Source organism: Corapipo altera, unplaced genomic scaffold, assembly GCF_003945725.1.
Source record: "Corapipo altera isolate COAL_440 unplaced genomic scaffold, ASM394572v1 268, whole genome shotgun sequence".
Lineage (NCBI taxonomy): Eukaryota > Metazoa > Chordata > Aves > Passeriformes > Pipridae > Corapipo > Corapipo altera.
In genome coordinates this window covers 5,084,415-5,152,020 of record NW_020884901.1, presented here as the reverse complement: position 1 = coordinate 5,152,020, position 67,606 = coordinate 5,084,415, and the positions used below count along the sequence as shown (strand labels likewise).

At 46.8% G+C, this 67,606-nt stretch overlaps 2 protein-coding genes across 3 annotated transcripts in view; both read left to right on the top strand.

Moving 5' to 3' along the window:
* Positions 1 to 6,993: 6,993 nt before the first annotated feature.
* On the top strand, positions 6,994 to 39,926 carry GPR107 (G protein-coupled receptor 107). 2 transcript variants are annotated; one of them, XM_027649789.1, is made up of 18 exons: positions 6,994 to 7,139; positions 11,512 to 11,634; positions 12,432 to 12,482; positions 12,734 to 12,822; positions 13,482 to 13,648; positions 15,374 to 15,408; positions 15,626 to 15,682; positions 16,489 to 16,599; positions 17,950 to 18,083; positions 18,996 to 19,071; positions 20,037 to 20,110; positions 20,687 to 20,804; positions 21,771 to 21,901; positions 23,744 to 23,787; positions 31,077 to 31,126; positions 31,870 to 31,953; positions 32,765 to 32,889; positions 39,117 to 39,926. In XM_027649789.1, the coding sequence occupies exons 1-18, from the start codon at positions 7,029 to 7,031 to the stop codon at positions 39,211 to 39,213; spliced, it is 1,677 nt and encodes a 558-aa protein (XP_027505590.1). In that variant the 5' UTR covers positions 6,994 to 7,028; the 3' UTR covers positions 39,214 to 39,926. The 2 variants fall into 2 exon arrangements, with proteins under 2 accessions (XP_027505590.1, XP_027505591.1); XM_027649790.1 differs by lacking the exons at positions 31,077 to 31,126; positions 31,870 to 31,953; positions 32,765 to 32,889; positions 39,117 to 39,926 and adding an exon at positions 26,530 to 26,709.
* A 13,821-nt stretch (positions 39,927 to 53,747) lies between these two features.
* NCS1 (neuronal calcium sensor 1) overlaps positions 53,748 to 67,606 on the top strand; it is a 21,380-nt gene continuing 7,521 nt past the window's right edge. Inside the window, exons 1-2 of the mRNA XM_027649808.1 lie at positions 53,748 to 54,102; positions 66,859 to 66,883. Coding sequence (XP_027505609.1) covers positions 54,039 to 54,102; positions 66,859 to 66,883 — 89 coding nt within the window. The 5' untranslated portion in view covers positions 53,748 to 54,038. The remainder of the gene's footprint in view (positions 54,103 to 66,858; positions 66,884 to 67,606) is intronic.

Below are 67,606 nucleotides of genomic sequence, written 5' to 3'. Positions count from 1 at the left end.
GGGGGGGGGGGGGGGGGGGGGGGGGGGGGGGGGGGGGGGGGGGGGCGAGTGACAGCTCGGGCGCTGCGCAGGCGCGGCCCCGCCTCGGGCGGCGGAATCCACTCGGTGAGTCCCGGAGCCGAGCTGGGGGGACCCGCGCTGGGGGGACCCGCAAGGAGCGGCCAGCCCGGCCCTCAGCCCCCCACAGCACCACCCCCAAGAGTCGCGCCCTGTGCCCCAGAGCGCCGTCCAAATGCTCCCTGAGCTCTGTCCGCCTTGGTGCTGTGAGCCTGTTCCAGCTCCCGCCCGCCCTCTGGGGGAAGAACCGCTTTCTAATATCCAGCCTAGACCTCCCCTGACACAACTTGAGGCCGTTCCCTCGGGTCCTGTCACTGGTCGCCACAGAGCAGAGATCAGTGCCTGCCCTTTCTCCTCCCCTCACCAGGAAGCTGTAACTGCAATGAGGTGTCCCCTCAGTCTCTGGTCACCAAGGAGCTGGCACTCCCTGCCCACAGGGCAGCCCTGCTCACACAGTCATCGAATCATAGACTCAGCAAGATGGAAAGAGACCTTTAAGGTCATCAAGTCCAACTGTCCACCCAGTATTACCAACTGCAACCCCCAAATCACATCACCCAGCGCCACACCCAACACCTCCAGGGATGGTGACTCCACCACCTTCCTGGGCAACCCATTCTAATGCCTGACCACCTGAACAGTGAAAAAACTCTTTTCTAATACCTGATCTGAATCACCCCTGCCTCAGCTTAAGGCTGTTTTCTCTAGTCAGTAATCATAGAACATCCTGAGTTGGAAGGATCATCAAGTTCAACTCCTGGCCCTGCACAGGATACCCTAAGGATCCCACCATTTGCCTGAGAGTGTTGTCCAAACACTTCTTGAACTCAGACAGGCTCTGGGAGGTGACCACTGCCCTGAGGAGCCTCTCTCAGGGCTTCTTGACCACCTCTAATTTGAATCTCCCCTGTCTCAGCTTAAGGCCATTTCCTCTGGTCCTCTCACTGCAGGTAGAAGAGATTGGCCCCCACCTCACTACAACCTCCTCTCAGGTTGCAGAGAGCAATGAGGTACCCCCCGAGTGTGGCCTGCCCTCCTCTTTTTGAGACTAAAGAAATCCAGCTCTTTCAGCCAGTCTAGACCTTTCATGAGCCTTGTTGCTCTTATGGTGAGGAGCCCAAAACTGAACTCACTACTCAAGGTACTCACCAAACTACAGGGATGGTGATTCCAACCCCACCCACCCTCAGGTGCCACTTCCCCACCTCTTACCGCCCTCCTCCCAAGCCAGGTGGGGCCGGTTTTGAATCAAATGTTCCTTTTTTGATCATTTGTAAAGGAGGCAAGTGCCCTAGAGAGAAGGGAATCCACACCCCTAAAACTTAGAACCCTTTAAGCTGTGTCAGGCAAGGTTCAGGTTGGGCATTAGGAGGAATTTCCTCATAGAAAAAGTGATTAAACATTGGAACAGGCTATCCCTGGAGGTGTTCAAGGAACTGCTGGATGTGGTGCTCAGTGCCCTGGTCTAGTTGACATGGTGGTGATTGATCAAAGGTTGGACTTGATCATCTCAGAGGCCTTTTCCAACCTAATTGATTCTGTGAACTGACTGCAAGAGCTGACTTCTAACTCAGCTAAGCAGTATATACACCCCCCACCCCCAAAATAACCCAAATCCAGGAATATTAAATCCACCATCTGTCACCAACACACTCAACAAGCAAGCAAGGAAAATTACCAAATTATCTGCCTTTGCATAAATGTGGGTTATTGTAGCAATTACACAGGCCTTGTAGAAAATGGCTCATTTCCTTGCCAGAGAAATATTTATTTTGTGCTCCTCTTCCTCTGTGTCATTTATTTGAGCTGTGTCACTTAATCTCATTTCTGCTTTTGCGCTACAACAAATGTAAAAAAGAGCTTGAGACTGAAATATTTATTGCTGCATCAACTCATGAGAGACTTACATGGGGAGAAAAAAAGGGGAGGATATTTATTCACCTGAGGAAAAAGGCTTCTGCTTATAGAGGGTGGGGATGCTTTTGATGTGAGAAGATAAAAATTGACCAGCTGCTACAACAAGCATTATCTCCTCTGGATTAATGCACTTCTTCCACTGATGCTCGGCTATTACCCTACATGAAAAAGAAAAACATATTAAGCAATTCCAACATTTAGAACAACAATGAAGACAAATGTTATGTTAATAACAGAATTGCATTTATTTTTATCCGAGTTCCATTGATTTGAACATGGGAGTAGAATGCTGCTCCTCACACAGCTGTTTTTGAAGAGAGACAGAACTGGCAACGCTTTTGTTCATCATTAGAAATTATTACTTTGAAGGACTGACTTCACAACAGCTAAAAGACATGCTGTTCAACTCATTTTAGAGTACTTCTTCTTTTTACTGCCAACATATTTAAATATCCAAGCCTGCCCTGCTGCCTGAAGCACAACCACAGTCTTCCAGGGGCCTGTACTTCCACAGACTCAGACCCAACATCCTTAGCCCTACATCCATCCAGCACACATTGCAAAACCAGACAGCACAGTTGCATCGAGACTTTTTGAGAGCTTAACCCATAAATACTTGTAGGAAAAGAATGTACAGAAACAGAAAGCAGCGCTGGTATCACCTGAGGTAAGGTTGCTGTGGAATTTCCTTTTGCACAAAGAGCTGGGAGGGGAACAAGGCAAACCTGTTACACCAGCATGGGCAGGGAAACCTGTCCACACCAAGAGATAGAAATGCTCCACCAGTTCCAGAAAGATAAAGGCCAGAAATACGAGTTTTGTATTATGATGGTACATTTGAATAAGCCATGCAAAAAACTATGACAAGATATCAAAATTTGTGTGGACAGAGGCTCAAGACAAAACCTAAATAAAATTCTAGATGCTTCTAGAACAGGACTTCCTTTGACTGTCTTTATTGTTTAGCCTGAAACTCTCCAAGGCAGGGACTGCCACTTACATTATTACTTTCAGTTGTACAGTGCCCAAAACAACAGGGCCTGCAGCTTGGCTAGTCCCTAATTACTAATGTAATTAGAAATGACAGGAGCTTTAAGAGCCCTTTATGCTGAAGTAGATGCTGGAAAGCTCAGTAGTTCTCAGTCTCAAAAAATAACTCAAAATGACATTTATAAGTTGCATTACTAGCCCTTATTTATTCAGTTTGCATAATCCATTTCTGAGCAACACAGAAGCTGGTAGGAGTTTTCCCTCAGCCACGCTGAGAACAAGACCATGCAGATCTGTTTTCCAGATATGGGCCTATTCCTGTAAATTCTCTGTGTTTACCCCTCCTGTTGTTATGATTCAGAACACTCCCAGATTCAGCTCATAATTCCAAGCAGAGGTAATTCCCTTTTTAGAAAGCCAAGATTTTGTTCAGAAAACCTCAATCCCACTTGAAAACTGCCAGATTAGCTGCTAAATGACTGAGAAACTACATAAAGGAGATAAAATAAACCCCTAAACTACAGTTCAATCTAAGCCCTTTTCTCTGTGTTTGTTTACTTATGCAAAGAAAGAAAAATCACAACTTTCAGAGCAAGTACAAGCACTTCCAGCTTCCAGGGTAGAGCAGGAAGAAGACCTACCTTTCCTCCCAGTTATCACCCATACAGCTGCTTCCCTTTGATTTTATAACTCTACCCATATCATCCATGTCCAAGATAAGGAACGTGGATCCTGCTTGTAACCTCTCATACACTGGGACTGAAACAGCACCAGGAAAGGAAGAGGACACACCTTTCCTTGAGGCCATCACCATCACAGCTGTTTCCTTTCTGCTCTTACAACACTGCACAGGTCATTCAGACACACAGCTTGGGACCTGGGTGCTCTTTAATGACCCATCAGTCCCCAGAGGGGACTGATTAAGAACTGATAAACCGTAATAAAGTGTAATGGCCCTGGCCAGCCCAGCCTGGGGCCTCTGCCCATGCACCCAGGAGCTCCATTTAAGCTCTGGTCTGAAAGCCCAGCTGTTTTTCCCCGTTTTGCAGGGGGTCCTGACTGCAGCTCAGCCTATGCCTGGTTATAAACCCTGTTGATGTGGAGCCTGGCTCACATCTGGCCTTTTTGCAGACCTGCCTCATCCCTGTGGATGCACATTGTTAGGCTGTGACTGACCTTAGTTACCATCACCCAAACTGCAGATTGACCTCTCAGCTCAGCCTTGCCCTTGTCTCATGGCTGTGAACTCACCAGGTGACCTGGATTTTCGCTGTTTCCAGCTCCAGCCCCAGGTGTGCTCTTCTCTCCTTGCCCCAGGACTGAGTGGCTCCTGCTCTGTGTCTGTTTTATCTTGCTCATCTCCCCACTCCATACTTGTACCAATCTCAATAGTTGGCCATAATACATGAAAAAAAAATTAACAAAATCTGTGAAGGGTTCTAATTAGATTTTTTTTTTTGTTTGCTTAAAATGACAGAGTAAAGAAAAAGATATCCAGGCTAAGAATAACTCTATGTGCTGGAAGAGTACATTTAGAGCATAGAGAATCTTGTCTGGAAGCCACAATGAAAACATATCAATATAGTGATGAGAGTTTCTGTTAGGTGATGGACAGCAGCTGGTTTGCATATTGATAGAGATGTAAATTTAGGTACAGGCATCTTTTAACACAAAAATTCTTAGAGAATTGGATACACAAAGAAAGTAAGCATGTTATAAATTCTATTTTCAGGATCATTTAGTGTAGGTAAGTGGAGAACTTAGTTACTACAATATCCTAATAGGTGCAGAAACATTGAAAAAAAATAAAGATCTTCAGACAGTTTCTAGTCTGTGGCATAAAAATCCCTGATTTCTCTAAGGAATAATCCTCAGACTAAGAAAGGCTCTTCAGATGAATCAATACCCAGAACTACAGGGAAATGCAACGTGCTCTTTGACCACTGAAGCAGTCAAAGTGTGCCTGATCCTTGGGAGTGGAACAAGGCAGGACACCCTGTGCCACAGCTGTGGTTGCAAAGCAGCTGTTTCTTAGGAGTCAAAACTCTCCAGGTTTCCCACGTGGTCCGTGCACAGGAATTGTAATCATTACAACATAAAAAAAACCCCTCAGAACTAATTCCAAGAAAATATCTGGACAAGAGTTTTTTAGTATAAATCATCTGATGTTTGTAGTTCCATACGTTTCTTACAACCTGTCTTGTGTAGCTCCGTGCAGCGGAAGGGCTGATGCTGCCAGGACATCTAGTGGCACCCACGTGTACTGCCCAGAGAAAGAATATTACTAGAAAAACAGATTCTTTTCCTGCTTCCAGATATTTTCTGGTACCAGTCCAGGTTTCGTTGGCCGACGGCAAAATTTCTGTGTTTATTTTATTATCTAAGAATATAAAAGGGGGAAATGAAATTGCAAGAAGAAATGTACGGTAACATCTGAATCACCTTTCTAAATAAAGATGGGACATTCTACATAATCTTGATAAAATAAAGGTCAAGGCTATTTATTTTTCTCTGCCTTTTCACCCTTATTTGCATTTTGCTATTCACCTGGTCCAGTCCAATTGTTTTTCTATGTCTAGGCAACAGAACTTGCACTGTTGTTACTTCATACACTGAAAGGGAAAATCAGAATGTCTGAATTCCAGGAGCTGACAGCACAGGGCTCCCCAGTGAAGAACTACATTTATTTACATTCATTGCTTCCCATTGCACAGTCCTTCAATATTTTTTTTTTTAGCAATGTGTTAACCAAAAAGACATTTTAATTTCTGCTATTCTTGTTCACTCAGCTTCTTGTGTTACCCTCAGTTTGAGCAAGAAAAGTCACAGAAAGCAGGTCCAATCTGCTTGTTGTTTCATTTTTAAATGGGACTACAGCTGCTAGTTAAAATGTTTGAATAGCTGCAAAACTGTTCCTGTAAGGAAGCAGAAATCCTTTTCTTCGTTAATTTTTTTTTTTTAGGTAATATTAAAAATCAGTACTCTAATCCCAGCTCCAGAGAAGCTGAAGGGGGATTGCTCATCAGCAGCTGGAGTGCTGGTGTTGGAAATGATGTAACTTTCCTAATAACTTTCCTAATAACTTGTCTAATTAATTGTTTTAATTAATCACAAGCAGTGTGATTTTCCACTGTAGCCAGCATTTAACAAGGTTTGTCATAAGCTGCTATTGTGAGAACACAGTTTGGGAAAATTACTGAAACCTTACGTTTTGCTAAACCAACCTCGACGTGCTTCAATGAACAAAGCCCAGGAGAAAGAGAGATATTGCTGAAATCGGACACAAGGAATGCAGAATTTATGGACTACAAGGACACTTTGCGGTGACAGTAGGAAAAGGAGGAATGGCTTCAAATGGAAAGAAGAGAAATTTAGGTTTGATATATGGAAGGAATTCTTCCCTGTGAGGGTGGGGAGGCCCTGGCACAGGTTGCCCAGAGAAGCTGTGGCTGCCCCATCCCTGGAAGTGTCCAAGGCCAGGTTGGATGGGGCTTGGAGCAACCTGGGCTAGTGGAAGGTGTCCCTGCCCATGGCAGGGGGTGGAATGAGATGATTTTTAAGGTCCCTTCCAAACCAAACCATTCTGTGATTTGCCTGAACAACTTGTGTTCATCTTTCACATATTTATAGTTATGACACCTCTGCGTATCATTTCCATCTTCCAGGTGGGAAATTACAACAAAAAAAGAGCAAGGGTGCTTATCGATCCCAGTCATAGGGAAACCGCTGGAAAACTCTACCATTTTACAGGGTTTTCTGGACACCCGAATGCCTCAATTCCAACCATACAAGACCCAGGGGGTCTTCCAATTCCTAAACACGGGGGAGTGGGATAGTCTAAATGATGCTTTGAACGTGTAGCAGAGCAGCTGCCGGCAGAGAGAGCAGCGATCCTTAGGGACCCACCCACCCCAAACCATTCCAACGATCCCCGACAGGGAACGTCCCTCACGGGGGCGGGGGGGGGGGCGTGGGAAGGCGGGTGTCACATGACGCTCCCTCGTCACGTGATCCGCCCTGACCCGGAAGCGGCGCGGGCCGGGGACGCTGACGCTGGAACAAATATGGCGGCCCGCGGCTCTGGGGCCGCTCCGGGGCCTCTCCCGCTGCTCCTGTTCCTGTTGCTGCTCCGCGCCGGCCCCGCCAGCGCCCGCGTCCACCACCTCACCCTCAAAGTAAGGTCCGCGCCGCCCACGGCCCCGCTGGTTCTTCCCCCGGCCGTGCTGGGCTCCCTCAGAGGGGAGTGGTGAGCGCGGCCCGGCCCTGTCCTGCGCGCCTCCCGACGCCTCGGACTGGTCTGCCCACCTCTCCAGCGTCGTCCCGTTGACGGCCCTGACCCTTCTTCCTATTCGCTTCGCTCTGGGGTCCCCCGCTGCGCCTCAGCCCGGCCGGGCCCGGCTTTGTTCTGCTTTTGCCGTTACTCTCTCGCCCCTTGTGCCCCGTATCCCCACAGCCCCGTCCCTGCTTTTTCAGCCGCGGGTAAAACGTGTGAAGAGGCCTCGGAACTGCAGTGTTTTGAAGATGTAGCTGCTTCGCGTTCTGTTAAAAGCGAGGCAGAAGGCTGGGTGTGATAAGAGAGAGGGGGAGGCTTCTGAAAGGGGGTTGCCATTGAATTTCCTCTTAACTAAGTTTTGCCTTCCTGTCCTGGTCACCGGCCACTCGACTTTAAAGGGTGTTTGGCTGCCTTACTGCCCTTCCAGATGTAGCTGCTTTGCACTGCTCAAGCGATTAGCAAAGGCAGGGGAAACTGGTGCTGGCAGCTTTGTGTTTGGTTCCACGCACTGCTGGGTGTGCTTCTGAAGAGCCTCGTGTGGTGGTGTGACTGTATTTGAGAAAAACTAGTTATTCAGGGCCTTGGATGGGAAGTTCTGGAGGTCACCGTGAACGTGTGCAGCTCCTGTGGTGCTTTGCCCAGAAAGCTGCACGTTTTCCACGACAAAGGAACTGTGAAATTGGGATGGTGCTTTTAAGGACCTCTGTGTAACTCATGAAGGCTCTGTAAGGCTTCAGAATGATAATTTTGTTTGTCAACAACTTGCAATATTTTACCAGTAGAAAGGTTGGAAGTGCTTAATAAAGTGGTAAATGTGTTGCTGTGCTCTTGTACCAGTTTAGAGAGTCAGAACTTTGCAGGAATTCCCCTTCAGCCTTTGGGTTACAGTGAGTGTTGGGGGATGTTCAGACTATGTAGTTGCTTAAAGTGCAACCACATGAGTATTGTTCTGCTTCAGGAAAAGTAAACTTCTCCCTAAACCAGTGAATTAGGAGGTTTGTGCTGGTTACATTATTGTTTTGAGGAATCTGTGACAAATGGTTGAGTGCTGAGGAGTTTCTCCCCGGGGGGATCCTTTACCCTTATGTAGAAAACTTTCAAACTTGCTTCGAGCAAATGTTCTCAGCAGCAAACCTTTGGCTTCAAGTCTGTGTTAGGGTGTCTTTTCACTGCCTGGATCAATTACTAAGCCCTGTTTACTGGATTTTCCCACCAGAGTGGGGTGTGCTTTTAGTTTTGCAGGTGTTTTGTGCAAGTTGCAACACTGACCGCCCAAGAGCTGTGAGGAGTAGAAGTGAGTTAATGCCTTTATCCACCCCCTGTATAAACATGAGCTTTATTGTTAGAGCACAGTCTCTCCCTTTCTGCTTCATCCCCCTCTTTACAGCCTTTATGTAAACATCAGGCTCCAACAACTGAGCCCTTTCACGGTGAGGTCTCCTTTCTGGTGTTTTTGCCATTGGCTCCTTCCTTAGTTGTAAGTGTGCCTTGACACTGTGCCAGGCTAAAGGCCTCAGCTTTGTGGGAGTGTGTGATATTAGGTTTCCTCAAAAAAGCTGCTATTGCTTAACTTAGAACAGCTTCTTTCTTGTATCTTTGTAATTAACGTGCTAAGGTGAAGCTCTTTTGTTGTCAGAAAAAAAAAAAAGCAACAGTCTGTGCAGTTTTCTGTTCTAAAAATAACTATTTTTATACAAATGTACAGTTTATTTCTTCTGAGTTAGAGAAGTGATTTGCTTGAATATTGCTGTTAGACTAACCTTGACAGAGGAGACTCTCTTCCTTAGTAGCAATTGTTGTCAGCCTAATTAGTTTAATGAGACATGAAAAAAAAACCCTCATTAGTAACCTAACAAAAAAACCCTACAAAAATTGGATGGTGTGGAAGACTGGCAGAAAGAATTTTCAGACGATTCCAGAAGTAGCTGGTAGTTGGAATGTTTCTCTTGGCCAAAAATTAAATTTTTTTTGTTGTTGTTGTCTTAACAGTTCAATGCCAGAACATTGAAGCCTTTTGTTTTGCATAATGCAAATTGTCCCAGAGAATGAGGGAGTTGGTCTGAGCCTTTGTCAGACACGGAGTTAAGTTTAATGTTAGTGAGTAACCAAGCTACAGATTCCAAGAGAAACCTCTCAGCTGGCAACACAGTGTTTAACAACTTGGGTGCTGGAGTATTCACTTGGGTGGGTTCACACCTTTGTTGTGAACTTAAATATTTCTGAGGTCAGTAGAGTGATTATAAATAAAAGCTGGGTTCTTTCAACCCCTTAAACCTCCCGGGAGAGGTGAGACCATTATTGGTAAGCCAATGTCTTTAAGCTGTCAATATGTGGAGCAGGAGATGCTCTTGCTGTTGCTTGGTGGCAACTGGTGACAGTGTGTTTGTGTGGGGGATCATGTAAAGCTGAAGGATTTGTGAACTAAATCTGTAAACTCTAAGCACTCAAAGCTGAGATAAAACCAGGGAGGAAAGTGATGTGTGTTGGATATTAATTATCTGGGGGGGGGGGGGAGCATATCAGTAAACTTAGTAAATACACTTAAATTGAACTGAACAGCTCTCACAAGTGCTCTGGATTAAGAAGCTGTTCATGTTTGCAAGGTGCAAAACACCTTGTGGCTGGGTGACACTTTATCCCCCCCATACTCCCCTCACATAATCACCCAGGCAAATGTTTCTGTGCCCAGACGTGGTTAAATACATGTGCTGTGCTCTGTAAAGAGCCAGTATTAACTTTCTGTTCTGACTGGGAAATTACATCAAAAGCAGTGTTAGAGGAGCCAGGTGGGCTCTTGTTTTCAAGCAGAGTCAGTGACCTAGAACCCAAAAACAGCAGAGCTTAATGCTCTGTTGAACAAAGCATCTGCTGGCAGTCATGTGTCACTTAACTTTTTTTTTTCCTCTTCTGAGCATTAAGGGAACCATCTGGTTATTTGCCAGGTTAGCTTGATTCTGTTAGGGTGATCTTATTACAGCTGGATTACAGGTTAGCTGTGTCAGGATTAGTGTCCTGCTATCACAGTGAGTGAGATTTATGCATCAGGAATGTTTTATGCAGAGATGTCAGAATCAATACTGGGGTAGAGGAAGAGGGAACTTTTTGTACTTGTACAGTTCCTAGCTCAGTCTTCCAGGACCTTCTCCAGAACAGTTTGTCAGCCTTTAGCAGCTGACTTCTCTTGTTAGAGGACTCTGCAATGTGATTATCTTTTCCTAGATGAAGCAGGAGGAAGAAACAATTTTTTTATTTTTGAAACACTTGACAAGTTGTCACTAAATCACATTTTCAACTTGCTTTTTAATTTCTGTTGCTTTGTTTCTGCTTTTCTTCCAATTAATGACCCAGTAAGTTTGAGGGTCCAGCTGCAGACCTGTTTATTGAGTTATGAATGCAAAGTAACTGGGATATGACCTTTTGTCATCTGATGTGGCAGCTGTGTGTGATTTTGACTACTTTTCATGTGATATCCTTAAAGCTCATTGTACTTGAACCTTTATGAGCTGAGCAAGGCAAGGGATCAATAGCTGCACTTTCCTTGCCAGACTGAGAGGAAGGAAATTATTCTGCAGCTAAGACTGGGAGCAGAGGAGGATGTTGGAATTTTCCTGCTAGAGAAACTAACCCAAGTAATTCTAGTTTTGATATTTATTCTACTCAATTTTTTTAATTATTTTTATTTTATGCTAAAAATTATTTGGAGGAAAAGGACTACATAAGAAACTTTCTCATCCACACCATACACGTAGTTTGCCATTGTGTGAGGTGCTTGACTGTCCAAACATTGACCCTGCCTAGCATAGATGATCTGATGGGGTGACAATGCATTTTCTAAACACTTGGCCAAAACCCAGCTGTGGGTTAGGTCAGATCCCTAAAGTCATTTAATGCATCTTCAGTCTGTTGCAATGACAGTAGTCAGTGTTCAAACAATAGCTGTGTTGATGTACCTATGGCTTCTTTTGTTTTTTTTTTAGTAGCTATATGTTGTTTAATTAGATGTTTAAATTCTTCTGGACATTCCAGTTGCATATTTCCCAGTAGTATAGCCAGGCAGTTAGCAGAGACATGTTTAAGTTTTTACTGTTCGGGATATTGGAAAAGTTGGTCCATTCCAGTGAAATATCTGAAGGTATCCTAAAGAAATTTGCTTTTTGAATATTCAGGTGAAACATCTAATTATACAAGTGTCAATCTGTCACACTGCTTTCCCTTTGACTGCAGCTGCAGATGATTTTGCATGTGATTTGTAAACTTGCTTTCCTTTCTTACAGGATGATGTGAGGCAGAAAGTGCACCTGAATACCTTTGGCTTCTTCAAGGATGGTTTCATGAGAGTCAATGTCAGCAACCTTTCCCTGAAGCAACTGAGGGGCTCTGACATGAAGGGTTTATTAGTAAGTTCCTTTGGGTCCAGGGACTGTGGGAAGCCTCCTGTGAAATCCCCCTTGCACTGGAGACCTTTGGTTGTCTGAGGTGTCAGATCCAAACTGGGGGTGCTGTGGTGCTGTTGGCTTTGCTCCCCTCTGTGAGCCATTGGTGGGGATATGTATATTGAGATTTATCCTTGAGCACTCTCCATTCTGCTTTAAGGATGAACTTTTAACTTATTAGGTCTTCTGCTGAGCTCGATGCACACATCTATAACTTATATTGAACACCAACTTTCTAAGCAGTCCTGTGATGTTTTTTTCATGTTGTGTCCTGTTGCATTGCAATTCATCATGTGGTCATTGTGTCAGTAGGTTTCCAGAACAGTCTTATTTTTAGAGAACTCTAACATTACTTGATATATTAGGGATTTTAATGGAGAGACTGAAATGCTAGGTTGGAAAACAGATCTGAGTTCTTACTCTTCTGCACAGTTCAGCTTCCTTATTGCTAAAGGTGTTAAATGTTTTTTGTCAAGCAAAAACACCTGGAACAGTATTGAAATAAGTGAAAAGGTTCAGGGACACAAGTTACTCTAGATGTAGTTTGGTTTTGAATCAATTTATGTTTTTTTTTCTTGGTGGATGTGGATGAGGCAGCAAGTTTATTATATTTGAAAAATTTTTTATGTCTGGTTAGATGATGAAAAAAATACCTGGATTCTGCCTTAAATGTAGGTTGATTTATTTAGAAAGCAGTATCTTTGACTCTTTCAGTAATGGTTTGGCTTCAGTTTGACAGATTGTTCTCAATTGTCTCCTAGGTTGGGTTCAGTTTGGATCGAACAAGGAATGACGGGTTCTCCACTTACCTGGTAAGAGTAAGACAAGTGAACTTGCTCTTCTCAGCTGGGACATCTCATAGTCTGCCATGCTCTGGGAATGGTTGGAAGAAATAAAAAAAAAGGGGTGGGAGGAGGACTTTAGGGCATGGGCAGGATGTGAAGGATAATTTGGTTTTACAACTTGCTGAGCTAAGACTGGTGACCTCTACCTGGGGGGGGGAACATGTCCCATTTCTTATAAACCAGAGGGTGCTTCAGAGATGCTTTGCTCATGTTACCAGGATGAAGAAGTGGATTACTGTATCTTGAGAAAGACACCAGAGCCAGATGTCTCTGTTGTAATTTTACTTCTGGAAATTGAAAGGAAAGTGTGAGTAAATAGTGTACATGACATTTTAAAGTTACATCTTTAGTTGAAGATAATGTAACCCTTGAGATATTTTTTTAAGGGCTTGGAAAGCTGCTACACGTGTAATTTGCTTTTTTTTTTTTAAGGGTTTACTTGAGAGTAAAAGTAAGAAATCTGCAGTGTAAAATGGTCCAAGAATTCTTGCTGCATGTTGAAGGGGAAAGGGAACATCAAGTGACAGCAACCTACCCTAATTGTGCTGAAGGAATGAAGCCTTGGGTCACTTTTGCAGCTCTTGCACTGAATGTGCCATTTTATTGTCTTGACTTATCTATTTTATGGAAGGATCTTTGGGGGTGGGTTGCTTTTTCTTGCAAGAATATCTCAACTGTTTGTGTGCAAGCATAGTTTCTAAGGAGACTCTGGTTACTGAAGCTGAAGAACTTAATTTTCTTCTACTGTTGTTGTATTTGATGTAAAGTGTGACTTTTCCCACAGTTCAGTGCCACATTGCTGTAAGTCACCATCTGGTTCTCACCTGTTCTCTGTCTAAAAAATACAAGTCAAGAAAGGTTGATTTTCCTTTATTTGTTATGTGTAGGCTGTGACAAATAGCCTCTTTATGAATGTTGTTTTACTTTCAATTTGTAATAAAACCTCTTGTTTGTTTTTTTTTTTAGTGTGAAGGTACAGTTCTCTGCAGAAGCTGCTTCTTTGTTACCTAAAATTTCATTCATATCTGAGGAAAATGTTACTGCCTTAAGTACCAAGCCACTAAAAACTTCTGAACCAAGCAGTGATTCTGATAAAAACCCTTCAAAGACCAATGAAAATACAGATGGCAAAGGTAAGACAACTAAAACTGAGCTGTGTGTGCTCTCTCTGTTCATTCCTCATTGCTGTCCATCCAACACTGTGTTGTGGTCATGTTTTGGGGTCCCCTTGGGCTAGAACTTAGTGCACATCTTGTGTGGATCTGTGCACAGAGCTGCCTTTTGGGCTGGAGTCTCTCCTGCTCAGTGATTTGTGTTTACCAGTCCTGTTGATCCAGAAGAGAGATAATGTGAGTACTGGAGACCTTCAGTGCCTTTAAGGAGGGGTTGACAACTTGGTTGTCTTTTGTCTGGCAAAAAGAAGGCTAAAGAGGGGAATTTTATGGCCACACCAACTAGTTGACCAACTAGTTGAAGGAAGGTTAGGAGGACAATGATTTCAAACCATATTTAGTAGTGACACACATTGCAACCGGTTTCTGTTTCCCCTTAAGTCTTGAGTGTCTCAGGAGGGAAAATAAATAAAATACCTTCCCTAGGTGGGTATTCCAGCATTGTAGCAGATCACTTGTGTAGGTTGTAAACCTTTATCTTTTGAGGTTTTAAACACTTGACTGAACAAAACTAGGGCCAATGTGATACAGTATTGACACCAGGCATGCTTTAGTCAGAAGTTGGATTAAATATCTCCAGAGGTCCCTTCCAGCCAATATTTGTACAAGTCTGTATGTCTCTAAAGAGTTGAGATCTAGTCTGTCACTTAGGGGAGGGAGAAGTAACTGTGCTAGTAATCTTTTCTTGGAGGCACAAATCTTTGTCTGGCATCCACACCAGCAGACAAAACAGTTTTATAATCTCAGCTCGAATGGGATTAGCTCCTGTTATCCCTTCCTGGCAGAGTTTAGGCTTCAGATCAGTCTGTTGAGCAGTCTGATCTGAAATAGTCTGAGTCTGTCTTGGCCTGTCCTGTTCACAAGCTTTGATGCCATTCAAAAGTTTGCACAGCTGTTCTAAGGAGTCAAGAACCAAGAACGGATGGCACTGAAGATAACTGATCTGACAGCTGTAGTTTTGCTTTTTCTGGTGTTAAAAGGTGTAGCATGGACAGGGGCAGTGCACTGAGGTGTGGGAGCCAAAAGCAAAGCTTAAGTCTTGAACTTTTGCTTCCTCATAGAATGGGATGTTGGAAAAGCTTCTTATAGGAGTAGAGTGAAACTGTGAACTCGACATGGTGCTCTACTGAAAGCTCCTATCAACTCAGGTTTCTTAAGTTCAGAACAGATACTGGCTTGGCAGGTCACCTCTGCTTTTAGTAACTTTGGTTTTTTTGCTGGGACCTTACTTAATGTAAAGCTAAGAAGTTTTTCCTACCCTAGGGTTAATTAGGACTTCCACGTGTTTGTCAGGCCATGTATTAATGTCCAGGTTGAGATTAGTCAGTGAGATAAACAGTACTCAGTCTTAACATTAAAAGTCATGGCTGTACCTACATCTGGTGTTGGTCACCTGCCTCCTGCAGCACTGGCATGGGAGGGGTTGGAAGGGTTTCTGGGGTAGGCTTTTGTAGAAGGTGTAATTGTAGAGAAGCCCATGCTAGCATCTGAGGATGTATTCAGAATGAATGCCAGCTGTGGGAAGAGTTCTATGAGAGTAAGGAGAGAATCTCTGTTAATGATTATCTAGGAAACTGCCACGCTGACAAGTGCAGGAAGATGTGAGTAAGGTATTGGCCATGTGCCAAAGGTGAGGATGTCTCAATGCAAGCACTCTAAATGTACCATTAATACTTTTATCTCTAGATAAGAAGTCCGAACACAGCACCGCATCCTCCCAGGTAAGAAGCTGTCTGCACTTCTCTTTCAGAAAGAATCTGGGGGAATATTCCAGTATAATCAGCAGTGTAAACACAGCCTGAAAGTGGAGAGTATTTGCTGTTGCTCTCAGTCTCCACTGTAAATATACAGAATGCAATTTTCGTTGTCTGGTGGATGTAGCCAAATGTGTTGGTTACCTGCTTAAAAAAATCTAAAGGTCTCTTTTCCTTTTCCCAGACTGTTATAGAACAAGAACATCCTGTTCACAACGATGGGGGAACTTATTCATTTCAGGTAGGGTGTCTGTCAGTGCCTAAACTTAATGTGTGCAGACAGTTCCTCCACTGTACTACTTTGGAAAGTACAAGTCTGGTGTAGATGTCTCTCTGATAGCAAGAGTCCACTCAAAAATTTACTGAGCTAAGAATCAATGATGGAAATCTCTCTGTGTGGGAGCTGCTTTTAAACTGGCTTTGGTGTGATGCTGTTCTAAATATCACAGTGTGAGCCTCAGCATATTAAAGTTCACTGTGATGCCACTAGTGCATACAAATTACTAATAATAAACTGCTGTGACCTGACTGATTCAGGGGGAAGATATTCTGTATGAAACCAGATTAATGCTTTATTTCAGCAGCCTGGTTCTCTTGTGATGGTTGGTTGCTATAAAGCAACACACTTTAAATTCTGTTATCTGACACAAATCTCATTTCCAGAGCTATCACAATTTGCATAGTTGGGGGAGGAACAGAAAAGCTCCTTATGCTTCAGGGCATGTATTATCAAAAATTTATGCTTCACCATGTTAAATATATGACAGTTTTTGTTATCTCTTCTCTGTGAATTGAGTTAAACACTGATAGTTAAAAGACTTGGAAAACCAAGAGTGCATAATCCTAGATAGGTGCAATGATTTTGCATATTGAATTCTGTTGAAATTTCCAGATATGCTGATATCCCCTAGAACAGCATGTTTGCTGAAAGGAACCAAGTGACCCCAAATGACTGAATTCTTTCATGCTTCGGTAGAGATGGCTTCTTACCAGGGCAACCCTCTTGTGAATGAGAAGAATGCTGACTTTCCTATTCTTTAATTGCAGTTCTTTTTTAACATCAGCTCTGATAGCCAAGAGGGGCTCTACAGCCTCTATTTCCATAAGTGTGTTGGCAAGAAGGGGCCAGCTAATGATCAGCTGCGATTCAGTCTCGATGTGAGTATGGCTTCTAAAGTAGAATTAACTCATTCACTTAGACTGAAAGGTGCAGCTTTCAACTCCAGAGTGTAACTGAGCCCACACTGCACCAGTGTACATATGGGGTGGGAAGTGATTCAGAGTTGGGCCTCAATCCCTGCAGAGGCATTTCTGAAGGAAGCAACTACTGTAAAAATAATTAAAATACTCGTTTTGTAGAAATGTTGGAAAATCTGAAGAGTGACTGTGGGGTGGGTTCAGTGTACACAGTTATTGTGACTAGATGCTGTAAGGGGATGGGAGCTAAAACAGCTGTTTATGTCTTGCTGCACTCAGGGTCACTTTTTTCTTTACATTGTTGCACATATTAAGGCTCTTGCTGCAATCTAAATTGTTGGTATTTGTGAATTCAGTGTTATGCTTGTTCTGGCCTAATTAAAGATGTGTTTTTATGGTGTTAAATGCATATTTTAAAGGCAATATGTTCTAACAAATGTCTCATCTCTTTTGATATCCAAGGGTTTGGTCCTGTGTTTGTTTGGGCATTATCACATCTTGGGTTTTCCCCTTTTTTTTCTCTTTCCTGTGCTCATGCTGGTGTAAAATGAGCCAGTCTGTTATGAATCCTCTCACTGACTGAGCTAACTCAGCCAGATCAGCCCCCTGAACTGCTTTTTACATGGTAGTGGTGATGCTATTGCAAGGGAACCTGTGGGTGATAAAACTTAGCAGCCCTGACTTAACTCAGACTGGGCTACTTTAAATCTGCTGCTGAAGTTTTATGTTTAGAAGATCAACTTTTTTAATTGCTGTTTGATCCGCTGAAGAAATTGGAAAGAGAAGAAAACCTGGTTAACTGACCTGCTTGGATGTACTTAGAGTTTCAGTACTGCAAACTAGTCCTAATGCATTATTTTATTGAAGTCCTTGTACATGTAATCAAGCCACTTGGGGGCATAAATTGGATGCTAAATAATGCTTCTATTTTCTCAGTCACAGGGTAACAGGCTGGCAGCTTACTGTAGATACTGTTTCTGAATCAAAGGTGGGCAAGCTGTGAAGTTTGGGAGAGGGAACAACTATTCTTTAGGAAAATTACTTTGCCTTTCTCAGTTATGTTGCATAACTGAAAAGTTGTTTTTCAAGGAGATTATTCTTGTGGGAGTAATTTTGCAAAATGTTTTGAGAGTCTTGAGGATAAAGAGTTGGGTTTGATTTTTTTTTTTCTTTGAGTCTCATAACAGTTGCTGCTTCAGAAAAGCTCATTTTAAATGGGTGAATTTGATTGTGAACTGTAATTGTTAACTCAGTGCTTTTAAAAAAAAATCTTTTTTTCAACTGTGCACATAACACACCTTTAATATTCAGATAGAAATTACGGAAAAGAATCCTGAAAGCTACCTCTCAGCAGGTGAAATCCCACTGCCAAAACTTTACATTTCCATGGCTATGTTCTTTTTCCTGTCTGGGACTGTATGGATCCACATACTTCGTAAACGGAGGTAAGCAGGTTAGTTGGGTGTCAGTGACAAGTGGGGGCCTACCTTGTTTAGTTTTTATTTTTTATTCCTCCTCTTATAATGCCTAATTCATGGATTTGATCACTCCAAATATGGCTCAATATTGTTGTGCTTAATACACACAGTTTATATTTGAAAACTGCTTCTGTCAGTATCATTGTTGCAGACTGTTGTTATAAACTCTCATGTTAAAAATTCTTCATGCAGTGTACATATTAAACCATATTGTGACAAAAAATAGACAGGAGATTCCTGTAGTTCATGTCTAAAGGAGAACACTACTTGACAATAAATAAGAAAACTTTGATCACTTTTTTCATGTGGAAAATGGCTACTTATGGCAGTAGAGATCCATAAACATGTTGATTGCTGTTGAAAGTTATAGGAATTCTGAATTGAAACCCCTGCTGCTTAATAGTTATAACGTAGCAAAGGAAGCCAGCAGCACCTGTGGTTCTGTTTGGCTTTTTCTCTAAGTTAGCCTGAAGTTCACTTGGTGGCCTCTTTGTTGGTAGTTTGAAGTTCATTTGGTGATCAGATGATTTGGTATTCAGGGGTTCACCTGGTGATGTGGTGCAGGGACTTGGGCTGAAGGGTGGAGTGATACACATTTGAAGTGTGTTTAGCAAATTATCTAACAATTAAGATTATATATGCAGGATATGTGTATTAATTACTATTTTTAATTAACCCAAGTATAAAAATCAGGGGTTTAGAACATGTAGCTGAAACATTGTTCAGGATGTTGCAGAAACTGCAGTGTTCAAGGGAATCCTTTTACACTAATGGTCAGCTCAGCCTGGGGGTGACTGCTTGATGCTTAAAGGCTTTAAAGAAATCTCTTTTTACTCATGACTTTTAATTGATGCTCCTCCTTCTTTTCTTTCTTCCCAGAAATGATGTTTTTAAGATTCACTGGCTCATGGCAGCCCTTCCTTTCACAAAATCTCTGTCCTTGGTCTTCCATGCGGTACGTGTAATGTCACTGCTCAAGTAGTTCAACCTGGGAAAGTAGAAACATGGAATCCAGGGTGTGCTGTTAGAGAAATCTGCTTCAGAGAGGAGGGAGAACTGTCCTTAATACTGAAGCATTGGAAATGAGCTGCAGCAATTTTGGTGGAAATGATTCAGTTTTCATCAGCAAATTCTGACTTTAAATACGACTGAGATCATGGCCTGAAGTGTTGAAGCAGCAAGGGTTGAGGGTTTAATGAGCTCCACAATTTCTGATGTTTTGGCCATCTGAGGCTGGCCTGGAAGCTTGAGCTGTGCTGCTGCCTCAGCTGCATGGCTTGCTATGAATGTTAATAAATAGAAACCTTGATGAATGTTTGTAAAATTCAAGGGCACTACTGTAGGTGTATGGTAACAGACCTCACCTTATCAGCTCTAAGACTTTCAATAGATAAAGTCTCAGAAATGTACTGACTTTGCCTTTCCACTGGAAAGATCTCATAAACAAAGGTAGTGGCAATCATTTAATCCTTCAGTGTTTATGCCAGCCATGATCTTCACCTTCATGTTCTTGGCAAAATAGCTGCTACAAATATTTTTGGAGTCTAATGAAGTGAATTTGGCTTCCAGTGACACTAGAAAGCCCCTAGTTCAGGGAATGCAACTGAACATGAACAATGAATGAATAAATAGGTTCCAAATGCAGTTGATTCACTATAGCTAAGCATGGGAGTGTGTGGGAAGGATGTAGATTGTACGAGATACATCCACTAACTATTAAGAAATACAGCAAGTGGAAATGATCTCGTTGCTAAACAAAACTGGAATGAGTTGGGAGGAAGTGATCTCTGAATGTGACAGAGCTGGGTTTGCACACACTGGTTGGAAAATGAAACTCGAAGTGGTTGTCAGGCAGATCTGTTTTACAGAGGGTAGGGTGCTGAAGAGTAGCTTGTCAAGTGCTGTATTTTCTGCTTCCAGATCGACTATCACTACATCTCTTCTCAGGGATTTCCCATTGAGGGCTGGGCTGTTGTTTATTACATCACTCACCTGTAAGTATGTCAGAAGATGGATGTGATAGATTCAGACAATAGAATGAATTGCCTGTGGGGCTGCCTCCCTCCTGAGCAAACTGGGAAATTGTTGTCTTCTCAGTCAGACCACAGTACCAAAGAATCAGCAATCAGCCCTGAGTGAAGGGGAAAGCTCCACTTACAGAGGGCAGCTGCAGAGGATTGGCACTTCTGTGGGTGGAAGAGTAAAAGGATAACAAATGCTTTGCTTTCCTTTGTTCACACTAATATTCAAGTATCTAATTTGCTCTTGGTGTGAATGGTAAGAGGGCACAGCTGCCTGTGTTTGCTGCTGTTCACCATGGTGAATGGATGACTCCCCCAGGAAAAGATTGCATTTAATGACAATTGTGAATGAAGCCTAATACTGCTCTGTGGTACACAGTTGTAGGCAAGTACATCTGCTTCACTATTGTGGGATGGATAAGTGCTTGCCAAAATTATGAATAGCAAAGCATTTGTTTGGGTTTGTGGCTTTACTGGCTGTGAGAGAGAACCTGGGCAGAAGAGGAAGTGTGATAAAGTCTCTCACTGCAGTGTGTGTTTCTCTTGCAGACTGAAGGGTGCCCTTCTGTTCATCACTATTGCCCTCATTGGCACAGGCTGGGCTTTCATTAAACACATCCTGTCAGATAAAGACAAAAAAATTTTCATGATTGTCATCCCACTTCAGGTGAGGACTGAGGGGTGTCGATATTTCCTGTCTTGTGGGAGAACTGCTTTTGCAGACTGGAAAAGGCTGTGAGAACTTTGCATAATATCATATATTTACTGCTTGGTTTGGTTACAGTATAAGTTGAGCTGGAATTTCCTGGGCTATAAGTTACTTCTGTAATCCCTGTTTTTCCCTTTATATTGAGCATGAGGTAATGCTGATCAAATAGTTTCAGCAAATGAACAAGGGGCTATATTCATTCTGGGACAAAATTTGGGCTGGATAACAGTACTAAACTACAATGCAGAGAAATTAAATGAAAGCTGTTACTTCTGAAATGTCTCCTGAGTGACTTCTGGAAATAAAAATGAGAAAACCAAGACTTGTAGGCCTGGTGGGTCTGAGGGAAACATTCCCAGTGCGTTCAAAGTGATCAGTCTCCTGGTCCAGGAACTGAAGTACACAGGAGAGCAGCACTTCTGTTTTTTGTAGATAGAACAGTTTTTTGACCTTTCCTGGTGAAATCCCTTACCCAGCTGCAAAACCAGAAGTATAGAATTAGTGTTTGAGGCTCTTACAGAGCTCAGGTGTGGAGTACAAAAAATGGTTGATGACCTGTCTGAATTATTGGCTTAATTTAGAATTATGTGCTTAAACTATTGTCTGTATTTGCTTCTGCAGAGTCCTGCTTCTATATATAAAAACAATCAGATTTTGCTCTCTTTTTCTCTACTGATATATAGATCAGTAGATTCAGCACAGTATATAACAAAAGAACTATTTTCTGAACGTCAGCAGGAATAAGTCCCCATCAGTTTTATTTCCTGTAAACCTTGTGAAGATGTTGCTGAACGTGTGACTTCTTGATGTAGAGCTGCAGAAAAAGTATTGATGTTACTGAGTGGGCTTTTGCTGAACTGGCAAGACACATCTGGTGTCTCCTTGGGAGGTTTCTGAAGCCATGGAAGGTGTCTCATTGTGCAGGTGCTGGCGAACGTGGCGTACATTATCATAGAGTCAACAGAGGAGGGCACGACTGAGTATGGCCTGTGGAAAGAAATCCTTTTCCTGGTAGACTTGCTGTGCTGTGGAGCCATCCTGTTTCCAGTGGTATGGTGAGTTGCTGTATGTGTTGTGTGGTTGCAGAGCCCTGGTGGCTTGAGCTGTTTCTGAATTAATGGGCACTGACAGCTCATTAGAGCTCCAGATACTGCAAAGCAAAAGGAGTCAGTGGTCCTGTGGAGTCAAGCATTCTGTTGTCTTTTTTTAAACTTTATAAGCTTTGACACTTCAGTCTGGTGTTGTGGAAGACACTGGTTTGGGGATAAGGTAAGGTGGGTAGTGATGTAAATGTGACCAGCACAGTGCAGGCTTTAAGTGCTTTTGAAACTTGGAATTTTGCACAAGTGTTGATTCTCTAAATTGAAAGATGGGATTTTGCTTCACTGACTGAGATTAGAAACTAGACTGCTAAATTTTAAGACAATACTGTTGTCTAAGATCAGGGCTGCCTTCAAGCAGAGTAGCTGCATGTTTATTTGACTGTTGAGAAGAAATAATCCCACAGGGAGCACTTCCCCGCCCTTCCTTCCACTCTACTTGGCAAGGAATAATGTTGGTTATATAAAACCCGACCAAAACGCAGATAATTCAGATAAACACTATTGTTGCTTCTTGCCAGTTAGCCAGAACATTTATCTTCTAAATGCATTTTGTCTTAATTGGATAAACAGCTGGGTTTAAAGGAAGATATGAAGAAGCTTCTGTCTCCTTGGTTAGTAAACACAGAATATTCTTCTATTTTCTTCAGTATCTGTTTTTTTCTGAAATGCAAAATGTATGCAGAATGTATACAAATGTCTGGTAACGTGTCGTCTCTCCCAATGGTGTTACTCTAATTTTTTAGATAGCTCTGTTGCTCAGTAGATGGAAATAAGCTTCAGGTTGACTTGTGATGGTGGGTTTCAGCTGTCCTTCCCTTCCCCATTGTATTCTGTGGAAAGGCAGAGCCCTGCACAGTCCTGGTGGCCTTCTGCCAAGGCTGGGAAATGTATTCCAAGAAATTTGCCCTACTCGCTTGTCCTTTCCTCCTCTCCAGTCAAAATGCTGCAGCTCTGAGATATTTGGGTATGGCAAATAAAATTGCAGGGATAACAACTTTACTTGTAGTCAGACTCTGATTTCCTATGACAGAAGTGACTTCTACAGTTGCAGTTCTTGCTGCCTAGTACTGAAATCCACGTGTCCAACCCAGTGATAGGCTGGTGCAAAACTCACTTTCCATGAAGGAACTGTATTTGAAGAAGAAATGCATTTGGGTGACCTGTCCTATGACTGTTTAAAATGTGCAACCAGTGTTCCTGCATTGCCATGGTGCCAACATAAACTGGCAGTGAAGCCCCTGACATAAAATCCTTCCCCTTTTTCATCTGCGTAGTGTCACTGCAGCTGGTGGGATGATTCATGTGAGCAAGGTGACTAAGACTTGGCCCCTGGATTTCCATTCCTGCAGGGTAGTTTCTGTTACATAAGTTGCCTATGTAGATGTGTAAGCTGTAATCAACTATTTAAATGAAAAGAGCTTAAAAGAGCAGTAAGATGCCAAATGCTTGGCAGTTCTCTGAAGAGTGGCTCAGCTTTATTTTACAAGTGGAAAGCATTATGCTGGAAAATGCCCCAGTTTCTCACTCTGCTCTCTCCCTCCCTCCCACAAACCTTTCTGTAGGCTGAAGTGGGCTTTAGCAATCTGCTTTCTTAATCCCAAGGAAACAGAGATACTCAAGCTAACTGCCTGAGCTGGGGGCATGAGGGTGAAGCATGTGCAGTGCCAAGCACAGTTAATTCTGATCACACCCCAACCATAAAGAGCTAACAAAACTTGTCAGTGATCTAGAGGACTACAGTGGAAAGGGAGTGTAAAACTTATAGCTAATCTATTCTTTATTTTTATTTTTCAGGTCAATAAGACATTTACAAGAGGCTTCAGCAACAGATGGGAAAGGCAAGTAATCTTTTTTTTCTGCTTTATGCCTCATGTCATAATGCCAGAATTTCAAACATGTGATGCTAATTTAAAATATGTAAACTAAAAACTATAAATCTACACTATTTTAGTGTCACTCTGCTTTTCCTCAGTGGGCTCGTGGGAATAGCTTTTGGAAAATGACCTTTTTCATGTATTGCTTTGACTATCAGAGCTGCTATGTGTAACTCCTTCTCTGCTGCCTGCACAGCTCTCTATGCTTGAGCTAAACATGACATCTAGAGCAAATCATCTTGACAGATTTGCCATTTTTTTCTCACTTGAATGTTCAGAAGCAGAACTAGAAACGAATTCCAGAATTGCTGACTATTAGTCTAACTAGACCCCCTTATTTCGATCTCTGCAGAACTCTGTTCCTGGTAGAATAGAGGGAAACAAACCTCATTATGAAACAAAACCTAACTTGGCATTCAGTGTAGCACAGTTCTTGACTTGTCCATGTTTGTACAGCAGCTCCAAGGGCTGCTAGTGGGAAGTGGAGTGATGTTTATTGTAGCAGTGAAAATGAGGTGATGGATGGAAGGCCAACCCAAGTACAGCTGCTGCAGTGTGTGCTTTTCCTGCCTTATCTGCTCACTTCTCAATTAGTTCCTCAGATACAAGCTATGGAGCATACTCTGATTTCCTTGGAAGCAGGCAACCATTTCAATCTTCTGTCATTTGGTGGCTTATTCTTCTTGGAAGTTTCTTTTGTAGAAGGTCATTTGTTGGCAACAGCTTTTTAACCCAGTTTTGTCCTTTAACTCTTGTCTTTTCTTTCTGGACATGTATTCCCAGGTCTGGATACTTCTTCCAACCATTTCCTTGGCTTTCACTGCCACTCTTGCATTTCACTGCTGATTATCTCTGTAGGTGAAGTATAAGGCTGGGTACTGAACTCAGCTCTGCTCAGACCACAGATTAGGGGTTTTTTTTGCCATCTGTTAAATTGAAACCATACTTACAATGAATTTGAGGTTTTTTTCATGTTCTGAGCTGTTTAAAAAAAAAAATCCAAACAAATAACAACCCTCTACACACACAAAAAACCCCCCTCCAAACTTAAAGGTGGAAAATTATTAATTTCTAATAGAAACAAATGTGAAAAAAGGTCAGTTTTAATAATGTAACATGAATGCTCTTGGTAGATTTATTATCAATGTGTTCACTTGGGTCCAGTGACATTCACTGATGAATTTGTTATATGTTGTGCACTGAGCATATGTTCTGGAGTATTTATGCTCTTACTGTTAAAAAGTGCTAAAATTTAAATACTCCTTGAAGCAGTCTCTTCTGAACAGAGGACTTCACATATGTCAGGCCTGGTTCTTCCCTGGGTGGCAATGGCTCTGACTGTCCTGGCACTGAGCACACAGCAGTTAGTGCATGTAACCGAGACACCAGTTCCAGATCCGTGTGGCCCCAGGTAATCTCCCCGTGCCTACCTTGGTTCTTATCACAAGATGGTGCTATGGAGTTTACTTAACTTCAAGTATCCTGAGTGAAGGAGAGGTGGCTAACAGCAAAAGATGTTCAGCATCAAGACTGGACCTGTCCCCTGTCTTTCATAACCGGTGGAACCCAGATCTGAGTAAACCCAAGCAGTTCTGAAGGATGCACTGTGGTGTGGAAAAGAAAGCGTTAATTTGAGAGGAAATGGCTGTCTCTTTACAGTCAGTCAGTGCTATGCACAGTAGCCCTTAAGGGCTGTTTTAGTCCTCTGTATTGTGTTGTTCTCCATGGGTAATGATGCTTTTTAAATCGTGGATGTTGCTTGTGGATCACCTACTGCTGTTACCAGCTTTACCTGCTGGTGTTGCCATCTGGTTGTGCAGATCCTGCGAGTTCAGTGACTGTGTGCTGAGAGGGACTTAGCAACTGTGTTATGCTACACTAATAATAAAACAATATCTAAGGAAAATATTTTCAGGGGAAACATTGCATAGGCTGACAGCAGATTGTGACCAGGAGAGCCACAGTGCTGGGAATCACTTGTGAAACACAATCTGTTTTGACTATTTAGAGGCTGTTGATAGGAGCCCACGGGGAGCAAGTGGATGGCAATGTGATGCCAGAAGCAGAATGTGACCTAATGATGTCATGCTGTTAGTGTGTCTTGTTGAGAAAACCAAAAGTGATTTGGTTGCACTGTAAAATGTAAAATCATTCATGCTAGGCTTATCAATGAACAGTCTTTACTAGAACCAAATGCTCTTTACTCTGGAGGCTTCCCTTGGAGGCCCTGTTCTGCAGAGGTGCTACTCGGTATCTCAGCTTCTCATATGAAGAACAGAACCAGCACAAACTCTCAAATCACCAGCATTTTTTTTCTTGCTGTTGAAGGTAGTTTTCTCCTGAAGTAGTAAAAATTACTGGATCCTCTCATGCAGTTTAAGTGCTGCACTGCCTGTCCTGTGGTTAGAACTGGATCTTATGCAAACAGTCCTTGTTGGACTGGCTGTTTCCTGCTGGGATTTATTGTCTAGTCAAAGACTGTTTTCCCTGTAGCTTCCTTAACTTATTAGGTGTATTGGGGAATTACATACTATACATTCACTAGTTATTTTTCCTGGCATTGAGTCTTCTGGTGACCTTGCCAGTGAGAGAGACCTAAGGGAAATTATTTTTGCTTCCTTGCATCTGTTAGAACTAGCAACTCCAGGACTTTATGGCTTGGTATCTTGGTGGTGTTTCCTGACTGTTTGTCTTGTTTTCTTCCAACTGCTTTTTCCCCTGTTTATTAGAGAGCACTGCCATGGGTCAAGTGCAGCCGTGACTGCGATGTGACTGGACTCAGAATGAAGCAGAAGGCAGGTTGGATTTACCAGACCTTTAGTCTCAGGGCTGTGCTTGCCATAGGCCTTTGTTTTAGCAATGTACAATTAATAAAAAGGCTTGTTATAAGTGGCAATGATTTGGAGTTACTAGCTGATAGTCATTTAAACCAGATTATTTTTATTTTAAGTTATTCTAAAGTACAAAAGCTAGAGGAATGGGTCTAAAGCCATCATTATCTGGGCAGACCTTACATATGCAGATGCTGTGGATTGATAGTGAAGAGTAGACGTGGCAGAGTGATACAGCTCAGTTTGAGCTGCCTGGTTGTTTGCTTTTTTCCCTTGAAGGTGATCTTTAAAGCAGTAAGTCTGACCTACACAGGCTTCTTATCTTGCACAGCAGTGGGTGTAAACATCCCATTTTTAGAAGCTTTTTTTCCTCCCCTTTAAAAATCGCCACCTTCAGACTTAAGCAAGTGCTCAGCTACACCTCTTTGATCTGTCACTATATCTTCCTTCAGATGGGAGCCTGTGCTCTCTGTCCATTTCTAGATCTGCATTGCAAATGTCTTTGCAGACATGTAGATTTAAGGAAATCAGCCTTGCAAACTGACCTAGAATCCTTCAGGCTGCAAAGCTGCTCAACTGCCACCACCTTGTTTATAGGCATCATGAGAAAAGAGAGGGAGTATATATATTATTTATATATTATTTTGTTTGAAATACCAAGTTCTTGGTCACTGGACCTCTTAAGTCTCATAACCCACTCTAGTCATCATGTCATCTGTTGTTTGAGGGAGGAATGGGGGTTGAAAACATTGCTGCAGTTTGTTCTGCTGGTACCTCTGTGTGTGACTGTGTGAGGAGAATGTGACACAGCACAGTCAAATCGTGGTTTGCTGTTTTCCTGGGGCACTGCAGCATGTCATGGTTGGCAGCAGAACTAGGGGAAATAGATTGCAGTGTGTAGCTCCCAGGCAACATCCCTGTGTTCTGTGCAGTGGGCAAATAATGATTGGTGCTCCTGTGCTTGCCCCCACGGCAGGAAAAACCACTTGCAGTTTTCAGTGTCTTCCTGCTGCTGTGCCATGAAAGTGCTGTGAACAAAGAGCCTGGTCCTGAGTGTGCAGAGCAGCCTCTGCTTGGCTCAGCTCAACACCACTTCCAGGTGCTGTCCAGGGTTGATGTGGTAACTGCATGTTGGAGATACATTGCTTATCCTGTACTTTGGACTTTCATCTGACCCTGGTGGAGACCTTCTGTGCCAAATGGCTGATGTATTCCAGGATATTCAAGATGAACCAGTCTGTGCCACCTTCTCATGCGTGACACTGGGTGTTGCTGTGTCTATCTGACCTCCTCTTTCAGGAGTGCTTTTAAGCAGAGTGCTCTAGAGACTGTAGAACCACACTTCTCAGACTTGCTTTTTTGAGGTCTGGATCTACATGTGTGCTGCACCACTGGGGAGAATAGAAAACTTCCATTTGCAATTCGATAATGGCACAGATCACATCTCAAATGCACCAGAGTGAGCAGAGCAAGCAAAACATTGTAGAGATATTCTCAGCTGTACTTGAGTGTGTTCTCTTGCTGCATTATGGTTTGCCTTTTGTACTGTATTGTCTGGGCTTGAGTTCCCTGTGCCCTCAGCTGCAGTCCTGGGATTGTTAGTACATATATATTCTGAAAAGGTCAGATGTATTCATCAAAAAGCTATGGTGTGGTGTGCAGGGCTGCAGTGGTGGTCCAACTTTCCTTTTTCCATCTTACAGGCAGTGTCAGCATTGGAAATTAGCACAGGGGCAATCTGAAAAAGAGACTGCTTATCAAAATACTGGGGTGTGCTGTGTTTTGGTCGATGCAGATCAGGCTATTGCAGACACAAACTGTTAAAGTAAATGGTGATAGAGAGGGAAAACTGAGGGGAAGCAAGGTATAGATGTTATAAGTCTTTCTTGGAAGGATGGCTTTCATCTTTTTAATTACTCTATGAAAGAGATGGAACTCAGGTATGAATTAATTTGTAAAACCTTTGGTAGAAAGTCTTTTTAATTTTATTTTTTCCCTTCTCTGCAGTTAAGTACTGTTCTTTGCACAATGGTTATCATACTCGAAACATAAATTTACCCAACCTTTGCTGCCTGCTGTGTCTGCTGCTGTGTTATCACAGCTTTACAGGTTGGGGCTGCAAGTGATTCAAGTTCTAAGTGACAGCTGCTGGCCAAGCCTCACTCCCTGCAAGTGCTGCTGTCAGTGCCCAGGCTGCCAGGCTGAGGTGAACAGAAGTCTTTAAGTGTCCAGGACAGCAAGACTCAAATATTACTGCTTGGAGCACGTTCAGCCTGTGAAGAAGCAATTCATAGGCTGCTGATGCCAAGCAATGATGATTTGAGATTTTCTCCAGAACAGTGTGTCCTGTAACTTTTGAGTTGTTTAAAAAAAAAAAAAGGAAGAATTTTGTAGACATGCATTAATACTGACTTGAGTATCTGATAGTGGAGAGAAGTATTTCTGCTGTTGAGGCAGCTAGAAGAGAGCACCTGGTTCTAATAAATCAGCAAGCCAGCTCCCACAGGTGACTTTTTTGCCTTTCTGCTTGGTGGTGGTTGCCTTTTTTTCCTTCCTTCACCCTTCTTTCCTATGCTCAGACATTCTGGATGGGTGGATATACCAACTTATGACTCCTTGGTATTGATTAGCATGATGAGTAGGTGAGATCTTGAGCTGTGCTTTATCAACTGGGAGAGGTGACACTTCAATTGGCAGCCAGATCTTTGTCTTTGCTGTCCTTTCATCCTCTGCACTGCATGAATCCAACAGAAATGACTCCCCAGCTCGCTGTTGTTGACTGTAAAGCACTGATGGACTGGCAGTTTGAATCACAGCTGTTGAGTTGGTGTTCCTTAAACTACAAAGCCTGGTAATTCTCATGGTCTGTCAGTGCACCAGCTGGTGGCAGTTCCTGAAGTTGGATGCGTTGAGTTCAAAATAGATCCTTCTGTGTGCAAACCGGTGTGGGGGAAATCACAAGATCTTCATGGTCACACTTAATGCAGCTCTCCTTTAAATAGGACAATACTGCTTCCCTGCTTCGTGATTTAATGCATATTTGCACATTTTAATCTTTCACCAACTCTGTTGGGAAAAGCTTTTAACATCAGGTCATCATGCCTTGTGTTAGTCAAGTGCTGCTCTTGGAGTGTTTCTGCTGGAGGAGGGTTTGTGTTTGTCTCAGGGTTCCGTAGCTTTCAGTGGTTCTCATGGAACACTAAATATAAGCTGGAAAGGGACTCTTGATATCTAGATTGTACACATTAACTTTATAACAATGTTGCCTGACTTCATTGTAGTTGCTGTAGTGGGAAGCTACAGGAGTTTATCTGGAGCAGTGCATTTGATGTTGCCTTTCTTTAAGAAAAACTGCTTTGTTTTTGTCACAGGAAGTGAAATGTTTCTTTGGGAGCTATTAGCCCTTCTCTTCCTCATGTGTAATACTGTATTTTGCTCTCTTGTGAGCCTGGAAGACCTTATGTGCAAATATATGCAGCCTTTTGTAACTCTGTGCTGGGAGTGAATTCTGTGAGGAGGTGCAGGTGAACTTAAGCACAATGTATTGCACTTCCACATCTGATAAATACATTATGAGGGCTTGGAGGGACTATCAGTAAATATGTGGCAACATTTTTTAACTGGCAGCTTGTATCATTGGCTATAAGCTGCACCTCTGTACGCTGTCAACATATCTTGGGCTCTTTGCCTCTCATGTTGTCACAAAAGCATCAGGAGTCTGTGTTCGTAATCCTGCTGCACGTATAAAACCTGACTCTCAAACCAGAGTTGACAGCTGTTCCATCTGTTGTTGACCTCAGCTCGTTCACATGAGTGTCTGCTGTGCTCCTGCAGCTGATGGGATCTGTCCAACACACGGAGGTTTGCCCGGGGCCTTGGCTTGTGCAGCTTGTGACTGAAACACATGCATTTAATAACTGGTTGGGATGATTTCCCGTTTCACTTGTAAACTGTGACAGAGCCACAAACATCCTGCTTAGATGTTAAAATGCCTTGCTGCAGTTCAACGAGATGCAGTGGTTCCCAGAGCTGTGATTACCCCAAAGTTGGTCAGGTCAGCAAGGACTCCAGAAAGACAGGAATTTTCTAGGAGGTGGTGTCAGGTGGTGTGGCCCTTCTGGCAGGAGTGAGGTGACTGATCTACTTGGCTGTACACAGGTAGAGGAAGGCTCTATATTGCAGGGGTAAAAATTAGTGTAAAAGCAATCTGAGTTCCCTTTTTAAGAGAGAATTCACCCCACCCTGACAATTGTCCACTCCAGTCTGGCACTCCTTGGAGTGCCCAGTGGGGTGTGAGGCAAACCCTTCTAGTCTGGGATTGAGTCCTGGTTTTGACCACTTGCCTACCCTGCAGACAAGCATAAAAATTAACTGTCTCATTTTAATAATTTTCTGATGGACTTCTGTGTTTTCTCTTGATAGCTGCCATTAACCTAGCAAAGCTGAAGCTTTTCAGACATTACTATGTTATGGTAAGTAAAACACCTGTACACAGGCATGCAGAGCACTTGGAAGCTGTTCAAACCCTTAAATGGAATACTTGTTGGAAGCTACCACACCTGGTGGATGTGGTGGAGGTGCTCCTAGCTCTGTGCTTTGGCATCTTGGTCAACTGGCTTACAATCCTAAAAGCAACTTCCCTTTTTTTCCTAATGGTTGCATCCTTCTGTCTATCTTTAAATTGATTCCAGCTATTTGTAATGCTTCCTGATTTCCTCTGGAGACAGCTTGAGCTGCCAGTTGAATTGATGGGCTTGAATAACATACTGTAAACTTGCTAAAAATTAAACTTGGGACCAAATGGTGCCTTGAGATGCATGTGTGCAGTTTGTGATGAAGTCAGTGGGAGCCATGGGTATATCTCCCAGGAGAACACAGGCTTCTTAATGATTTCCAACAGCCTCATTTCAGGCTCTTATAAGTGGTAAGAGTGATAAATTACAGTCGTGATTCTTCAAGTTCTATGAAGTTGTAATACTTAAAGCATTTCCTGCTGTAACATGAGTGTGTTACCAACAGCTGGAGTTACTTGGATGTTGAACAAGCAGTAGAGCCCTCAGCCTATATCTTCCATGTTTATCAAGGAGCATAATAAGACCAGTCTGACATAAGGAGTTGTTTGGGAATTGCTTGAGCTCTTTCTCTGGAAAAAAAAAAAAGGTTCTGTAAGGACGGTGCTATTGTTCTCCTCACGCTTTCTTCTTTTCCTTCCCAGATTGTGTGTTACATTTACTTCACACGGATCATTGCCATTCTCATAAAGATTGCTGTTCCATTCCAGTGGAAATGGCTGTACCAGGTATTTGCCAACAAGGGAAAATACATCCATTCCTTGGCTTTTTTTTTCTCTATTATTCTTTAAATATAACTGCACCAAAAAAAATCCATAAATTGGTCCTCATGTTATAGTAGAACATCTCAAAGCACAGTGCTGCACCCTGTCTCCTCCTGATTTTTATCAATGTTATGCTTAAGGTGAAGGAATATATTTTTAGTCTTATGTTTGTCCAGTGAGCCTGCTGGATTATACATGAGATGTCTGAAAGTAATTGCATTATTGATTTTTTTTTAGTCTTTCAATTTAAAGATGTCTGAAGGAAATTAATCAAGAACATACAAAGGAGAAAAAAAAAATTTGTCAGGTTTGCCCTGTGTAATTGAGGCCCCAGGGAGCCAGAGAATTAGGCTTTTGCTCTTCCATCTACAGGCTTTATTGCCTAGTGGCTTTTAAATACTTGGTTTCTTAACATATAATCCAAGTAACTGTGCAGGGAGTCCTTGGAATATATTAACTGTTGAAAATACCAAATAACTTAGGGATGATTTCCCCCCCCCCTCATTTAAAAGCCAGGTCTTGCCATAGTTCTTTGAAAGCTCTGGATTGATGGATAGAACTGTAACTGTATTTAAAGTGACAGGGAAAGCTGAAAGAACAAAGGGCTTGACAGCCTTTAGCCTGGGATTAACGATAACAGGGCAGGGATTGCTTTATTTCTGCTATGGCACAGGCTCCTTGGCCATTAAACCTTGAACCTTATGAATGAGGAGAAATGTTGTGTGACCACGAAGCATTACAGGACTGAACTTCAGTCTTGTGTTTTCCCTTGCAGCTGCTGGATGAAATGGCCACACTCGTGTTCTTTGTCCTCACTGGGTACAAGTTCCGTCCAGCATCAGACAACCCTTATCTCCAGCTTTCTCAAGATGATGAGGATGACCTGGAGATGGAAGCTGTGTAAGAACCCCCTTCCCTTCCTTTTTTTTTTACCTCTTCACTTGATTTGAGAAAAGTAACGTTTAAAGCCAGTTTACTTTAATCTCTCTAAATCCTTCTCTGAAAAAGATTAGTGTCTGCCCACATGCTTAAAGATGAGGTGTCTGTTTGGTGTGTGTAAAGAGATTTGTATTTATGCATAGGAGCCTCTGACCTGGCTATTGCAGTAGTGGGGAATAAGCTGGTAAAGCTTTTCATGGGGCAAAAAGATGCCCATGAAAATATCAAGTAATAAAGCTTCTGAGTTGAATTTATGTCACTGAACGTGAACGAGCCTTGCAGGTTGTCATTAATGCTTCATGTTTAAACAAAAAAACCCACAACCAAACCAACAACAAAAATGACCTGCCAGTCTACCCAACATAAATGACCATGGTGCCTTGGCATTCAGCCTGTAGCTTTGCAAAAATTTATCTAAAGCAACACTGAGCCAAGGAGATGGATTTTTGCTGATACTTTTCCCTGTTCTGTTCCTCCCTGCTAAACCCGTGAGGCACCACAAATGCTTCAGGACCTGAGCAAGTCTGGAGAAATGATAAAGTAGGGCTCAACCTAAGTCCCTGTCATCTGCTTTGCAGTGATTTTCTGAGGACTTAGAAAATGAGTGGCATTTCTGAATTTATGACAGAAACTGCCCTAAGAAATTCAGCCTGCCAGGAGTGTTGGGTACAGCTATAACTGCCACAGACTCTGCTGCCTTAATAGGAGCAGAGCCAACCTAATCCTTTAGTAGTTATATATTTCATGCATAATTGCAATTCATGTACAGGCTCACAAGCCTATTCCTAAGAGTTTTTCCAATTTGGTAAATCTCCTTTACCTGATCTTGGGTGAAATAAATGAACTCTCCAATTTTTAATACAGAAGCAAAAAAAAGTCAATGTGGTCGCTCTCCTAGTTAGCTCAGAAAGAAATGGATCTCACTGGGAAATTGCTACAAGGAGGTTTGAGTCATAGAATCCAGCCTCAAATGTAATCTAAGGAGTTGAACTTCTGAGAAATATCGCTAGTAACAAAGATCTTTTTTTAATGCTTAGCTATTTTTGCTTTGGGTCTAGAAAATCTGTCATTTTTTCAAGTGGAATCCAACTAGTGGGTAGTGACCTTAAAATCACTGTCACTTATAGGTGTTAAAGTGGTTATCTAAGAAACTGATTTCAGTTTGGCAGCTGGTAAATAAACATTGACATCAGGAAGGCACTGTCTGAACTGGAAGATTTGTGATTGTACCAAAATGGGCTTTTTTCTTTGTTGCCTGTTGGAGTGAATTTCAACTTTGCATTACGTGCTTAATGAATTTTTGCTTGTGGGTTGGGTTTTTTTTTTTTTTTAGGACTAATAATAGGACACCTTTCAAATACAGTGATTTCAATCAATTGGAGAAGTTGCTAAATTTAGGAGAATCTGAGAGAAATAAGCTGGAGAAATTTTAATGAACTAATTCAGTGAAATAGAGTTACTAGAAACCTGAGGATCAGAATTCCTTGTGAGCCTTTTCCTAGTAAGGGGTTTTGCTCTTTGCCTTGAGAGTTTCCATTGTTGTGCCTTGTGGGTTGTTCCCTTTAGCCTTGCTTGAATTTTTCTCATCTGATTCACCAGAAGTTTTACTCCATTTGGGCACTTGGCAGGGTATAATCTGTGTCTGGTTCTGCCTTCCCCACCTCCATCAGGGAGGTTAAGTTTGCACTTATTTGAGAAGCAGAGTTTATACACATTCTGTGACAGGTGAAGCACTGCATTGAAAGTGTATTAAATTTCTTGTTGACTTGGGTCTTGCTAGTCCTATTTTTGCATTTATAAATATTAAGTGTTGCTTCTGGGGGGAGCAGGGGAAAATCACAGATTATTTGAGCAGGTGACTAAGTGCCTGACAGTGTCCTGACTAACCACTGCATGAGTGTTTTGCCTTTTATGTGATAAATACCCACTTGTCTTCAGAGGCTATGGGAGAAGGTAAAAACCTGCAGACTTCATGGTGCTCTGCTATGTCTTATTGCCAGGTTTTATGGTTATTTTCCTCTCCCAGAGGTTTTTTGTTAAAATCAACTACTCTAAAACAGAAGCATTCTGTTTCTTTAGACTCAACATTTCTATGAGCCAGCAGAGAGGAAAGCTGTGAGGTCAAGCCTGTTTTCCAGGCCTGCTTTTCTTCCAGCAGAAAAAAGGACATTTTAAGAGCAGCTCTCTAGCTTGTGTCTGTTTTCATGCAGTGCAAACTATACAAAGCTTGATCTTGCAATAAATGTAAATACTGTTAAGGACACTGGAAATCTGCAATCTATCAAGAAAAATCCACAGATTAGGTGTCTGTGACAGAAGCAACATAAGGCACAACTCCTCTCTCTGTAAGTTCTTGTAACTCTCAAGAATAAAATATAAATCAAGAATAGCAGAGGTGACTTGTAATAAGTCTTTTCAGCTAACACACCTCTGTATTGGAGAAAGAATCCACAGACATTACAGGACCTTCCCTTCAGTTATTCCAGGCTCAATAGAAGTTGTCCTGGTGGGGAGGAGAGTGTGGCTAGACCTGAGCTTAGAAACCAATCTGTTCTTTCTCAAGCAGGGTCAGTAGCTATTCATCCTGAGCAAAGAGCCTTTCTGTGTATTCTGTGCTGGGCAGCCTCTCGAGCCCGTTCTGTCAGGACGTGGGCTCATCACTGACAGTTTGTTAGATTAAAGTTCCCTGCTTGAAAAGGTGCAACCACACTTGGCAGAAAGGGCTGTCAGGCTTCCAGTCCTAATGCCATTTCTGGGGCATGAACACAAAAATATAAACAGTACAGTAGATGAGATGGGGGTGAAAAAGGAGGGGAGGAGGGGAAGGAGTTTTGGTGTTGGGGTTTTTTATTATTTTTTTATTTCATTAGCTCATTAAGTTTGCCATGGATTTGGGTACCAAAATGCTCTTCTACAGATCTTGGTTGAGAATGTTCATACAAAGACGGGGGGTTAAGATATTTCCACTGAAGGAGGAATTACAGGAGAAGAAACCATTAATGGTTTTGTTCTCAAGTCTGTAAATCCATCTTACTCAGTGTGAGGAGACTTTGCTTTTCCTTAGCACCCGAAACAGCCTCAACACAGTGAACTGTTGTGGTAACACTGAGCTGCCTTGGGATCTGGAGTTTCTCACAGCATCATGAGGCAGCCAATTCTGTGCTGAGACTTGACGTCCTGGTTGGTTGCCTTTCTCTGCTTTCTCTCAGGTTGTGCTTCATGGCAGACTGATTCATGATGCTCTCCATTAGCAGTGATTTTCTTCACCTAGCACATCTTTCCCTTGCAGAGATCAGCTTTTTTGTTCCATGGCTGATCAGTTTTCACCCCAGTTTGCAATAGCTTGTAAGGGCTGGCTGCTGCCAGTGTTGCAGTGCTTCTTGTTGGACTATAAAATAAAACAAACAGGAGACAAGACAGCTGAGATGCACCAGTGTGGAGGGCTGGAGACACTTGTGGATGTTTAGCCATTCCTTGATACCTTGGATGCAATGCAGGAGAAAAATAAAACACATGAAATTTCTGCAGCACTGTACGATGGAGTGTTTGGGGAACAACCTTTGTGAATCATTTGTAAATGCCTGACAGGCACAAAAATGCTCTCTGGAGAGAGATGGTTTAGTGAGAAGGATTTGTTGCATTTCAACTGCTGCTAATTTGTGGGCTGGAAGTGCAGTTCAAGAGGGAGTAGGTGAGGGATATTTCCCTGCCATGTTGCAGGTCAGAACTGAAGTGCTGAGACTGCTCTGAGGACAATAATGGGGATTGCAGTGTGCTTGGTCTCAGTGCTGCTACCCTTATTTTATTGGGCACTAAAACATGTTGGCTGGACTGATTTTTGAGAGGGAGAGGAATTGGCAATCTGAGAAAAGAAGGACTCACAGCTACTTCATGCATTTGTCACGAGGCAAGAACAGTGCTCTTGAGATTGGCTTTAGCCTTTGCTGTTGGAGAATCCACACTGAAATCTTTCCCAGTTCTTTGCTGTTATTGTGCAGGACACAGCAAATGGCCTCTCTGGTAACAAAGGACGTGGCTTGACCTGAAGCTGGCTGCAGTTTCAACATGTAGCTGTTTGTCTCATAAATGTGGGAAGTGGATCATTCCCTCATAGCCGTAACATCTCCTCGCTTCTGTCATCACCTTGGTGTGCAGTGGGTTTGTGATGGTGTTGGAGTGCAGTGCTGAAATCTAGGCTGTGTGCCAGGTGGGATCTTCCTAGCTGTGAGTCAAGTGTTAGGACTCCTTCAGTGTCATGTATGTGCAAAACACCTCTTTATATATATCCCAGTATGTCTGCTGCTGCATTGCTGCAGCATATTAGATGCTCATTTGTGCTTGTAGTCCATGGTAATCTTTGGCTCCTCCTTGAATGGATGCTTACTCCTGATTCTGTAATTACAAAGTTGATTGTTTCTGAAGAGTAAACTTTGTAGCTGTCTTGCTGCATCCTCCCATGTTTTTCAGACTATCACTTTGATTTGCCAGAATGTTTCTGCATTCTAGTCCTGTTCTCCAATATGCAGCTCTTAGTGTCTTGTGCAGATTTAATAAGCAAGTTCTCTATTCCATTACCCAGGCAATTACTGAAAATACTGAATAGAAGTGAACCCAGGACAGGCCTCTCTGGAACCACACTCAATGTTCTTACATTTTTGACAGGAAACCATTAAGTACGTCTCAATACATGCTTTTCCAATTAGTTATCCATCTACTTTGCTTTTGTCTAGCTTATGTTTCTCCAGATTTTTTGCTTTATGACTGTGGGGAAACCTTTGTCTGCAGGGATAACTTCAGAGATCTGCACATTTCTGTGCTGATAAGTTTGATCTCTTCTAGGAAATGTTTGTTATTAAATTCCATCTTTCTCCTTTAAGCAATCTGCTTATTTTTCTCTATACTTTTATTTTTTATTTTAATAGGGACTAAACTTATTTTATTTGTACTCTTGTGACCCTTTCCTGTTATGCACAAGCTCACTCTAAAGTGAACCCAGTACTGCCACTGCTAGAGAGTCACTGAACACAGCAGTCTGAGTGAATTATTTTTACAGTACATGAACAGAAACTGGTATCTAATGTGGAACTAAGGGCATTATCAGAAGAGTGTACCTGAAGATGACTTCTCTTGGAGTGATGCTGTGAAGATGTTGTTAGCAGCTCTGATCAAATAAAGCATTCTGACATGGTAAACAGCAGGTGAAAGCACACCCAGACAGACAGCAGCAGCTTTGAACAGGACAGTTCTGTGTATGCTTCCAGGCATCCCTTGGGAATGCATTGAGCTATTGGCACTCTTACTTTCAGCATCCAAAATAACCTTTGTAGCACATCTGGGGGAGGGAGGTGGGGGGGAAAGAAAAAATGCCTGCATGGAATGAGAATCACATTGTGGAAAAGAATAAAGGAAATGTGTTGTGCATCCTAATGGTCTGTTTTGTGTAGCAGCAGAGGAGCTGCTGGAGAGCCAAGGCAGTTCCGAGAGGAGTGGTGCTGTTCTGCCTGGATAAACAGTTCAGTCTGCCTAATGTTTGAATGGTATTATGAGGCTTTGTAGCTCAATGGTCAGATTGTCATGACAAATCCAGACTTGGGTGGTATAAAAAGGATGACCTCTCGCCTCTGTTTTGTTGCTGCTCATTGAGTAATTTTGCTATTAACAGGAGCTGGTGTGCATTAAGCTAATAAGGTTCATTTGGGGCACTGTCCACTGCATGTGCATTTGTGTATTATGTTGTACCTATTAAAAGTGTTGCAAATGCAGAAGAAAGTCTCTAATGCACAGAACTAAGGGTGTTCAGCTGTATAGCAAAATGTTTTTTTTAAGCAAACTGCTCAAATTTAGTGAATAAACACCTGGTTTAACTCTTTAACCACCCCTGCTATCTTCTTTCAAGTATGAGTAAATACTCTTTGCTGACTTAGTTTAATGATAGATGGGGGGAGGGCCTTGAGGTGCTCAAGGACAGTGGCCTTGCTCCCAACACCCATCAGTGTTGTGGCCAAGGTGATACCTGGCTGCAAAATGGGAGCAACGGGAGAGTTCCAAACATGGAAACTGCTCGGTCTGGGTAAAGAGACATGTGAGAAGTGTGATTTGACAGGCACAGGAGGATGAGTATGGGCTGTTGGTGAAATGGATGTTACAGTTCAAGGTCTGATTGCTGATGTCTCTCCCTTCCCTTCCAGGGTGACAACTTCAGGAGTAATGGAGGGCATGAAGAAGGTCAAGAAAGTGGTGAATGGTTCAGCAGAGCCCCAGGGCGAGTGGGAAAGCACGGCATGATGGACTGGACTAAGGCAGCACTTTCAGAGGAACTGTTTTAATTTATTAATATTACTCTCAGTGGAAAGGGAGCAACTTGCACTTCCCACCACTGAAATGGCAGAGTGGGGTGTGTCTGGGGGGAGGAAAGCGGTGCAGAAACATAACTGTTCCTTTGATCATAAGAAAATGGGATCTCCTGGTACCTGCAAGGAGTGTGAAGCTTTCCTAGGGATTTTGGGTAGCTTATTCTTTTTTTTTTCCCCCCCTTTCTGGATCGGTTCTGCAGCCTGAATTGTTTGCAGTTGCATTCTTCAGAATGTGTAATGCTAATGTGAAGAGAGACCTTCAGTGTGTATGTAAAGTATATATTTTATATAATGTGCATATATATATATATACACACACACTATGTAACATGTATGCCAGGAGTTACAAAGCGTGGGAAAAGAAGATAAGAGATGTAAGTATTTTTTTTTTCTTTTTATAAACACTCCTTTAGACAAAACGTTGCAAAACATGAGTAGGAGCAACTGCAGTTATTTGAGAGACTGAATGGGTGTTGGATGAGGTGACTTCTGGCACTGCTCACACCAGTGGGAAAGTGATAAGTATCTTATTTTATCCATGCAGGTATCCACCTGAACGTGCCAGGTTTTTAGATGTGTTACTGTACAGGAAACAAGTGACTGTTCTCCATTAAAGCACTGAGCCCACAGTGCAATAAGAATTAATGTACATTCTCCACTGTCTGTGGAGTTTCTCTTGACTCACGCTCACCTGACAAGAAGTACATAAGAGGTGTAAGACTGATGCTTGCTTTTTAGGGGTCTGCCATGCTATCCTAAACATTTACTTTCAAGCTGTGACCCAGAGCACCTTGGTCTGCTTGATAAAATATTTTCAAGGTATTTCAGAAGTCTCTCCTTTCTGACTCAGTATAAACAGTACCAGACTCTCCAGTGGAAATCTGTCTAGCCAATTTACTGCAGTATAAATCTCTGGTTCACCATTATCCTGAGTTACCTGACCTCTCTGGATGGCTACTTGTACCTGTCTGGCTATGTAGGAATTAATGGCACTGCTGTTTGAGACGAGCTAAACTGGTCAAAATGGTATTGCCACCAAAACCAGGCAACTGCAGCTCCCAGTCCTAGATGTTTTTTGTCAGGAAAGAAGATGACCAGAACCTCAATGCAGGGGAATATGGAAGCCTTGACTGTCAGTGGAGTCTTTACAGTCATGTTGCAAATGCCACATGGATTTTCTCTGTAGTCCCTGCTGTGGTGAGTGAGGCAGCTGCTGTCATAGGTGCAGGAGTGAGAATGGTTGTTAATTCGGGGGAGGATGGAAGTGGCTCACTGATGTAATGAGGATAAGCTTTAAGAAAAATAAATCAAGTATAGCTCACTGACCCACTGAAGCCTTAATATTGATTGTAGGGGTGTTGAAATGTGGTGCTGTTGAGCCAAGTGCTTCTGCCAGACTGACAGGGATTGGCATCCTCAGAGCTTTGGAAGTGCCAGCATTGCTTATGGACTCATTTAGGAATTGCTTTTTTGAAGGGGCTACATCTCTGGGGCACAACTGATTAGAGGACTGTTAGCCACTAGGTAATTTTATTCTTCAAGCTTAGAAGGAGGATTTCCTTTAGAATCTTGAACCACTTCCTCACTTTTGAGCAGGGGTTGCAGAGCTCTTGGTGAGCAGTCTGTACCAAGAGGAGCAGCTTCACTTTCTCCAGTTGCCACTTTTCCCAGATGTTGGTTCTATGCATCATGGAGATGGTAGAAACAAATCTGCCTGCTTCATACCTGAAACTGCTTTCTCTTCAGATAAAGCATGACAATAGCCCTGTTCTCTGGGTGCAGAGTCTTCTTCTGTTTTTCTCCTCAGCCATAACTTCACAGTAATCACAGCAGTGATAGTTTGACTTTTGCTGTCATTGCCTTGCAGTGAGACAGTTTTAGTGGGAACAGATCCTACACCACTAGAGAGGCTGTTTGGTGATCTATGGGCCTTTTAGACCTTCTGTAAGAATAAATCTGCATATTAAGTAGCTGAGGTGTGAGAAATTGCACCATAAACACAGGCAGACCCAGCTCATCATACACTTAAATACAATACCTGGAAAACTCATCCTCTCGCTCTGCAGAGTTACTCTGTCCCTGTGGAATTGTCACTCACTGCATCCAAAGGGCTGCTCAGACAGGCTGTACACTTTGTTCAGAGAAGCCCACTGGAGGCTTAGTCTGTTGGGACTGAGAGGTATGTAAGGGATAAGGATAAAGTGCAGTAACAGTGTTATCTGGACATGATGCTGCTCTAGAACATGTTAATTCCTTTTGTGAATGAGATGTGAAATTCTGATGGCTGTGACATTTCACCCAAAAACATGAGGGCTGTGCTGAGATCCCAGTGAGTGCAGAGCTGGTTCCAAACAGCTGCCTATTCCATACCTCAGCATCAGTGGAGCTGACAATTTGGCAAGTGCTGTTACCTTAGTCTCAGGTTTCTCTTTTTCATATGCACTTTTTTTGCTGAAGTTGCATCTGGTGTAGGTTTATCTGCCAAGTCCCTGGCTCGCTAGTCAAAGGCTAAAAAATGGGTCATTTCTTTTTGTCTTGGCATGAAAAGTCACAGCAGTATTCCGGAAGTATTTTTTTTTGGAAGAGCTTTTTCCAAGTGCAGCCCGGAGTTTCAGCAGTCAGCTCTACAACCAGCTTCAGCTGGTGCTTAGTGCAGGATGCCAAGCAGCAGGAACTGGTCAAACCTGGGCATTAGGAAGCAAAATGAATGTCATGTACAAGTCAAAAACCAAAAAATTCTCTCTTTGGAAACGGCTGCAGTAAATTTCCACTTTCTCTGGTGGAATTCCTCAGAGCAGGTCAGGAAGTGTCTTGCAGGGGTGTGCGATAGATTGGACGGTGGGATGGTGGAAGATGGAAGAGGATGCAGCTGTGCTTCTCTCACTTACTGTGCTGCAGTGCAAAGCATCAAAGAGAGGGCTGCTCCCTCCCCTCCCTCCCAGGCAAACCCCCAGCTGCAGGACTGGCACTGCAGGACTGGCACTGCAGGACTGGCACTGCAGGACTGGCACTGCAGGACTGGCACTTCGACTCCAGGGCGAGTGGAGTGCGGCAGCTTGGAGCTCCCCAGGCAGGATAATCAGTGCCTGCCTTTCACGTGCTGACAGCTGCTGATCTGGTGTAGGAAGCTCTGTCTTTCACAGGGAAGCTGGAGGAGCTGCTGTGGATTACAGATTGCTTTGGGATACAGCCTTACTATCCTGTCTCTGCCTTTTGCTGAAGCGGGGAACTGAAGCAATCACGCTGACAGGACGCAGAAGTACAGGGACAGCAGGTCTGGTGCAATTCAGAATAAATGGTTGGAATGCTTTCCCATATGTTGCTGCAGTGGAGCACTCAGCACCCTCTGCAGACAAAAATGAGATTGGTTCAGTCTTCAGTTGTAATGCAGGTTATGCCCCAATAAATCCCTGTTGATGATGACATGCACATGCCACTGCTGCACTCCTCCCTCCTGCTGTCACTGTTCAGGGTGTCTTCCAGAGGGAGCCTTGCAGTGCAACTGCCAGACTCTTGCATTCCTCAGGCTGGAAAAATGTTTTCCTTGATGGTTCATCAAGAGACTTACTGAAGGAAAGCAAGACATAATGGGGTCATCTGGAACACTGCTGCTGCTTGCTCAGAGTGGAGCAGTTTGAGCTCCACATGCTGTCCTATTAAGATGCTCTTTCATGTTGTCATCTAACTCGGCGTGTCATGATCTGTGCAGTGCATTGTTCAGTGTTTCTCTCCAGCTCAGTGCCCTGTCCCTGGATTTCCATGCTGGCATACCCTGGGAGCATGTTGTAAAAAATTTGCTGCATTGCAGTATTTTGTCTTGGAGCAAGTAGTGTGGAAGATGTATTTTTCTAAGCTGAGTGGACTCTCTGTGGCATGAGTGTGCATCCACTGTGTATCCTTGAGCACTGTAACACTCCTTCTGCTCGTGGAAGGGTGTGTCCTAAGCACTCCAGCTTGCACATCTGGTGGAAGTCCAGTGGAAGATTTTTAGTATGTTAAGTCTTTTTTCCTTTCAGCGTGCTCCTTTTAGAGAAGAGAAGTGCAGTCTGGCTATTGACAATGAGATTGACAAGAAAGGAGGGGTTTTTTGTTGTCTAGTTGAAAACTGCCCACTTTGAAGCAAATTTTGGGTATTTGTATGCTCTGTTGAGCTCTGAGAACTGGAGTTGCTTAGCTATTAAGGAGAGGGAAGGAAATCCTCCTTGCTTCAGTCTACCTTTGGTAGGTTTGTCTCCTTCAATTTGAGCTGCCATGCCAGCTGGCAGACTGCTGTCACTTTAAAGCAGATGTGTTTTATGGATTCTGTGTTATGACCTCCACTTCACTCATTCAGCATGTCCCCGTTTTTCAGCTGTGTACAAAGAGTGTGGAGCTGTGGTCTGCAGGAGTGGGAGTTACAGTGATGTTTGAATTTGATGGGATTCACTATCTGAAACCTGTGACCTTGTGTGTTATGCCAGTAACCTCCATGTTTCATGAAAGCTGAGGTGGTGCTGCCCAGAGGCACTTAAGCAATCTTACTTTATGTTCCCTGGGGTCAGTTCGCTGAAAAATGTTGTTCTAAATTGGATTAATGTGGCTTTTTTTTTTTGTAGCTGCTGGGTGCAGTGCTGTCTTGGGCTTACTAATCACTTTTCCTTAGCAATATTGGGAAGCTGTGTATTTCCTTTGTGTAGTTTCTTGCTTGGATCAAGCAATGATCCTGTAAGAACTGCACGTGACACATACTCACAAGTGGCTGGAACAGGATTTAGGACAATACTGATACTCTCTATAGGTGTAGAGTGATGGTCCTGGGAGAAAGTGGCTGAGAAAAGAGTCGCTCCTTGTAGGTTGACTGGCTCAAGAACCCATTTATGTTTTGACTGCAGCAATCCTGGAGAAAGGACAATTCTGAATAAATATCTCCCTGTGGGATTTCATTTGATGTTCTGCTCTCTGTGTAATAAAGTAGAGCTCGACCTCCACGTCATCAGAAGCACTTCATCCTGTAGCCAGGATACTGGAGCATGGGGCTGGTACCAGCTCTGTCAAAACAGAGGATGGGTCTAAATAGCTTCCCTTGCCCTTTAGTAACTATTAATAATTAATTCTAGATCCTCTTGTGTCATTAAGCAGCTTTAGGGCACCTTGTACAATGTAGCTTTGAATTCATTTAGTAAATGACCTCCAGAAGAACTGAAAAATACTTTCCTGTGTACAGCAAGGTCCAATTCCAGGGGTTTTGGTGACCTGTAAATATCCTGTTCCTCAGTTACTGTTCAGATGTAAAAATGGATTTTTTTTCAGTATTTTTTTAAACTTTATTAAAAGAACAGCAAACAGTATTGGAAGAGAAGCAAAGTAGAGACAAGTCAGGGCAGTCTGTGTAACTTAGTTTCCCTGCTGTGATGCAAATGTGTAAAATAAAGATTGACCAGAAAGAAGTTTAATGCATCTCATTTTCTGTTTCTGAACTGCCAGTAGCCATGCTTACCCATTGATTCCAAAGTCTGCTTTTTCCTGTGCCCAGCTTCCATTTCCAGCCCTTAACATCTGCATTGTGGATACAGGGCTGAATTACAAAAATCTTGGGAGGAAAATTTTTTCTGTGGGAAAAGCTTTCCTGTCAGTGACCCACTGAGGTGCCTTTTCTTGAGCTGGAAGACCCCTGGATACCAAGCTCTGCTTGTACCTGCTCATTTAGGTTTGGAAGCTGAACTTAAGTAGTAGTTTGTGGACTGAGTCTCAAACAGAAGCATTCCTCACATCCCTGTGTCTCCTGCAGTCTCCAGCAAGCAGGAAAGCAGGAGCTCCTTATTCCACAGGGCTTGATGTCACCTCGCTGTGCAAGGGCAGACAAGGAGCTGGTGCTTTGAGCCTTGGTGACCAGGTAGAAATTAAGGGTAAAAACCCATTTTTAAAGTAATATCTTTTGTGGATCTGACCACATTATCTCAAAGGGGCAAGTCCTTGGCCTTTTTGCTTTAGGCTGGACTGGCAGTTATTCGGGACTTACATAGTTGTGCTCTTCTTGAGGTGTTGGAATCTAACCATGCATTTTGGTTCTGCAAAGTGGTTGGGTTGGCAGGGATGAGGAGGGCAACGTATTCCTGTGAAGTGTTCTTCCTGACAATCCCCCCATCCCTCAAAAGCATATGTCCTTCATCACGAAATCCAAGTCCTCAAGATGTTTCTTACAGTTCAGCCTATAGTTGTCATCCTACCATCGAGGGGTAATGCCAGAAATAGCCTGTGTTCTCTACCCTGCACCTCCCAGGCAGCCAGTTCTGCCTTGCCTCTGGGTGGGTGGTGTTTTACCAGGGAACTAAACTATAATAAGTACTTAGGCTTTGGATACCCTGCTGTAGGTTAAAACAAACTTTGTGATGGAGCTGGTGGCTGGTTGTTGCACTGGGGTAACCTGTATCTATGACATGCAGGTTTCTCCAGACTGAACATCCTCTGCATGTTCTGTCTGTTGTGTGTTTGGCCTTAAAACATTCCCTGACAGCAGCCAAACCCATCCCTGCTCTGAGAACAAACTGCTCTGGTGGAATTGGCTGCACCAGGCCAGAACATCTCTCAACTGTAAGGAAAGGTGAAATGTTTGGGGTGGGGTGCATAAAGTGGGACTAAATTGTGGGAACTCTCGCTTGAGAAGGAGACCAAATTAAGTTACCTGGGGAAAATTTGATTTCTGACCATCTTCTCCAAGGAGACAAAAAGAAGAGCTCCCAGTATTTGAGGTCTACTGCAAGCAGAGGTTGTCTGGCAGATTTACACAGAGGGGAGAATAAACAGAACCAAAGCCCTAACAAAGCTTCCCTCGATTTGCTGCATTTGGATGCAGTTTTGTAGGTGTTTTCCTGCCTGGGGGAGGTAAATTGTTCTACCTGCTTTAAGGCTTTTCTTCCAGTGTCTGAAATTCCCAGCTGTCTTGATCATTTACAGCTCCTTGTTGCAGTCCTGGCTGCCTGCTGTCAGTGCTTTTGCTCGAGCAAGGTTATCTTCATGACTGCAAAGGGCTGCCTTCTCTTTCAATCCTGCTTTTGCTTTCCTTTGCCTTCTGACTGACAGGCTCTAATGAGAGGAGTGTGTTGTAGTGCCCTGTATAGTGAGTGGTCAATAAAAACCAAATTGCTTTGTACAGCAGAGGTAATAACACAGCTTGTATTGGCACAGCTGATCCTGATATTGGGGTCCTCAGTTAGGAGGCAAGGGCTTTTGTGTGTCTTAAGTAGTAACAAATGCATGTCATCCCTCTCTTTTCTCCCCTCTCATCCATGGATAAATGGTGTAACTGGGGGTGACACTGCTTTGTCGTGACTCTTGTTTCCCGTGGAATATTTTCACTGGGGTGGCTGAGACACAATACATGAGATGGCTCTTGTATTCCCGAAAAAAAATAAACAGGGCTGTGAGGTGAGGCTGTTATGGGGGTGGCAGGTGGAATAAGTGAGGATCAAAAAGGATGGCTTAAAATTCCATTTACTGCTCCCTCTTGGGATGGTTGTGCAGAGCTTGGCAAAAACATCCTCGATAAGAGAAGCAGTTAACAACACAGGTCTCCTGTGGCCTGGGTAAGTATATTAATAAGTTGAGTTTGTGGGTTCTTTTTGTCCCTGAGGGGGTGCAGATCTTCTATATGTCTCAAGTCCTGTGTCATTTTGGTAGGGTGGCACAATATCCCGTGGATATCCCGTTGGCATATTGTCTCCCTAAGAATGTGTATACACATCCACCACTTACTGTTGGTCATTGTCAGTGCTCCAGGTGCCTCTTCCCTGAGCTGCTCGGGATCTTTGTTCTGTGGGAGCTCTGTGAAGTCAGAAGGAATCCTCCACCCAGCACAGCTGTGAAGGTATTGATCTGAATCTCTGGGGAAAGCCACACTTGTTCATTTTGAGATGGCTCTCATACCAGGAGGTGGTAGCCAAATTGGAGGGGCTACAAAGAGCAGCTGCAGTGACTGAGAGGAGAGAATTGGGCAATGGCAGAAGATTACAAGAATTAAAGCTGTAAGCCTGACTAAGTGATGATTAAAGACAGCCAAGAAGAAGTAGCACGGTACAAAATGGCTGCAAGGGGGGAACCCATGGAAACAGGGAATTAATTAGCGTGGCTGAAGGCTGAGCTGGGGAGAGGTGAGATGGAACGAAGGCAGAGGAAAACCTTTCGCCAATGAGTTTGGCTGCTGCAAACAATCTCCCTGGAGAAATGGAGGCAGTTCTGTGTTGGTTTAGATAATCAACACTAGACCGGACAAATCATTGCTAAATACACTGCAGGGAACGACCCCTCATCAGCTGTGAGCTGGATGAAATGCCTGGCTCAGCCGTTTTCCATTTGCTTATCTCTGTGTGAAGTACATTGCATGCATAATTCCCGGTTTGGGGGTTCATCTGCTTTACCATTAAACCTTGTAGATGCCTTGAGTGAGCCCGGCTGCTCCACAGGAGGAACGTTTAAAAGTACTATGTTAAATTGAGGCTGGTTCGTGCGTGCCCTAATCTGTATTCCGAGGCAGTCAGGGGTTTTTTAACTGTTGCTGCAAAAACTGAGCGGAAATATCTGCTGGGATTTACCAAGCACACAATGCCCGTGTGTTGCCATGAATCAGAGCAGCCTTGTGGGAGGCAACAATTCAACCTCTTTATAAGCAACAGAATTTGAAAAATAGGTACAGGTCGATCAGGTCGATTTTTAGACGTTTGAATATTTTTTGGGGGGGGGGGGGGGTTGGGGGGGGTTTTTTTGGGTTTGTGTTTGGTTTTGGGTTTTTTTTTTTAAGATTTACCGATTGCAGAGTAGGATTTGGGTGGGCAGACATCGCTGCTGACAGTTGGCTTACAAAGCTTGCTTAGGAAGCTTCTGTCCTGTCTTAAAAGCAGAGCAGGTCAGCAGTACCAGCCCCAGCTGCTGCCCCGGCCTCCCCAGCCGTGTCCACAGCAGACAAACCCCACTCACAGAGAGCCTGATGAGCCAATATATGACTCATGAGTAATCAGAGGCTGATTTCTGTCTGGCTCGTGGTGTGAAACCCACCACCACAACCATTCCCTTGTGTAGTTCACAGCTCAGCACTGACTGGACACTGAGCTGCCTTCAGAGCAAAGATCCAGACAGGATCAGAGACCTGGATGCCACATGCCTTCCCTTCATTTTGAAAATTCTTATTTGTATATATATGCATATATCTATATATATATTTTTTTTAAAAAAAGCTTTGTTCTGCTCTAAACATCAGTCTTTCAGTTTTAGGGACGCTTCCCTCAGAAATGTGTGGGTTTTATTAAAAGCCTCAGCTGAAGCTGGGCAGAACTGGTGAGCAGTGCTCAGGTCACCTGCACAGTGTGTGCTCACAGCCCCTCCTGCCCCTCTGCCAGCCCTGAGGGTGCTGGTGGATGCTGCGGGGCGCCTTTGCTGCAAAAACGCTGCTGCCGCCTCTGCGACTGTGATCTTATCTCACACAGACACAACCGCACAGCGCTCCTTGGTTGTCCCTACGAGGAGCCTTTTATTTTCAGTCCCTGAACAAATGCGCTGCCTGTGTCTGGGATCAAACCTTGGCTGGAGGCTCAAGGTGCCTGGGGGCTGAGCTCTCCCGTCCCTGCACTGCAGGACGAGCGTGGCAGGAGCAGAACCAGAAGGTGGTTCCCCCAGTTGCCAGCTGTGATTTGTGATGTGCCACGAAGGAAGATGGAAGGGAGATCACAAAACCTCCTCCTGCTCGGCTTTATATCTCAGCCAAGAGCTGGCTGCACACTGCAGGCAACGGGAGAGCAGCCGATGAGTTCACCACAGCCACCCTTCCCAGGTTCCTACATTAGCATAACAATTACAGCCCCAGAGGCTGTAATGAGAATACAGGCTTTAAAAAATATACTACAATTTAACGGAGAAATTAATAGTGTAGCAAATTGTAACGCTCAGAGCCTCGGCTGCCTGTCTTGAGCGACAGCTGTATGTGCAGCCTTGGCACAGTTGTGATTTCCAGGCTTTCCTCTGCATTTGGCCATCCTTTCAACATCTACAATTCCAGTTTCCTGGGGAAAGAGCCTGCAGGGCACCATTCCTGCTGCCATTCACCCAAAAACATGGTATGTTTTGTGTCTGTTGCGTTTCTCTGAAGCCATGCAATGTACTGACACTAAAATGCTGTGCAATATGAAATTAATTTAAAGTGGTCACAGCCAGTAGGGCTGGTACAGTTCAAGTCTTGGAGTGTTTTGGGCTATAAATCTTGATTTTTGAGGGCCTTCTTATTTAGTCCTATATATGGCTCAGCTATCAAAGCAGTTGCAGTGGTAAATGCCAGCGCTGGGCACTTGCTGTGACCCGCAGTGACACCAGGGGCGAAGCAAGAGCAGCTCACTCGCGTCTTGTCAAGCTTAAAGGAGCTTCAGGAACACACTGGCTGGTGAGCTGGAAGCTGTGGAGCCCCATTTAAAGCTACTCAGAGTCTTGAGATCATACCCATATGTAAAACTGCTGTAATCTGAGATGAGGGTGGTGCCTGGGAAGCCGAGGATGTCCCCAGGACTAGCTGATGTGTTCCTGCGTTTGTGGTTGTTGCACCAGGATGTTGAACTCACTCTGCTGGCATTTTTTTTTTTCAAATCCTCTCAAAAAGCAGCTATTTTGGTGGCTCTCAGTGCCAGCGGTGACCACGGCTTGTCTGGTGGAGCAACCAGCACTGATGCCAATAATTCCTTTGGCTCTTTTTCTGACTGAGTCAGATCACTCAAGCATGAACCTTAAAATAGCAACTATTTTTGCAGTTGTTATAATTAATCTCCTGTGTGTGTATGTTCTTTCCCCATCCCAGGCTCTGAGGCTTCACCACTCCCCTGCTGACCCACTCCCTGCTTTGGCACAAGAAAGCTCTTAGCAAAACTTGGCTTTTCCACAAAAAGAAAGCACAAAGTACAGGCTGTGTGTGCTCAGCTTTGTGAGTTCACTGCCAGGCAAAAGCTGTTTGCCTTTGCTGTTGGTGTCTGCAGTCACAGATTCTTCACTCATGTGGTCTGTTGGTTTTGGAGCATCTTCTTCATCTGATTTTGGGTGGGTGGATGTGGAAGGGGGATGTTCACAAGCTGACAGGTCTGGGGGTGACAGAGATGGCCACAAAGATGACAGTGATGGGTGGATGGATGTGTGGGGTGTGGTGATGCAGCAGGAAAAAGGGGGGTTGGTGAAGTCTGAAGCCTGAGTCGACCCTGCGTGGAGCCTCATCCAGCCCTGGGAAGTGGAGGAGAAAGGCAGGGGATGGGCTGAGCCTGGATACGACTTACTCCATCCCCAATTTGCTGCCCCACAAACGGCTCCAGCCATGCCCAAGGTGGGGTTCAGACAGCCCTGTGCTTGGGCTGTGTCACACCACTGATTTTTCAGGTCACAGCACAGCAGTGAGGGGGATGAAGGAGGAAAAAACCAACCTTTTGCAATGAAGCACAGAGAGTAAGAAGACTCAGTCAGGGAAATGCACCTCGCTGCTTGGATGCAGTGCTATTCCCACGAGGCAACTGCAATCCTGACAATTAAATCAAGGAAGGATGCGTTGGGGAAAACCCCCGTGATGGCGTCTGAGGCTGCTGATTAAATGTGTGTGGTGTGGTTGAGCCCACGTGGAACAAAAGGCTGCGTGGCTGAGCCTGACAGACTTTGCTGTGTCCTGGGGGGAAAAGAACTCGGGGGTTTTTATTAAACATTTTCGAGTAAATACCCAAGGAAGGAAAAGCTCTCTGCAGACACACACTCGGCTGTGCAGCCCACACAGCTCCCAGCTTTTACAGTCAGTGCGTGGAGCATCCTCAGATCCCATCCCAACCTCCAGCGCTGGCGTGGCAGGAGAGGTAAAAGCTTCCCTTTTAGCAGGACCCTGCTCTGACCGCAGCAGCGACAGCGAATATCGCCCAGGGGATGATCATTTCCATGGCAGCGCGTTGCAATCCGGTGAGCAGACAGCGGGTGCACCGCGAGCGGCACACGCTCTTGCCTGATCAAAAAGCCAGCCCGGGGCAGGACTGGGCAGGCTCTGAGCTCGTCCTGCAGTCACTGGTGGTGAGGGATGCGAGCACTGCCCGAGGTCTGCCTTGGAAGAGAGGGCCAGGGGGATTTATAAAGCAAAACTTCCCTCAAGAGCTGCCCCTGTATTTTTTTTCTCTCTGAGCAAACAACCGAACTCCTTCCCCGGCACACTGACCACACTCAGCTGGACGTGATTGTCTTGTGCCCAGTCACTGTTTAGATTTCAATCCCATCAGCCCCAGGAGTCTTTCCGGGCTAGGGCTGTGTTTCTCTGGCTGTAGAAATGTCACTTTATCCCGGAAAATGCCACTGGTGTTGTTATTTAAACAATAATAGGGTTATAGCTAATAATTAGGAAGCGAAAGTGACTGGCTTGCACAGTTTCAGATTACTTTTCTCCTCTCGTCTGTGTGATCTGAGCTCTCTCCTCAGCATTCCCCGTGGTGGAGGCAGGTTAGAGTTTTAAATAGAATTAAATCCCTTTAACATCAGTTTTGCAGCAGCAGAGCTTGCGCTAAAATGCCTGTGCTGTGCAGGGCAGGTTTGGGACCTCGCTGGTCCCTCCAGTTGGGAGCAGGACAGGTTGTGCTCTGCACGCATCAGGACACGCCTGCTGCGACACAGTTACAGCCCAGGGACCAGAGAGGAAGGGAAACACTGCAAAATGTGGTGTTTTGCTGATGGGCAGCAAAGAAGGGGTTGCACAGGGCGTTTTGCAGCACATTTGAGCCCCAAACTGGAATCTGCTGAGGCCTGTGCCGGAGTCACGGGCAGGCCTTTGTCCCTAAAAGCTCTGCAAATGTTAGAAGTGGTTGGGAGGGGGTTGGAGGGGAGGCAGGAGCCTCACAGAACTCCCCCTGCCACGTGTTGCCAGTCCCCCATCGCTCAGTGCTGTCCCTCCCGCTCGCCCCCAGGGTGTGCCACTGCTGGGACATGCTGATGGTGTTTTTATACCCTTCTGCCATAACGAGCTCGTTTGTGTGAGGCTGGGGAACAGAAGAGGAGGCGTTTCAGAAACATCCACTTGGGGAACGTATCCCTGGAGAAGTGAGTGTCAGGCAACATTTGGCTGGTTAGAAACAATAAAGGTGGGGAGAGCAGCGCTGTGTCAGCTGTGCTTCCCTGTCGCCTCTGCAAATGCCCTCAGTAGGTGTTGTGTTGGGCTCTCTGCAGCCTTGCAGACAGGTTTTACTGTATCCAGGCACAGATTTTCCCCCTCCTTGGCTGCTACCACAGCAGTCCAGGCATGCCTGGGCAGCTCCAGCAGGGCCCTCATTGCAACACGGGCGGGAAGAAAACTGTATTTATCGTGTGCATCGGTACAGCTAATGACTGCACTGACACAGAGAGCTTTTGTGGAGGCATAAAGCCCTGCATGGGTTTGAGGTGGTGGAAAAGCTGGGTGCCACGGCTTTTAGCACTTGTATGGTTTCCTGGTTGCACCACAAACCTGCTGTAGGTTGAATCTGTGGGGTTTTTGAAGCCATTGAATTTGGTCTCTCTATATGCACATTGCAGAGAGTGAGCGAAGGCTCACAGGAGCCCTGGGCTGAGAGAACTGTAGAGTCACAGAATGGTTTGGCTTGGAAAGGATCTTAACCTCCTTCCAACCCCCCTATCATGGGCAGGGACACCTTCCACTACACCAGGTTTTTGGGAGCCCCATCTAACCTGGCCTTGAACACTTCCAGGGCTGGGGCAGCCACAGTTTCTCTGGGCAACCTGTGTCCGTGACTCACAGGGAAGAATTTCTTCCTAATATCTAATCTAAACCTGCCTTCTTTCAGTTTGAACCTATTCCTCCTTGTCCTGTCATTCCACACCTTTGTCCAAAGTCCCTCTCCAACTCTCTTGCAGCCCCTTTATGCACTGAAAGGGGCTCTAAGGTCTTCCCAGAGCCTTCTCTTCCACAATCTGAACACCCACAGTTCTCTCAGCCTGAATATCCTGAGCTGGAAGGGACCCACAAGGATCCAACTCCTCCAAGTTGCGAGCAGACCCCTCTTCAGCTGGGGCACGAAGGGGTTGGAAGGTGCTTCTAGAGCTGAAGGTACTGCTGTCCCACCAAGGTCACCCCCGCGCTCCGAGCTCAGCCTCGCTCCATCCTCCGTGTTCCCACCGCCAGCTCCCGGATCCCCTCTCTCCTCACCCCTCAGCTGCCCATCAACCCCCCGGGGCAGCGCCCCGACCCCCAGCGCCCCCCAGTCTTTCTCTCCGGCTGTTCTCGCTGATCCCTGCGGAGCAGCTCGGGGCGGTGGTGGTGGGGGGGGGGATATCGCGGCGGCGGGGGCCGCTCTGGAATCCCCCTCCCTCCATGGGGAGCGGCGGGGCCGTGCCGGAATTCCTTCCTTCCCTCCCCCCCGCCCCATCTCGCTCCCCATCCCGCTCCCGCAGCGCGGGGCGGGGCGCGCCGCCCCCCACCCGCCCCTCCGCGCCCCCGCGCCCGCTCCGCGCCCGGCGGCGGAGGGCGGGGAGGGCGCGTTGTAGCCGGGGACACGCACACGGACACGCACACGGACACGGACACGCACACGGACACGCACACGCAGGGCGGCCCCGCAGCGCGGCTCTGCGGCCGAGCCCCGCCAACAAAGACCCCTCTCCGCCCCCCCCCCCTCCGCCGGCCGCGCCGCCGCCCCCCGCGGGATGTAGCCGGGCCGGGAGCCCCGCCGAGGCAGCGGCCCCGCCGCTCCGAGCCCCGCAGCGAGGCCGGGAGGCGGCGGGCTCAGAGGCGCTGCCGCCACCATGGGCAAATCCAACAGCAAGTTGAAGCCTGAAGTTGTGGAGGAGCTGACCAGGAAAACGTACTGTGAGTGCCCCCGGGGGGCTCGCCGGGGGGATGCCGGGGGTGCGGGGGGGTTCCGCGGTGCCGCCGCTCCCCCCCGGGTCGGTGCCGCGGAGAAGCGGCGGCTCCTGCGGGGCCGCTCCCGGGGAGGGCGCAGGCTCGGCCGGGCTTTGTTGGAAGAATTCAGGGATTGGCTTGGGAGGAGGAAAAAAACCCATAAGGCAGCGGAGACACGGAGAGGGGCAGCGAGCCAGGGGAACGCGCCGTTTTCTTACAGAAAAACCATCCTCCGTGGCCTATTTCTGAGCCTCCGGGAACGGCGGGGCCAGGGCCGCATCCTGCCCGCCCGCGGCGCCCACCGGAGCATCTCGCCCTCGCTCGCCGACCCCCCGCCCATGCCCCGAGCATCCTTCCCCCGGGCTGCCCGGCCCCCGGTACCCAGGGCCCGCCGCGGGGATTCGCCTCCTCGGGGCCAGGCAGCAGCTCCCGGAGCGGGGAGCTGAGCGTCTGGGTGGCTTCCAAAGTTTGGGTGCGTTAGTTGGAGGGGTTCCCTTTGTTATTGCGCTCTGAAGTGAAGAGACCTACACCGGCGAGTTCGGTGTTTTTCTGAGTAGCTCAGTGTCGGTTTAATAACCTGATTTTCTAAGCGAGTGGCTTTCCCGTCTGGACCTCCACGTTAATCTTATTAACGTCGCCGGTGCCTGAGCCGTCCAGTTTTAGCAAAATCAGGTTTGTGTTTTTTTCCTGAAGGATGCACAAAGGAAACAAAGGCTTTGGTGGCTCAAGTTTGCCTCCCCGCTTGCAGGTCGCAGATATTCCCTTAACGTGCAGCAGACCTGCGAGCTCTCCCCGCTGTCATTGCTGCAGTCCCACGGCAGCGCTTACCCAAAAAGGCAATAGATTAGGATGCAGCAAGTTCTCCCATATGGAGAAGAGGCAATACTGGTGCATTGCACAACCCTACACCGGGGTTGCTCTCTGCCGTGGCAGAGCAGGCAGGAGGAGGGCAGGTTGCAGGGGGGGGCATGTCCTCATAGCCAGAGAGGGTGTGATGGTTGGGGTACCCCAGCTGGGCTTCCTCAAAGTGCTCAGGGAGAAGAAATAGTGAGAAAGAGGCAGTGCTGGCTGGGCACCAGCCCCTGTCTGGAGCTGGAGCTGGAGCTGAGCCCTGGGTTTTGGTGTCCTCACTGCAGCTGTCACCCACAGCAAGTGCAGCCACACCAGGCCAGGTACAGTTATTGCTGTGCTGCAGTTGCAGCCACTGTGATGATCTGATCTCTGGTGGAGAGGGGTCTGGGGACAGCCAGCCCCAGCACAGCCTTGTCTGCTGGGCTTGCATGCTGGGCTTTCTGCACCCTTGGGGTGGCTCCTCTCTGTGCCAGGAAGGTGCAGTCGATGTGGGGCACATGGGCAGTGATGTCCCTTGTCCTACCTGCAGCCATGGCCACCCAAACACAGTGCTGCTGAAACCATCATCTGTAGGCACAGGGATGTTTCTTCGCTGGATGAGGCCAGCAGAGAGTCATTGCCTTTTGCATCACTTCATTCCCAACTTTCTGCTCCTCTCTTTCGGGTGCCCTCCTCTTTCCACTGCACCCTTTCCAAGAAAGATTATGGTTCTCCCATCTCTCCCTTGGTGAGTTCCCAGCCTGCCTGTGGATTTTCCTGCCTGCTCTGGACCTCTCACTGCCTCTTTGCTAAGGTGCAACAGACCCATGTACCTGTGCAGGTGAGGCAGCAGCACCTGGCAGCCATACCACGAGGCAGCACATGGCTCTTGGCATGGCCAGAGCCTGGTGCAGCATCCCAACGTGCTCCAGCAGCGTGTGGCTGGTGGTGTGCTGCCTGTCAGGGAGAGCCATCGCTAATTCCAGGCTCTGTTTGTTGATCTTTGCTCATTCCACCTCTCGTCTCTGGGATTAATTACTTTTGCTGAGCGTTTCTGCCCCTTTTCTGCAGCTGTCAAGGCGAGCGTGCATTCCCTTGTCTGGCAAAGCACTTCACAGGGCCCTCCCAGGCACAGCTGAGAGCCTTTGATTTATCTTCAGACCCTGAGAGATTGGAAAGATATTAATTTCCTTCTGTGTTTTGGGGAATCCAGGCAGAGGAGAGGCAGGTGGGAGGGCAGGGCTGTGCTGAGTATGGCGGGAGGGACTGATCCAGACCCCCGTGCTGTGGCTGTTGGAACAGCTGGAGCAGGGGATAATCATACCCACAAATCCATGGAATATTCAAGAATTTCTGGGGGCCTGCTTGGGAAAGATTTTGCTCCACAGCACGGTGGTATTTTGGCACCTTTCTGCCAGACACTGGTGACCCTCCTAAGAGCAACCCTGGCCTGTGGTGCCCATCCCGTGTTCTGGCTGCCACGTTACTGAGCAGGTGCCACCCCTGCCTCGTGCATGCTGCTGTTTCTGCTGCTGCTACAGCACATCTGGGCAGATGTCCCTGGGAGCCTGTGGCTGGCAGGTAATGATGGGGACCCGCTTTTATCCCAGGGAGGTTCCTGTGGCAGCATGAGCCGTGGCTGTGGTGTGTGAAGGGCTTCTCCCACGCTGGGATTTCCTTCCATTGCATCATTTTCTGTTCGTGCGATTTCCACACAAAACGAAGCAAGTAACAAAAAGCCCCTTCTCGGTTCTGCAGGATCAGAGGGATGGGGAGATGTCACCCCCCCTCTCCCCATCCCACATGGCTTTTCTGCACATTTATCTCATCCATGGGACACTGCAGTCCGTGCCGGTGTCTCCTCAGTGGTATTCCAGTGCCTGGTGGCTTCCTGTGCCCCCTGTCCCCTCTGGGGCTTCCATCTCCTATTTGTGGCGTTTCACTGGTCATAGCAATCCTGGGACAAGCAGGTGGTGGGAACAGCCAGGAGAGAAGTCTGGGATGTTTCCCGTGCCAGGACAATTGTAGGCAAGGTGGTTGAGCTGAGGATGCTGCAGAGCTGCCGTCAGCGGCCTCTGTGAGCGGTGAGAAATGTTTTACTGCGTGTTTGCAGAGCAGGTTGTCCCAGGCCCTGCTGGGAACCAGACATGGAAAGGCAGGAGCCTGGAAACCTTGTCTCTTGGCTCCCCTCCCCACTCCGCTCCTGACTTACAGTGCTGGGGGCCAGATTTTAATGGCACTTGGACACCTAAAGGCAGAGAAGGACATCTGAGGGCTTCTTTGAAGTGCTGGCTGCCCAAGTTCTGTTGGTTTGGACCCATCACCATGTGGACTTCTGCATCTCCAGGCACCTGAGTGCCTGGCAGTGCCAAGCTCACCCATCTGCCAGGTGCTGGAGCAGCGCTGGTGGGGAGAGCCAGGCTGAGGGGTGAGGATTTAACTCTTCTCAGAGGCCAGGTTGGTGCCACACAGGAGCATGCAGGAGAAGCCAATTTCTAGTGAGAATAATACTGAATAATAAATTATGCAATTCTTTGTACTTCTATGCATCCTTTCATCCGAAAGCCCTCAAAGTGCTTTATAATAATTAATTTATTAATCTTCCTCATGCCTCGTTGGGGTAGCTCAGAGATGCAGTTTTGTGTTGTGTCCCTTGAGGTGGTAACTCCTGAGACCTGAAGGAACCACCATCCTCCCTGAATCACATCTGACAACCCCTCTTCTACAGGGATTTAAACCTGAGCTTAACTTGGGCCAGGTGCTCAGAGCTCAGAGCCACAGTGGGACTTGGGATTGTGCTTAAGAGCCTTGTGGGGCCATTCAGAGGGTTCTGCTAAGCTGGAGGTTTATGAAGGTCCTGGGGTATGGCTGCAGCCTGCATAAAGTGTGTAAAGTGCACATGTGGGTGCACAGCATGTGTCCTGGGTGGAAATGGCTTGACATGGACTCCTGGGAGAGAAATTGGGAGAGAAATACAGTGCTGAGTGTCCCTTCTTGCAGCAGCGCTCCCAGGCCAGCCCAGCCACAGCACTGGCAACCCTTGAAATCATGAAGCAGGCTTAACGATGTGAGGTTGTTTCAGAAAAGCACGTTAGCCGCTTTTTTTTTAATATTTTTTGGGAAGATTGGCTTTCAGGGTTCCCTTTGCATTGCCCATGTGCAGAACTAACACTGTATTATTTTTGATGCCAGCTGCAATAGCTGAGCAATCCGTCACGCTCGGGGCCCTGTCGGTGCAGCAGCATCACTGCTGGGGCTGGGTTGGGATCAGGGGGATGGTCCTGGTGCTCTGGAGGCCATGGTGGGACTCCAGTGAAGGCGTGGGAGCCACGGCAAGGGTGCCAAAACGGCACCCAGGCTGCAGAGTGGGTGCGGGGAGAGGAAGATGCTCTTTTCCCAGGAACCGCGTCCCACCCACTGTGATCTATTTTGTGGATTTTTAAACTCACTCCGGCATCATCATTTTCTGCTCTTTTACAATAAGCCACAAAATTGGCTCTGCTGCTCGACAGTAATGCAGGGAATTAATGGGCATTAGTTTAAGAGCAAATGATAAACATATTGATTTGTAGTTACGGGGGTACGTGGTGGCGGGTGGAATTCTGTGGGAAAGGAAATTCTACGATAGCAGCAGTTTTCAGCCAGGAAAATCACTCGGTTCCTCCCTGGGGGAACCAGGCTGGGGCTTTACTCCATCGTGCCGCCCCTGTGCCAGGGAAATGTGCTTGCTGGGGCGGTGGGCAGGAGCAGAGGAGGGACCTCAGTAGCTCCCCACTGCTGCTGGTTTATTTTTAGCCTCCAGAGTGTTTGGCCCCAGGCACTGGGTTTCTCTGCCAGGTTGGTTCGTGTTGAAATCCAGCCTGTTGCTCATCCAGCAGAAAGTGGGGTGAGCTGGCTGGGTGGCTACAGACCCGTTATCCCTCAGTGGCAATGCTGGGTGGAATTTTCACAGTGAGGGGTGACTTTTAGCAGGGGATGGAGTGACAGGACAAGGGGGGATGGCTTCAGACTGAGAGAGGGCAGGGTTAGGTTGGATATTGGGAAGAAATTCTTGATGGTGAGGATAGTGAGGCTCTGGCACAGGTTGCCCAGAGGAGGTGTGGCTGCCTCATCCCTGGAAGTGTTCAAGGCCGGGTTGGACAGGGCTTGAAGTCCCAAAGCAGGACAGTGGGCAGGATATGCCAGAGGGATGCCCAGGGGCTGGCGTTTGGTTTTGCTCTGTTTTTACTGCAGCCACATGTTACCCAGAGCTGTGAAGGTGGTTGTTGTGGTTCATGTTCACTGCAAGTTTGATGGGGACCTGCTGTGCTGCATTCAGAGGGCTGTGACAGTCTGGAGCCATCTCCAGCCCCTTCCCCAAGGAGACCCCAGCCTGCTCCCAGTGAATCTCACGACTGGGCACCCCATGTGCGCGTGGACCTGGGATCCCGTAGGTCGATAAAAGCAAAGCAAGTTTTGGGGTGTCAAAAGCAAATTTTGAGGAGTCCCTGTGATCCCTGGGAGTTGCTTGCAGTGCTGGGGTGGGAAGGCTGGGACGTGACCGAGGGCCCTGAGGGTTCCCTCTGCGGCAGAGCGGAGCAATCGTCCCCGCCGGCCGCGCTCGCGCCGCTGCTGCTCCGGCATCAGAAGAATCACATTTCATTTATCCTCTGACATGTTAATGGATCTGCTTAACCACTCTCCTGACCTTTGCTGCTGCCACTATAATTAAGGTTGTGAAACAAGAAGCTCTGAAGGCATCAAAGGAAGCGGCTGCTTCAGGGAGGAGCCTCCGGATGCGCTCGCTCTGTTATCGGGGTGACATTTGTGGGGTTGCTTTGATCCTCCCTCCCCTCCTTCTGCTCCTGGGAGCTGGATGGCAAGGGGAGCCAGGGTTCATGCCCTGGGCAGGGGTGACCATGGGGTGCTCAGCCCAGGACAGGGTGTGTCGCTCTCATCTCCATTGCTGTGGGTTCCTCAGCCTGGTGGTGCCAGCACAGGGCTCTCTCCTCACAGCTCTGGCACGTTCTCTCTTCAAGGCATGTTTTTGCTTTCCAACTGGAAGGAGAGCTGCCTGTGCTTTGTCCACTGCTTCAGCCACCTGTATTTCTCCAGCATCTTCTGAACGATGGCTGGACCACACGGAGCTGCTCTGGATGTTGGTGTTACCCCTTGGTGAGTTCTGGTTCCTGCAGGAGAGACCAGGAGGGTGGCAGAGATGGCCCTGCTGTCAGTGAGGCTTTTCCCTGAGAATCCTTCTGACTTTCCTTTGGCTCCAGGGAGCAATGGCTGGGCTGGAGAGGCTTCCCTTCTCCTCCAGAGGGGAGTTTTCTCCTCTGCCTGGGGCAGGAATTGTTCCATGGTTTGGGGACAGCACACTGGAGTGCAAGGCCATGCTGAAATCCCTGTGGCCAAGGGATGGATTGAGCAGGAGGCAGGAAGCAGCTGGGCAGTGGGCCTGTTCCATGCCTGTTCCCAGCACTACTGGGGACTCTCAGCTCCACCAGGGCATTGCTGCATTGGCTCATGGGGAAGCCGGGATTAAATCCAGCCTGGGATGGACCTGTCACAGCCACCAGTTCCTGCTGTGGGGGTGCTCCAATCTGATTCATTAATTTCCAAATGAAGGCACCATCCTTTGCCCTTCCTCTGCTGCCTTTGCTGCAAAGAGCAACTGCTGCTTTTTCCCTAAACCCAATTTCCAAAGCCTAATGTCGGGCCCTTAAATATTTAATAAAGTCTAAAAAGGATTTCAACTGCATATTGGCTTTCCTGTTGGTACCGGCCCCAGGGGAGATGAGAACAGAACTGCTCATGGACCTGTTTATCCAGTCTGGGAGCAAGACAGACCACTAATGGTGAGGAAGTGCCAAACACAGGCAGCGCTCCCGCGTATCGCTCCGTGCCTCTGTGACAAATGACACCAATAACACTGTTGGGCTTGTGCTCCCAACATCTCAGAGGCTCCTGAACCCGCCACGGTGCTGGCAATGTGTGTGTCTGATGGGGAGAGAAGTCAAATTTGGCAAGCTGGGATGGGGATGTCCTGCTCCAACAGGTAGGCAGCTCCAGCTGTGTCGGGGACAACGCAGTGGGGCTGCTCCCACCTCCCTTTGAGATGTTGCAGGGATGGATACCTGCGTGGGGACACCCCAGCCTGTGGGTGGTGTGTCTGGGAACAGGGATGAGCACGGGGCTGGGATGGGCTGGTTTGGGCAAGGTGCAGCTGGTCATCTCTGGGAGCAAAAGAAAATGTCATCGGGCAGGTTCCTGCCGTGGTTGTTTTCTGGTGCCAGGGTCATGTTTTAATGCCTCTTCCCCAGATCTGTCCCTGTGCCACCCAGAAGCAGGAGCAAAGCCCAGCCTGGGCAGTCTGGTGGCCCTGGAGCTGGAGCTGAGCCCTAACACAGGGCATGGGACTGTCTGCTCTGTAATGGTTAACCAGGACATTGTTATGGAGTTCAGCCTGGGTCAGTGTTTGCAGGTGTGAAGTCTGCACAGAGTACCTGCTGTACCAAGCCCAGTGGTCACTCTGAGGGGACTTCTACAGCGGTGTTTGTTCAGACTGTGATGCTGAGCCCGAATCTGTCTCCCAGGGGTTGGAGTGAAATCAGAGCGAGCGCACGCACACGCTGCTGAGCCGGGCGGGAGGGAGCTCGTAGCTCGTAATTGGTCAATATTAACATTGTGATGATGTTGAAAGTGGAGTTTGTATCAGAGTTATATTCAGAAAATTCTTAAATATGTGTTTCCCAGAGGCAAGGGGCGGAGCGTGTTGGGCATAAATTGCAGGGTGTGCGGGGCTCACCCTGGAGCACCCTGGTATTTTACGCATGAGGGACCGATTAGCGCACGCATGAGCACCCCAGTCATTTCCTCATCCGTGCCCAATAAGTTCACGCATGAGCACCCAATTAATACACAGATGAGCGCACAATTAATTTACATGTGAGCACTTGGTTGATTTATGCATAGCTGCCCAGTTAATTCATGCTGGATTGCACACTTTTCCGTGCATGAGCGCCCTGGTGGCTGATGCATGAGTGCCCAGTTAATTGGTGCATGTGCCTCCAACCAGTTCGTGCCTGAGTGTCCAATTAATTTATGCATGAGCACCTGATCCACTCACACCTGAGTGCCCAATTAGTATGTGCACAAGTGTGTTATCTACTAATTACACTAATTTACACATGAGTGCCCAATTAGTCCACACAGGAGTGCCCAGCGAGTTGACGCGTGACTGCTCAATTAATCCGTGCATGAGTGCCCCAGAAATTCATGAATACCACAAAAAATTGATGCATGAGCCCCCAGCTGGCTCGTGCATGAGAGCCCCTTTCACTCACGCCTCAGCACCCAGGCAGTTCATGCATGAGCACCCAATTAGTTCACCTGGAAGCACCCACATAATTTATGCATGAGTGTCCAATTAGTCCATGCATGATCTCCCGGTGTATTTTTGCATGAGTGCCCATCTGGCTCAGGGATGGGTGCCCAGTTAGTGCAGGCCTAACTGCCCCAGTCCTTCATGCCTGAGCACACACTTTGCTCATGCAGGAGCACCCACTGCACGCATGTGGGTGCCCAGTTCCCCATTATCTTGGGGCTGTGTTGAGCATCCACAGCAGGTTTAGGCAGCCTCAAACCCAGTGGGAGCCCAGCTTAGGGTGATGAGCTGGCTCCCCCAGACTGGGATGCCCAGGGACCTGTGAGGACCCTGTGAAAGAGAAGCAGACCCTGCCATGACTCAGTGGGTGGTGCTGGACCAGTCGGCTGTGGGTTGGCAGCAGAGCCCATGACCAGGCAGAGCTGGAGTGCCCTGTGGCAGTGAGGGAAGCCACTTTGTGGCTGGAAATAATTAACTGGTTTCCTGATAAGATGGTGGTGACCGCGGCCCCTGTGGGGCTGGAACATCATGTCACCTCATGAATCCCACTGTGGCCAGAGGTCCCTGAAGTGTTTTGAATTTGGCCACCTCCTGCCCTCCTTCCTGCTGCCCCGGTCCTGCCACGGTCCAGCGAGCAGTGAGCTCCCCTGCAGCAGGGACACGGGTGGGGATTTGCAGTCCCGGGTCCCTCCTCTCCTCGCTGCCTGGAAAACACAAATTAACAGGCTTCAGCACTGATTAACCAGAGCTGATTCTTGCTGCAGTGGCAGCTGGGTGGTGGGAGGAGAGGGGGCACGGGAAGGGCGGGTGGTGACGGAGCTGTCAGTCCTCGCCTGTGCCGCTGGGATTGATGGAGAGGTGGGGGGAGAGAGGTGGGGGGGTTTGGATACCGGTAGCTGGGAAGAGGGTGCCGGGGGCTGCTTGGAGGCTCTGCCCCTCTGTGCTGTGTGAGATGTGCAGCCAAAACCCTCCTGGCAGCCGAGGCAGGAGTAGGAACGGACCGACCAGTGCTGCCAAAGGCAGCGAGGGCCCGTGGCCGCAGTTTGGCCTTGCGGGGCAGCTCCTGAGCTGCTCTGGGTGCCTGTCTCTGTCCCCACTGCCTGCCCTGCCTGCAGTGTGAACCCCTCGCTCGGCGATTCCCTGTTCTTTGCCAGGAGCAGCAGGAACAGCGATGTGCTGTCAGTGATGTGCTGTCGCTGCTGCCGTGCGGTGATGTTCCTACGGGGTGCGGTGATGTTCCTACGGGGTGCGGTGATGTTCCTACGGGGCCGGTGTCTGCGGCGCGTAGCCCGGGGCTCCCGGCTCGGCGATGCCTCTTCCAGCGTTGCGGTTCATAACGAATGCTAATACTCTGCCTTTATTTAGCGCCTTTCATCCCCAAGGATCCCGGGGCACGCTGCTACTAACAAGCTGCTGCGTGTGCTATTTATAGCCCTCCCCACAGCGGCTGCGGGAGCGGCGGTCCCTGGAGCACGGCGCGGCAGCTGAGCCCAGCTCAGTCCCGGCTTAGCCGGAGCTCGGCTCTGCTCCGCTGTGATGCTGCAGTGGGGCTGCTGTGGGTCACCCCCTTGTCCTTGTGCGCCGGGGGCACACCTGGCTGAGGTTTATATCGCTGCAAATTGATGTGTATCGGCTCAGCATCGCGCCGTAATCGATGCCGGGGGAGGGAAATGCAGCAGCCGCCGCTGCCGCACGGGTACTTTCTGTGAGCTTGGCTGGGCTCTGCGTGCCGGGGAGCTGCAGAGCGTGGATCCGGGTGAGTGGAGGGACAGCCCTGCCTCTCTGTGTGTCCCCTGTTCCCAGCCTCAGGACAGGTGACTTAGTCACACAGTCAATGGTGTGTCCCCCAGGGCTTCCCTGTCTGCAGGTCCATCTGCCGGGCTGGGCATTAGCATCCCTAATCGGTGCCGCTGCCTGTCAAGGTCGGAGCCGCTGGGAAGGGACAGTCATGAAGTCATCATCTGTCCCCGATCCGTAGCATCAGACACAGGGAGGCAGGTACAGCTCAGGCCCTGCTCACCTGGCCACAGCCACGCTGGATCAGGGCCGGGGTGTTTCTCTGCACTGGGAACACTCTGCCCCTGTGGAGAGGGGAGATTTGGTGGCAGATTTGGAGGGGTGCTCCCAGAGGTGGGTGGTTTTCCAAGGGCTGGGAGATGAGGCCGTGCTCCCACCCCAGGGCAAACCCCACAGCTTCCTCTGCACCCGGAGGACAGGCACTGGTGCCTGTGTGCTGGAGGAGGGATGGGGCTCTGCATGGCTCCATTCCAGGATGCACATTAACAAATCCCTCCTCGGGAGCCCCGTGCTGATTTTCAGGCTGGCACCTGAGTGGTTTCCTCCGTCGGAAAAGCCTCTCCTGGGAGCATCACACATCCCTCCTGCGGCACGAGGGGAGCTGGCTCCATCCCTCCCTCCCGCCTCAACCCGAGCGTATCAGTACCAGCATTTCTCCTGCACTAAAAAAAGCACAAATTTCTTAATTGTTTCCTGCTGGAGTTGAAAGGCAGCTCCCGGGCCCAAAATAGCACATTGGGGGAAATGCAGTTGCACAAGAGAGAGCAGAAGGCGATTTGCCTGGAGGAGCTGAGCCGAGCCCTGACTGCAGCCTCAGGCTGCTGCTTTGGCTCCTTTCACCTGCTCCAAGGGCTGCCCGAAGTCCTGCTGCTCACCCTCCTCCTCCTCCTTCCACCTGCCCTTCGTGGTGCCCGCTTGGGCTTGACTGGGGCTGCAGAGCTGGTGCCTGGGGATCCTCGAGGTGGGGGTTGTGGCCAGTGTGTCGATGCTTTTAGGGAATGTGTGCAGAGAAGCCTGTTCCTGTAAGAGATGTCACTCAGCATCTCTCTTTTGGAAGGATGCTTCCATGAAACCCTTTTTTTGGGATGGGGAAATCCCTTGGACTGGCATGGCTGTTGTTTTAGCCCACCCCAGCTCAGCTGCTGGATGCAGCATATCCTTTCTGGCTCCCTCCTGATAGGAGACCTCTGTCCTTTCCTTTGTCTGCTCTTCTGCCAAAACAAACAACTCTCCAAATCCCTCCTGTGGTGCAGCCAAAGCCCTTGTTGTCCTTCATCCCAGGTGCCAAGCATCCCTATGCCTACCTCCTCTCTTGTGGGGTGCAGCTGCCCAGACACCCCATGGTGGTACTGCGAGTGCTGCTGCCCTGTGCCAACTCCCTGGGGAGGCTGGGGTAGCCCTTCCTGGGAGAACTGCAGGCTCTGTCCCTCCAGCAACCCCTGAGCTGGGATGGAGGGACCCCCAATGCATGGGGACAGCCTTGGGCACAGAAATTCCTGCCCACAGGAATGCTGGAGCCAGCACCCAGCACGTGGCGAGGGGGGCCCTCTCCTCTGCACTCTGCACCTTCTGCCAGGCACGTTACAAATCTTCCTGATGGAAAATTGCTTTCTTTATTTTTTTTTGCCATCCAAGGTAATTGGCATCTGTTGATGTGCCTTGGGTCTCTATTTTTATCAGCCGTTTGCACATTGACATCTCCGCTCGCCTCATTATCCCCGCGCCTTTCAGACCTGTGGCTTTCCTATTATTAGTTAGATGCACGATGCAAAAGAAATGACTAATGAGGTTGTTCCCCTCTGTGCCCACCCCCTGGCACGGGGCTCCCTGCTGGCATTCCGGCCAGGCACTGCTCCTGCAGTGGGACAAGCAGGGATGGGTGCCAGGCCCCTGCCCTGGCATCCCACATCCCGTCAGAGCCTTTCCTCTGCTGAGGACATTTGCCATCTCAGCAGCTGTCCCTGGGCTGGGGGCACTCAGGATTGCCAATGTTCACTGTTTTCTAACTTGTACGTTGTTGGAGTTTCTCCAGAGCCTGGTGAAGCTTCCCAGGGCCCTGGGATGGGTCTGATGATGTTTCTCCAAGTGGGTCAGAGGGAGCTGGTACCTGGGGGGATGCCAGCTCTGGGGCTTTGCCCATGCCCATGTTCAGTATGTCAGGGCCAGGCATGTTTTTTCCCTGAGGTAATTCCAAGCAGATGTTTTGGCTCTGGGGATGTTTTAGCTCTGGGGAGGTGGGAGGGCAGGGCCAGTACTGTCCCTGCATGGTCCACAGTATCTTGCAGTGATGGTGCTGCACTCTTCTGGCAGGGACCAAAATATTTTGAGGAGCTCCCTAGTTTCAGGGCTGGAGTGTCCCCAGCACCTGCAGCCTTGGCCCCATTGACCACCTGGGGTGGCCCAGGCTGTGCCTCAAAAGCAGCCACTGGCATGTGGGGAACACATGGCAGCATGTGGAAAAAGTGAACCCCGGGGTATTCCCTAGGGAATTGACTGATGGGAGCCCTGGGGCATCCTCCCTGGGAATTCACTGATGGGAGCCCTGGGACATCCTCCCTGGGAATTCACTGATGGGAGCCCCAGAACATCCTCCCAGGGAAGTCACCGATGGGAGCCCCAAGGCATCCCCCTGGGAAGTCACTGGCAGAAGAGCAGAGGAACAGCTGTCGCAGCAAAAGCACTAAATTCCTCTCTCTTTTTTTCCTCTTTTCTCCTATTTTCTCTTACAGTCACAGAGAAGGAGGTGCAGCAGTGGTGAGTGTCCTCTGTGGTGGTGAGCTGGCAGGGGTTTGGGGACGTGGGTGAGGGAAGGGGAGCTGATGGCACTCAGCCACCCCGCTGGCTGGGCAGAGGTGGGGGGTGCAGGAGGCATGGGCAGGGTGCAGGTGTTGCCTCATAGGAAAAAGAGGGTTCAAAAAAGGTGCAGAGAAAAGAAAATAGAGGTTTTTTCCTTGCACACCTCATGCATGGTGGGGCTTGATTGCTGCAGCTCTTGGCTCTTCCCTCCCCATATGGGCGGCATGGGGACATGGGGACTGTCCAGCTGTTGGCCAAGGCCTTGGCTGCAGGAGGCTGGTGCTGTCTCAGCATGTCCCCATTTGCAGCAGGGCCCACAGAGGCTGGCAGGGGTAAGATCCATGCTCTCACTCCATCCCCTCCGCCCCACCGAACACAGCGCCCTAGAAAAGCCACTGCTTCCCTTTCATCTCCCTATCCCACCAGTCAAGGTTTGCTTTTCTTTATCTCTTTCTCTCATCCTTCCCCCCACCCGATGAGTCATAGCTGCAGCAGCGTGGAAAAGATGTCACCGGCACTTCGGTTTCCCACCTCGCCACCCCCTTCCCCTCCTCCTCCAGCCCTCGTCCCGCTGCAACGGGAGCCTGACAGATCTGGGCGATGTGTTGCATAATATTCACGTACCCCACGTGGTCCCCGTGTGCTCCCTGCATGCTCCCTGCACCCACAGGTGCCACACCC

Bases quoted from the DNA above. Each gene is read 5' to 3' on its own strand.
- GPR107 (XM_027649789.1), top strand. From the start codon at position 7,029: ATGGCGGCCCGCGGCTCTGGGGCCGCTCCGGGGCCTCTCCCGCTGCTC. The intron at 21,902-23,743 runs GTGAGTTGCTGT...TTTATTTTTCAG, and splicing joins ATCCTGTTTCCAGTGGTATG to GTCAATAAGACATTTACAAG. The intron at 23,788-31,076 runs GCAAGTAATCTT...TTCTCTTGATAG, and splicing joins TTCAGCAACAGATGGGAAAG to CTGCCATTAACCTAGCAAAG.